Here is a 72089-nt window from a genome sequence, read left to right as displayed (position 1 = left end):
AGGCATTATTTTTCCATAACCGAAACCGGAAAAAAATTGTGCTGTCAAATTGAAAAAAAAAAAAGGAATTTGTTTTGATTTAGGGGAGTTTTACGCAGTTCGCCCTATGGTAAAACTGACATGTTATCTATGTTCCTCACATCAGTCTGATTACAAAGATATGTAACTTGTATAACTTTTATTTCATCTGATGGCTTTTAAAAAATTCAAACCATTTTTAACAAATATATGTTCCTTAAAATCGCTCTATTCCCAGGCTTATAGCGCTTTTATCCTTTGGTCTATGGGGCTGTGTGAGGTGTATTTTTTGTGCCATGACATGTACTTTCTATCGCATATGCGACTTTTTGATCACTTTTTATTACATTTTTTGTGGATTTGATGCAACCAAAAATGCGCAATTTTGCACTTTGGAATTTTTCGAACTTATGCCGTTTACCGTACGAGATCAGGAATGTGATAATTTAATAGTTCGGGCGATTATGCACGCGGCGATAGCAAACATGTTTATTTGTTTATTTATTTAGATTTATAAAATGGGAAAAGAGGGGTGGATTTGGACTTTTATTAGGGGAGGGGATTTTTTATTAATAAAACACTTTTTTACTTTTTTTTTAACATTAACTAGAAGTCCCCCTGGGGGACTTCTATATACACAGCACTGATCTCTCATAGAGATCAATGCTGTGTTTATACACAGCAAAGATCCATTAGATCGTTGATACATTGCTTTGGCCTGCTGCAGGCCAGAGCAATGTATAGCCGAGCCAGGATCAACGTCATTGCGACGCTGAGGCCCGTCCCGGCCAGAAGAACAGATCTTCATCCCACTAGACACCAGGGAAGTGTGGAGCAGAGCATCTAAATGTAGCTGTCAGGTTTGACAGCTGCATTTAGATGCTTAATTAGCCGGCGCGGGACCCACACCGGCTAATTGAGGCGCTCCCCGACTACAGATAGCAGCCGGGAGCGGCACCGTTCAGAGCGGGGTCCCGCCGGGACCCCTCTCTGAACTTCCCTTGCGTCGCCATGACGTTCCAGGTACATCATGGTGGGCGAAGGGGTTAAACATCCTAAATACCTAATAGCCAAACTGAGATATCATGTGATCAGACTGTATACAGAGTCTGGTTATATACAACATTGGCAGTGTTATATACAGAGCCTGGTTATATACAACATTGGAAGTGTTATATACAGAGCCTGGTTATTTATAACATTGGCAGTGTTATATACAGCCTTGTTATATGCAACATTGGCAGTGTAATATACAGCCTGGTTATATGCAACATTGGCAGTGTTATACAGAGCCAGGTTATATACAACATTGGCAGTGTTATACTGAGCCTGGTTATATACAACATTAACAGTGTTATACAATATACAGCCTGGTTATATACAACATTGGCCGTGTTATACAGAGCCTGGTTATCTACAACATTGGCAGTGTTATATACAGTCTGATTATATACAAGATTGACAGTGTTATATACAGCTTGTCTATATACAACATTGGCAGTATTATATACAGTCTGGTTATTTACAACATTGTCATTGTTATATAGTTGGTGAAGGTGCTGTATATCTGTTCCGTATAGTTGGTGGAGGTCCGGTATACCTGTAGTTTATAGTTTGAGGGTCTTGGATACCTGTAGTTTATAGTTCATGGGTCCTGTATACCTGTAGTGTAAAGTTTTGAGGTCTTGTATATCTGTAGTGTATAGTTGGTGGAGGTCCTATATACCTGTAGTGTATAGTTGGTGGAGGTCCTGTATACCTGTAGTGTATAGTTGGGGGGTCCTGTATATCTGTAGTGTATAGTTGGGGAGTCATGTATATCTGTAGTGTATAGTTTTGGGATTCTGTATACCTGTAGTGTATAGTTGATGGAGATGCTGTATACCTGTAGTGTATCATTCGGGGGTCCTGTATACCTGTAGTGTAGAGTTCGTGGGTCCTGTATACCTGTAGTGTATAGTTAGTGGAGGTGCTGTATGCCTGTAGTGTATAGTTCGGGGGTCCTGTATAACTGTAGTGTATAGTTAGTGGAGGTGCTGTATGCCTGTAGTGTATTGTTTGGGGGTGCTGTACACCTGTAGTGTAGAGTTGGTGGAGGGCCTGTATACCTGTAGTGTATAGTTAGTGGAGGTCTTGTATACCTGTAGTGTATAGTTCGGGGGTCCTGTATAACTGTAGTGTATAGTTTGAGGGTCCTGTATACCTGTAGTATATAGTTGGTGGAGATCCTTTATACCTGTAGTGTATAGTTTGGGGTCCTGTATACCTGTAGTATATAGTTGGTGGAGGTCCTTATACCTGTAGTGTATAGTTGGGGGGTCCTGTATATCTGTAGTGTATAGTTGGGGAGTCCTGTATATTTGTAGTGTATGGTTTGGGGGGTCCTGTATACCTGTAGTGTATAGTTTGGGGGTCCTTTATACCTGTAGTGTATAGTTTGGGGGTCCTGTATACCTGTATTGTATAGTTGGTGGAGGTGCTGTATACCTGTAGTGTATAGTCAGTGGAGATGCTGAATACCTGTAGTGTATCATTGGAGGGGTCCTGTATATACCTGTAGTGTAGAGTTTGGGGGTCCTGTATACCTGTAGTGTATAGTTGCTGGAGGTGCTGTATACCTGTAGTGTATTGTTTGGGGGTCCTGTATACCTGTAGTATATAGTTGGTGGAAGTCCTGTATACCTGTAGTGTATAGTTCGGGGGTCCTGTATAAATGTACTGTATTGTTTGAGGGTCCTGTATACCTGTAGTATATAGTTGGTGGAGGTCCTTTATACCTGTAGTGTATAGTTTGGTATCCTGTATACCTGTAGTATAGAGTTGGTGGAGGTCCTGTATACCTGTAGTGTATAGTTTTGGGGTCTTGTATACCTGTAGTATATAGTTGGTGGAGCTTCTGTGTACCTGTAGTGTATAGTTTTTGAGTTTTGTATACCTGTAGTGTCCGGTATATATGCACTCTATAGTTGGAGCAGGGGGTCTACCGGTTATTTCTGTGGATCTGTTCTCAAGCAGCTGCCCTAGCAACCAATCAGATTTCAGCTCTCTTAGAAAATGAAAGTAGTAATCCTATTGGTTGCTAAGGCTTCCAACTGCCATTACTGCTGGAGAGCTGCAGTGCTAATTATGTCACCTATGTGTGCAGTGTGGAGATTTTCCCATTCATCTCTATGGGGAGCTCTTCCCCCTCCCCTCCTGTACATCTGGCGAGAACTGGACCTTCACTCTAACCTTCCCGGGCACTCAATGTATCTGTGTGCCAAATTTGGGGTCAAACGGTTCAGGCGTTTGGAAGTCTACAGAGGACAGACAGGCAGGCAGACAAACAGACTTTCATTTTTATAATATAGATGACCCAACTGCCATGAAGCCCGCCTAGGTAACACTGTCTACCAATAAAATGAAGAGATTTTAGAGCAGAAAGAAGTCACAGACAAGTGTTATAAGGGTATAAATGTGCAGCATCTAAGCTTGTGGATGGTGTGGAGAACAGCACATAAAATAAGGGGGTGACAATATTACTTTAACCCCTTAACGACAAAGGGCGTATATTTACGCCCTGTTGTCGTTAACGGCATTCAGAACGGGGCCGCACGGCGACCCCGCTCTGAACCGCCGCGGTCACGGGTGCTGCATGTAGCCCGGGACCGCGGCTATTAGCGGGCATGGTCCGATCGCCGTGCCCGCTAATAAGGTAATCGGAGGCAGCTGTCAAAGTTGACAGCTGCCTCCGATTACCGGAGGCATCCGTTCCCTGGTGTCTAGTGGGGGAGATCACTCCTCCGGGACTTTGTCCCGGAGGAGCGATCTCCGTCACTGAAGCCAGTCGGGGACCGCTCCAAGATGGCGCCGTCCCCGGCTCGGCACTTGTTTGTTTTCGTCTGCAGCAGCCGAAAGCAAACGAGTGCCGATCTCATTGATCTTTGCTGTATAACTATACAGCAAAGATCTCAATAAAAGATCAAAGTGTATATACTAGAAGTCCCCCAGGGGGCTTCTAGTATATGTGTAAAAAAAAAAAAAGTGTTATCAATAAAAAGCCCCCTTCCCTAATAAAAGTCTGAATCACCCCCCTTTTCCCAGGTTCTAAATAAAAATAAATAAACAAACATGTTTGCTATCGCCGCGTGCGTAATCGCCCGAACTATTAATTAATCACATTCCTGATCTTGCACGGTAAACGGCGTAAGCGCAAAAAAATCCCAAAGTGCATAATTGCGCATTTTTGGTTGCATTAAATCCAGAAAAAATGTAATAAAAAGCGATCAAAAAGTCTTATATGCGCAATCAAGGTACCGATAGAAAGAACACTTCATGGCGCAAAAAATGACACCTCACACAGCCACACAGCCCCATAGACCAAAGGATAAAAGCGCTATAAGCCTGGGAATAGAGCAATTTTAAGGAACGTATATTTGTTAACAATGGTTTGAATTTTTTACCGGCCATCAGATACAAGAAAAGTTATACATGTTACATATCATTTTAATCAAAACGATTTGAGGAACATGCATAACAAGTCAGTTTTACCCCAGGGCGAATGGCGTAAAAACACAATCCCCCCAAATAAAAGAAATGCTTTTTTTTCCAATTTCACCACACTTTGAATTTTTTTCTGGTTTTGCAGTGTACTTTACGCAAAAATTCAGCCTGTCATTGCAAAATTAGTGACGCAAAAAATAAGGGCTCATGTGGGTTTCTAGGTGGAAAAATGCAAGTGCTATGGGCTTTGATGCACAAGGAGGAAAAAACGAAAACGCAAAAATCTAAATTGGCTCTGTCCTTAAGGGTTTAAAGAGGTACTCCTGGCTAGGGGTATTTTATGGTATGGCCGGGGAGGGGGTGGATATAGATGCTGCTGTCCACCTCCTTGGTCCAGAAAATACGCCGGTATTACCGCTGAATGGCTGATCTGCCTTGCAGATGTCACATCTCAAGCCGCAGCTCAGACCAGGAAGCGGCAGCCAGATGGGAGAATCGGGCAGCGCGATCCGGGACTCGGCGTTGGAACTGGGGAGGTAAGTGGACGAAGGTGTCTATATCCACCCCCTCCCCGGCTGTACCATAAAAATACCCCTAGCCCGGAGTACCCTTTTAACTCTCTGGGGGACATTTATCAAAATGTGCCCCTGGTGTACACAACAAAAAAGGGGCAGACTCACCCTTTTTATGGCGTACGCCAGATGTATCCCCAGCTCGCCTGATGGGCAAGCAGGGGAGATGCAGCAAGGAGTGGAGGAGACGTGGTCCTAATAAATGTCCCCCTGTGAATGGTCTTTATTATATATATATATATATATATATATATATATATATATATATATATATATAAAAAAACAATAAAATAAAACATTATAATGGCCTGCTCAATAGTGTGTATATCCCCTTTATGCTGCCCAAAAGAGCTCTGACCTTGGAAACTATGGACTCCACAAGAACTCTAATGGTGTCTTGTGATATCTGGCACAAAGATGTTACTAGCAGATCCTTCAAGGGGGGGGGGGGGGGTATGGGGCCTCCAGGATCGTTTTCCTAGAAATTTCTACAAATGATCAATTGCATTGCGATCTCAGAAACTCCAGTCAGCACCTTGAACAGTTTGTCATTGTCTCAAACCATTCCTTGACAATTCTTGCAGTGTGACGAAGAGCATTATCCTACTAACTAATGACACTGAGCCTGTGGTGTCTAAGGCTGTATTGCCACAGCACTGGTTGTCCTTCCATGGACCACTATGGACAAAGACGGACATCATTCCACCTAAAAAGATGTTGTGGGAACATAGCCTCAGGCTGTATTCCCACTATGTTTGTGAAGTAGGAACATAGCCAGATATAGGCTGTAGCTCAGTATGGGGTAAGTAATGTATTGTATATATACAGTTTATAATTAGATTTTTAAAGAGGACATTAATAAATCAAATGGCTTTTGTCGTATGGTCAGACTTTACATATTTTTTTTTTAAAAAGACAGCATTGAGTAAGCTATGTAAAAGCCAATTGTCTGTGTAAACAATGGGAGAGACGACCTTTTCCCTAGAATATTTTCCTCTGTGGGCCCCTGAAACTGCATAAGAAGGGAACATAGCCAAAAAACACACATTACAGCATGGTCTCAGACTAACCTCTCCATAACACCATCTCTCCTGAAATACTCCCACCAGGACAAAAGCTGTGTAACATGAAACCAGAGACTGGGGGGTCAGACAAAGCTGGAGTTATTGTGGGGGTTCTGAGAAACATATAGGAAGGTAAGACACAGCTATTTCCTGCTTCTACTGCTTCTATCCTATATAGATACAGCAGAATCCAGACCAGGTCCTTATGATGATGCCGCCTATGTTCTGTACGGATATGCCCCTCATACTCCAGAAACTGATAGCTCAGGACACCAGGAAAGCTGGGTGGCAAATAGTGGAAGGTGTAATGGCAGCTGTATTGGTTGGTATAAGCAATGGCTGATTAAAAAGACCCTTAACTGTGGGATGTATTAGATCTGTACAGATTTATTCCTCAGGATGTAAACAAGGTTCCCATTCATTGACAGCAAGCAATGATTTTCGAAATGGTAAATAGCTGTTTACTGAATAACATTCCAGAAAAGACATTTAGCCTGAAATGTTCTGTGCCTTTAAATACATTTGGTATCAGAGTCTATTGAGTCCACTTTATTGAAGCCAAGTAGACTCACACTGTGTCACAATGACTCATATTAGCTAAGCTCAGCCTCTGGATTATGATACTTCAATCTGAATTAACCCTCTGAGATCTGAATTTGATGAGAACAATAGGAAATACATGCTATGTATACAACAGTTCCTTAATAAAGGGCTGCTTATCGCTAACTGCACCCAATACCTTTTCTAGTACCAGATGGGGGGTGCTGACTATCTGTAGGTTGTGAGGGAATACCAGGGGCAACTCTTTCATAAGCCTATTTGGCAGAGACGCCAGTTAGGCTCATGGAAATTGTTCTGCCCTAACTCTTTAAACAACTTGGTGTAAAATGCTGCCAGGGGTGTCTCTGTCTTCCTTTCCTGTTTCGGCAGAGGCGCACTTGGTAACACCACTCCTGTGCCCTCTGCCAGAGTGAAGAAGGAGGAGATAATGGAGTCCTGTGCAGGTACCAGAACATGGCTACTAGGAGTACTTAAAGTGTCACTGTCGTCAATTTTTTTTTTTTTTTTTTTGCAGAAATCAATAGTCCAGGCGATTTTAAGAAACTTTGTAATTGGGTTTATTAGGCAAATATGCCTATATCTGCATTTAAAAAGACTTTTCCCAGGCCCCCCCTCCTCTCCTTTCTGTCATCCACTGCTCATTACCCGGAAATCTCAACTCTTTTACATCAGTCAGATCATGTCTGTTCTATGAAGAGGGGAGAGGGGAGGAGGATGGAGGGAGATTAGTCGGCAGCAGAGAGCAGAGAACAAAGGGAGCCGCTGAAAGCCCTATTCAGAGGTAAGAGAGGTCAGTGCTGATGTCAGAGGATATAGCCGGTGATGTTGCTGTAAATTAACTCTTTGTTGTCCTGTTTTGGTGCCTCATCTCCCTCCACCCCTCCCCTCTTCATAGAGAACAATGAAGACGGGGTGGGGTGGGGTCTTCAAACTGCTTTTTCATTATTAAAAAAGCATTTTTCGGCTAATAAACCCAGTTACAAAGTTTCTTAAAATCACATGTACTATTGATTTATGCAAAAGATTTTTTAACAACAGTGACACTTTAAGTACTGCTAATACTACCTACAGGGGAAACCTCACTACTGGGAATACAACCCACAGCGGGATCTGTCTGTCTGGAGGTACTACATGCGGGTGGAGGCATGTCGGTACTGAGGATACTGCCTACAGGGGGACCTGGCTACTGGTGATGCTACCTACAAGGGGGCATCTGGCTACTGGGGATGCTACCTACAGGAGGGCACCTGCCTACTAAGCATACTACTGACATAGGGGCATGGCTACTGGGGATGCTACTTACAGGAGGGCCTGTCTAATGGTGTTACCTATGGGGGGACCTAATTACTGAGGAAGATGAATAACTCCAATCAAGGAAGAAGCCCAATAAGAGTCATGGGATGTAACTGTACTATAATCGCTAATGGAGTCTATTTGGTCTCTAATGGTAATGATAGGAGTCATGGTGTGGCGGTATTAGACATTATGTAGGGTATTGTTAGTGGAGGTGGGGGTAATTCAGCCTCCGTGATTATTAAGACAGAGGAGCTGTGTATATGTGCAGTAACCTGGGGTTGTTAGATGTTGTTAGCAGTGGGCTAGGGGTTGGGATGTGCCGGCTTGGCACTTGTCATGGTGGCCAAGAGTGGTATGCCCACCCTGGGTATAATAACACTGGCTTTGTAAAGGTAGAACAAGGTGTGTGAGTGCAGGTCCAGGCGCAAAATGACCACAGCGTCCAGGACTTAAACAGGTTTACTTCAGTGCAATACCGTTTAAGCTTTGGATAATAGGGCAATAGATAAAAAAAATAGAACAGTCATTTCACTTGGTGGACAACACAGAGTAGGTAGCTTGAGTGCTTGAAGTATCTGTACTAAGTGTTACTGGTGTTGAATAAGAGACTTTCTTGGGGCCTTGTCTAATAGAGCAAAACTCCGCCGGGGCAGGGGGGTTACAATACATTATACTTCATTAAGGGGGTGGGGGGTTACAGTGAATTATACCTCACTGGGGAGGGGCACCTTATTACCTTACCTTATTGGGGAAGGGCCGTGCATTATATCATATTTGTCACATCCGCGGCTGCGACACATACCGCTCGCCGCGCCGCTGCTGCCCCATCTCCTGCTCTGTGCCGGGGCTCCGCCTTCCCGTCCCGTCAGCTTGACTGTCTCCTAGGGAGCGCACGCCGGCTCTGCTATAATTTAAAGGGTCAATGTGCCTTTAATTGGCTGCTGCTCTGAAGCTCTTCTATAAATTGCAGCCCTGTCCCACCACATTAGTGTGTGGCCCAGCGCTCCTGTATCCAGCCTGTGTATCCTGTCCGTATACTCCTGCCTGTGTATCATGCCCAGTGGTTCCAGCTATTCCTGGTTCCTGCCATCTGACTGCTGTCTCAGTTCCAACCGAGCCACCTGCCGAGTACCTGTCTATCTGCCTACTAGTTTCCAGCTGCACCTTGCCACTGCCACTAGCAAGTCAAGCCAGGGGTAGTGACCTGGGGGTTGCCTGCCGCAGCAAATCCATCCTGCCACAGAAAGCAGTTGGGATGGAAAGGGGCTAGCCATATCTTTTCTATTTCGGTTCACTTTTTATAGGCCAAATATTTGGACCATGCCGGGATTTGACGCAGGTGAGTCGCCCAGTAATAATGAACAAGGTTAGGGACAGCCAGTCCCCCCTGGGATCTGCTACTCATCATGACCGAGTTGGGTATACGGTGCCTTTTAGAGGCCTAGATAAAGTTGAATATGGCCCTCTGGATACTTCTAAGTTCGGAGAGAGGTATGCGGACCAGCAGGGTTTCGAAATGATATAGGAGCTTGGGCAGAATGGTCATCTTTACAGCAGCCACCCGCCCTAACAGCAAGATATAGTGGGAGCCCCATTTGGACATAAGGGTGCGCAAGTCACGAAAGAGCGGGGGGTAGTTAGTTACATAGAGCGATGGGTAGGAGGGGGTAAGACGTACACCTAAATATTTTATGGAGGCCGAAGTCCATTTAAATTTAAAATTGGCACTAAGTTGAGCAGCCAGGGGTCCGGGTATATTCAACGGCATGGCTTCCGACTTAGAGGTATTGACTTTGTAGCCGGATAGACGCCCATACTTATCCAGGAGGGCACGGAGGTTAGGTAAGGAAATGAGCGGGTCAGACAGGGTGAGGAGAATATCATCAGCAAACAACATGATTTTAAACTCTTTGCCTCTAACCGAGACTCCTTTAATGTCAGGACAATTTCGAATTGCAGCCGCCAGGGGCTCTATGCAGAGGACAAAGAGCAAGGGTGATAGGGGACACCCCTGGCGGGTACCATTCGAAAGGGGAAAGGTCTCAGACAGCATATGAGGAACCTTGAGTGCTGCCGTGGGGCCCGAATAAAGAGCTTCTATCGCCGTCAGGAATGGTCCAGCAAAGCCAAAACTCTGCAAAGTCTCAAACATGAACGGCCACCCGAGGCGATCAAAAGCCTTCTCGGCATCAAGGCTCAATACAAGAGCACTCTCCTCCTGCTGGTTGACTACATCAATAAGATCGATTGCCCTCCTTGTGTTGTCACCGCCCTGTATCCCAGGAACAAAACCCACCTGGTCCGCATTAATAAGAGAAGGCAGCCAATACCCCAGCCGGGAAGCTAACAATTTAGTGAATATTTTGAAATCCGAATTCAGAAGGGCTATAGGCCGGTAGTTTGCACAATCCATGGGGTCCTTTCCCGGTTTAGGAATAAGAGTGATAAAGGAGTGAGACATAGTGGTAGGGATAGGTGAGCCCTGGAGGAAGGAGTTGTATAGTGAAAGTAATTTAGGGGATAGCTCAGAGGAGAAAGTTTTGTAGTAAAGATAGGAGAAACCGTCTGGTCCAGGAGCCCGCACCGATGGGAGAGATTTGAGTATGTCTGCCAATTCTTCCTCAGTAATTGGCGCGTTTAGTTCCTCAAGTGCCTCAGTAGTCAGAGATGGTAAGTTACAATCTCTGAGGAATTCAGAGAGACATCTAGCGCAGGCCTCTGGATCCGACGGTAAGGAAGATGGAAGGGAGTAAAGTTTTGAGTAATATTGAAGGAAGATAGAGGAGATGTCCTTCGGATGATATCGCAGGGTCCCTGTAGAATCCCTAAGGACCTGCGGAGACTGAGCGGCTGCACGGTCGTTTAGCATCCGTGCCAGGAGAGTATGAGCTTTATTACCCTTCTCGTAAAAGCGTTGTTTCGAGTAGAGAAGAAGCTACTCAACTTTGTGCAGAGAAAGTTCCTTTAGGCGTTCTCTAGCCGCCGTAAGCCTCCGCAGGATACCCAGGGAGGGACGCCTGGCCAATAGCTGCTCTAGAGAGGCTATAGAGGATTTGGCCGTCTGGAGGGCGAGTGAGGAGTCCTTCTTCTGACGCGAACTAACTGCTATGCAATGACCCTGGACCACAGCTTTGTGGGCCTCCCATAAGAGTCCCTCCGAGGAAACAGATCCCCCGTTTTCTAGAAAGTAATTGGAAATACTCAGCTTAACTGAATCTCGGGTGACTGGATTCTTCAGAAGGGTGTCATTTAGGCGCCAGTGACATTGACATATCGGGGACAGGACGGCCTTAAATTGAACTATCACCGGGCCGTGGTCAAACCAAGAGATGGGGTCTAGAGTAGCACTCTGTAGGAGGCGCACCGTGGGAATATTACCAAAAAAGTAATTATGCGGGAATGTAGTTTGTGAGGGTGGGAGAAAAAGGTATACCCCCTCTCCGTGGGATGATCGAGCCGCCATAGGTCATACAACCTATGGGTGCGTATGAGCTTGCGGAACTCGGTTGAAAGTTTAGTTTGTTCTGACGGAGTAGGTCGGTCATCCACATAATGCCTGTCCATTTTCTCCGAAAAAGTTAAATTAAAATCTCCACCCAGGATCCGAGGAGCCGGGGGATATTTTGACAATTTATTGAGAACCCTACGGAGAAAGGGTATTTGAGAATTGTTAGGGGCATACACGTTGCAGAAGATAAACTGGCGACCCTGTAGATTCCCATCCACGATGACATATCGCCCACCTGGGTCAGTGAAAGAGGAGGTAATCTGAATAAGGCAAGCATGGGAGAACAAGATAGCTACTCCCGCTGTCTTGTTACCCCTGGTAGCAGAAATGACCGTGGGAAAGGAATGACGGGCAAATCTAAAGGTCGCGTCCTGATCAAAGTGGGTCTCCTGGAGGAAGGCAACATCTGCATGGAGGTTGCGGAGTTCCCTCAGGAGAAGGCGCCTTTTGACATCGGAGTTGAGGCCTTTTACATTGAGGGATATACACTTAACCATTAGGAAGGGAAAAGGTAGCAGCCATGCTGATGTAGGCACTCACCCAATCTGGACGACCCAAAAGGACTAACCTCCGAGGTATCACCAGCCAACGTATAATCCTAGGGAAAAAGGGAAAAAGAAGAAAGGGGGTGGGGGGGGACAGACAAACAAGAAACACCTGACAACATATAACAAATAAAAGATCCAAAGGAGATAAGGGCTCAAGGCCCAATGCGCAGGCCCGAATGGCCTGCACTAAGGCAAGAACAATGCCAACACAACTCAATAGTTGTCAACTGGCGGCCCTACGGGGGAGGAAGGAACCACCAAAGAGAACAGAACATACATAGGCAAGGAACACAACGGAACCACACAGCTATGTCAGAAAAATTAACAATACGATGAGACCCAGACTATGAGCAAATGGAACATCAAAGGTTGAAGTAGAAATCAGGGAAACGGAAGATACACCCCTAGCACTTATGAGAAGAGCCACTTCAGTCGATGGGACCAGGAGGAGAGCGTGAGCTCTCTGAGCGGGGGCGGTGCCTCTTCTGGCTAGAGGAGTGCCAGACTTGGGGCGGAGGAGGGGGTGGGGGAGCAACAGTCCAGTCAGTTATTTTCGGGGCCGGCAGATCCAGAGCACCACAGAACGCAGGGAGATCAGCAAGATTGCGGAGAACAGCAGAGCGTCCATCTCGTCTGGCGGTGAGACCGAAAGGAAAGTTCCATCTGTATGACACATCATGATCTCGTAGGATGCTCAGCAGCAGCCTAAGAATTTGACGCTTCTGTAAAGTGATCCAGGAGAGATCCGGAAAAAGTTGTATTTGGGCTCCATCAAAGTCCAGTTCTAGGAGCAAGCGGCTTTTGCCATAATGCTTTCCTTTAACGAGTAATCATGTAGGCAGCAGATGACATCTCTAGGGGCTCCAGAGGTGGGTTTGGGCTTCAGAGCACGGTGAGCCCTATCAAATTTGATTTTATGAGTAGATGGTTCTCCCAGGAGCATGTTGAAGAGGCCCTCTAGGGTAGAGATCAGGTCGTTGTCCTGCGTTGCTTCCGGGAGTCCCCGCACCCTTATGTTATTGCGTCTGCTTCTGTTATCGAGATCCTCGATGTGGCGCTGCATATCGTCTAAGGCAGAGGCTTGAGCAGAAACGGTGGACTGAAGGTTGGAGATATAGGCAAGAGTAGAGTCATGGTCCTCCACCAGGGTTTCTACCCGTAATGCAATATGTTGGATATCCTTTCGGACCGCAGCTATTTCCACTCTAAATGCGTCCTTCACTACAGATATAAGGGACTGCAGGTCCGTTTTTGTAGGAAGTAGCGAAAGCATATCACGCATTCCCTAAGGTGAGGAGGATGGGCCCAGACACGAGGCATCTGAGTCTGAATGTCTGCCCCCTGGATTGCGCTGGGTACCTGATCTGGTAGCTGCTTGAGAGATTTTAGAGAGGGAAGCAGACATACTGTCTCCACTAGGCTTGTTTTTATCTTTTTTAGACGGTTTCGGAGTAGCAGCCATCATATAGGTGTGAATGCGCTGCTGGCCCTTTAAGAGTCTGTTGGACCGAGCAGAAGTGGTGCCAGGGGAGCAGGAAGGGGAATGGGGGTCCAGGGCAGTGTGACTAGTGTGCTTGACGACTAGAAGCGGGGAAGTCGTACTGCTGCTGGTGGCAGGAGGCAGGGAGGGGGTTAATATGCCTGTGCTGCTGAAGAGGCGCGTGGGGCCGCAATATGGCGCCGCAGCACATGTTGCCCCAGACTGTGGGCCTCTAGCCGGATTCAGGGCTCTATAACAGGAGAGCAGGGCTCTCTATCATGGGTCAGGGGCCAGCCCTGGGAGCTGGGCTCTGGGCACAGGGTAGGCTGCGCAATCCGGTAGGACAGGGGGCCGCAAGGTATGATGACTGCAGCTGAGGGTGGACGGCTGTGACCTGTCTGAGGTGTGTGGGGGGGGCAGCAGAACTACGGGGGCCACACTCACTGAGAACCGGAGCGCTCCGCCTCCCCCTCGTCCACCGGGACACCGCTGTCTGGAGGCGGGGAAGACGTTGTCCTGTCCGGGCTTAAGAAGCTGCGTGCTGGAAGGCAAGATGGCGGCGCTGCACATGGAGTCCGTGGGCTGTATGCCGCTGGCGGGACTCGGCTCCAGGGATCAGAGTTCTCCGGCCCAGGTCAGGGCTCAAGCTGTCCAGCCGGGCGAGGTGAGTGCCAGGGCGGCCTGTTCCCAGGAGGCAGGAGCTGCAAGGTGTAATGGCGGCAGTGGTTCGCAGGCGGCAGCGCTCCGTGCGGGATGCCGGTACGCCGACCGGGATACGGAAGCCGGGGTCACTGTGTGCAGGGGTGGTCTGTGGGTCCCCCTCTCTGCTCTCCACCGACGCTGGGGTGCTGGGGTCGAAATTTGCTTGTCTGGGTCTGTTTTATAAGCTGTGTGGGTCAGGAGCTCCCTCACTCTGCGACCACTTCCATCGGCAGCTGAGGCATGTTGATTTACACCTCAATAGGAGGGCACAATGTTGTCTGGAGTTGGGAGGCTGGTGCAGGCTGGCGGCTGTCCAGGGCGGAGGTGTGGTGCAGGCAAGCAGCTGCCGGTGGTGGTGGGGGTGTGCGGGGTGGCGGCTGTACGAGGTTGGGGCGAGGGTACCTGTGCAGGTGGCGGCTGTACAGGGTCGGGGGGGCTCGTGCAGGCCTGTGGCTGTACGGGGGCAGGGTACTGGTGTGGGCCAGTGGCCCAGGGGTGTGTGTGTGCCTGTGTGTGCTGGTGTGCTCAGTCCCATAGAAGCAGACTATGCTTTGCCAGGGGCCCCGTAGCCGCTGCATGGTTTGCCTCTATGCTAGCTACGCCAGTACTATGATGACAAAGTGAGCACCCAGAGTCAGAATGTGTGAGAAAAGAGTTCTTAGTGTGAATGGCAGCATGTTTTCTCTTCTTATTTCCTCCTCTTCTGAGAACATTTTGCAGGGTTTTTTTTCATTCCATGTGACTCACATTTCTGAAAGCTTTTTCTGTGTTTTCTCTACAGTGAACAATTCCCCAGGAATTGTAAAGAAAAACCACAGAAATGCAGTTTGAGACCAAACTCACAAACTGGAAAAAATGAAGGTGGTTTTCCTTGTATACACAATAAGATATTGGGGATGCATCACAGTCACTTCTTTCTAAGCTAGATGTCATACAAAAAGTTTCACATGATAAACTAATTCTGCGGTCGGTACAGACAAGGTGTCCCGGCCAGTACAGAGTGTTGCAGCTCAATGCCCCTTCAATCAAATGACTGCCTTCTCGGTGAACACGCAGATGAACAGGACAGGTCAATTCTTTGGGCGGATGGCGGATTGAGCTTGATAAATGCATTGAGTCAATTGGACAGGCGAAACTTCAAGTGGAGTCCGCCGTGCGTCATTTTCCATAGTGTGAACATTCCCTCACAGAGGAGCAAAGTGAAGACAGATTTGCTGAGTCCATTAAAACCTAGGGAGGGCAGGGCTGAGGGTAATGAGTGAGCAGAAGGAGGAAACAAACAGCCCTGCAGTTTGGAGACTGTCTGGGCACATAAAATGCTGTATTCAGAGGTCAGAAAGCTCAGTGATGGTCTGGGAAGCTGGTAAGGTAAGACTGCAGGATGATGTGCTGTGCAGGGTTCACCTTTCTCCTTGCACTCTCATCCCACGGCCCTTCCCCCCTCCATAGACCATAATGGACACAGCAAAGCTGCTTCTCCTAAAGTGTGTGTGTGGGGGTGGAGAAGCTGTAAATTGTAGATATGCTTTATATAACAGCCCCAAAGAAAAGTATCAGCAGTTAAGAAGCATCTAACCTGCTGATATATCCCTATATCGCAGGGGGGGACTGAGGACGAAGGTAATTTTCTTAGTTTTTAGATATGTAAATAAGACAGTGTACTGGGGGCGGGACTACTACCCTCAATGCACTGATCCACCCCCAGCCGGCCCACCCTCCTAATGAATATTGGGACAGCGCTCTGCAGTCAGATCACTGTGGTGCTTATCACTGCAGAGAGACAATAAATATATTCATTAGGATGGGGGGTTGGCCGGGGAAGATCCGTGCATTACAGTGCAATTTCCTTCATCCTTAGCACCCAGTGCGCTATAGGGACATATTAGCAGGTTAGATGCTTCAAACCTGCCGATAGTTTAGTATGGTCTTTTTTAACCATTTATGGACGTTTTTGTCAGTATTTCCGGCCTTTAAAATAAAAAATGCAATTTTTCATGCAAAATTAGTTGGAAAAATGGCTGAAATTAAACAGCCGTATTTATATGAAAAAAGGCCATCTTTAACCCCTCGACCAGTGTTTCTCAACCTTTTCAAGCCAAGTTGCTCCAGCCGAGTACCCCCAAGAAGCGATCGATTAAAAATGTTTCCTTAATAAGGTCGAGATCACATTGCTGCCATACGCTCTGTATAAAGTCTGTCAGCAATTGATTCTCGGATCAGATCCCCCATAACACTGTGACTGACCTAGAACGGGTAGCCCGCAACTAGGGAATCCAAAGGCGGTCAGACTAGTGCCTATACGTGAGTACAAGTATTCTCTTATTCTCTTCTATACACCTCTACTGTTCCAGGCAGAGTACACTTCTACATTGGACAAGGCCCCTCAGACAACCCCTCACCTCTCCTCTCTCTACTGCAAAGAACCTTATCTCTACCTCAACTATGAGTACCTAAGTCACCTGCAAGATTGTTTGCTTTTTGTATTGCACTGGACTGTATTACTACCAAACTATTGTCATTGTATTGTACTACATTCTCCCAAGTAAACTATTCTATTTTTTTAAGCATTGGAACCTGGTCTATACCTTGTGCACCTGCACCCACCCACACCTGTACACCTGTGTTAACCTTTCTTCCTTGTAGCCAGATACTTCCCCCCTTGTAGCCATATACATTTCCCCATGCAGCCAGTATTTTTAGCTCTATTTTGTCACACCATTTTCTTTCATATGTAAAGCCCAGAATAAGCACAGAAGAAAAAAAAGTGTACACTACCAATATAATCAGTAATACACTGACTATACAGCTATATTGATAACAGGTGTACACAGATGCTGCAGAGTATAACACCCTGCAGTCTATAGAAGAGTATACAGCAGTGATATCAGATTCCAGGTGTACACAGATGCTGCAGAGTATTACATCTTGCAGACTATAGAAGAGTATACAGCAGTGATCAGTTACCAGGTGTTCACAAATCCTGCAGAATATTATACACTGGAGACTATAGAATAGAATACAGCAGTGATCAGCCTGCTCTCCTGACATTGTGCTGATCCCCTGTTATCCCTCCTGGAAATCTAGGAATACACTGATCAGTGCGTGTTAAGGCCTTATTATAAGGTAGATATCTCCCTGTGTAATAGAGACAGCGATCAGTCATAGAGGAGGAGGAGCTCATCGGCTGAGCATTGTTTTCAAACATTTAAAAGTCATCAGCTGCTGATCCCAACTGATCACAGCAAGGGCTGCACAAACAATTCTGCAGACCCCTAAAAAATTTCTTATCCCAGACCCCTAATTAAATGGAATCCACAGACCCTGAAATAAATTCATAATCCGGACCCCCCAAATAAATGCGTAAATGCGGGCCATGTGCCTGGCCCCCCCATAACCTAATCATACCCCCACTCTCCTCCCCTAAGAGATTACAGTGCAGTTAAATCCAGGGACTCATATGTGACATTTTCTCTACTCAGAGTTGGTCACTTTTCTCTTCTTCCCTATTTGGCCCAGACATCATGAAGACATCTCCCAGATACAACTCGTCTCTACAGAATCTGCCAGACAAAAATTTTAGGCTCCTCACTTCAGCACCATCCTCCCCCCTGTACAAAGTCTCCATCTGTATTGCCCAACGCAGTTATAGTGCACACTAGGTGCCCCATATAATAGGCCTCCTCTGTGCCTGTGTATACATAGCCCCCTTTTATAACCTCATATAGTAAATATACCTCTTTTGTGCCCCCATATGGTGTTTACATGCCCCCATATACTTTTTATATGCCCCTCTGTGCCGACAATACTTTTTATTTGCCCCTTGTACCCCATTCGCTTTTTATATGCCCCCTGTTCCCCATACACTTTTTATATGCCCCCCCGTTCCCCATATACTTTTTATATGCCCCCTTAGTGTCCCATATACCTTTTCTATGCCCCCTCTGTGTCCCATATACGTTTTCTATGCTCTTGTGTGTCCCATATACGGTTTCTATGCCTCCTCTGTGCCCCATATGTTTTCTAAGCCCCCTCTGTGCCCCATATAGATTTTCTATGCCCCCTCTGTTCCCCATATATGTTTTCTATGCCCCTCTGTGCCCCATATATGTTTTCTATGATCCCTCTGTGCCCCATATATACGGTTTATGTGCCCCATATACGGTTTCTATGCCCCTCAATGCCCCCTATACAGCCAGGGCCGTATTAACAGCTGCTGCTGCCATAGGCGCTAAACCTGAAGATGCCCCATCTTTGGGAGCGTGGTTTCAGCCACATGCATTTATCTACCTGGAGAAGCATTGTATGAATTGCGTTTTTCATGTTTTTTAACTGCTTAAATCATAAAACAAATTTCCACATTGAATCATTGATTAGAGCGGTCTGCATATTGTTTAAAGGAATTCTCACCACAGGATTGGTAGATTGGTAGGTATTAGCTCCAGGCGTCATATTTAATACCACCACACCAGACCTGACCAATACCGCCATACTGTGACTGTATAACACCCCCATACTAGACCTTACCGTCATACTGTGACCTAGACCTGACCAATACCCACACCCATCCCCACTGAAAAAGACAACGGGAGGTGGGAGACTACAAAAAAAAAAAAGTTGTTTCTTTTTCCTGCTCCCTGGTGCTGCCCCCCTGCAAGGTCCCTAGTGGTAAATACGGCCCTGGCTGCAGAAGTGTTGAATTCTTTACACACCTCCCACGTACCCCCTCAATCTGCGCCACTTTCCCCTTGTGGTAAGTGGTTGAGAAAGCCTGCCCTACACGACCTATGCTGTACCTGTACATTATTATTTGCTATGTGGGGACTGACTGCTATCAGTTATACCTACCTCTGTGCGGTCCAGTCACCAATCTTCTCATAGAGGCTGCTTCATAGAGCGACGATAATACTGCATAGCATAGCATAGCATTGTACAGTATATGCAATAAAATGACTGCATCTAATAGTCGCTCCGGTACTTAAAAAGTGTAAAATATAAAAATAAAAATGTTTTTAAAAACATGCCAAAGCCCCTTCCCCAATAAAAGTTAAAATCACCTCCATTGTTAAAAATAATTAAATAAATAAATAATAAAGATATGATATACCGTAGCAAGTGTGACTTTCCAATCTATTAAAATATAACAATAATGTTCTTGCACAATGAGCATCATAAATGAATAGAGGAAAAGAAATGCCAGGATTGATGATTTCTGTTACATTATATCAGGACAGGGAGATAGAGACAAGACGAGACAGTGGAACCTAACGCTGAACCCACCCTGTTCCTGTCCCTACCTACTTGTCTCAGTCGTCCCTAGGCCGCCACAGACAACCACAACAACGAGCCATACACTTAATAAGTGTAACACCGAACAAGACAGACAGACAAACACAACAAAGGAGATTCGACAAGCCAGCTCAGAACCAAACGGACAACCCAGTACAAAATCAGGGATCAAATGGATGGTCAACTAGCGTGACGTCAGGTAACGAGGCAAGAAAACAGAGGAATTAGGAATAGTGATTGCAGGAGTAGACAGGGGGAGCTGGGATCAGAGTATGAACCTTAATTGCCAGCAGGGAATAACTGGCTCTGCTTTCATTTATGAGGATCAAGAGCCTGGTCCGGATCCTCTACTTTCATTTATGAGGATCAAGAGCCCGGTCCGGATCCTCTACTTTCATTTATGAGGATCAAGAGCCCGGTCCGGATGCTCTTTCATTTATGAAGATCAAGAGCCCAGCTCTGATCTTCGAGGTTCTGGACAGGTAGAGGCAACTGTCAATCAAAAACACTGCTCAGCTGCAGCGATCAAGGCTAGCAGTAAGCAGTGTAACTCCTGCATTGCCAGGAGGCTGAAAGAAAATCGGGTGTGTCAGACAAAAAGTAAAAACAGGCCCCGTTAGAGTCCCTTATACTTACCCCATCTCGCCAAGTCCCATTTCTGGAGCCGAACCCAGGACGGAAATATCGCCGCCTGAAGCCCGGTGCGTCTGAAGCTCCTGAGATGAGTCCGATGCCCATAGAGAATGAATGGAGCCGTAATTCTCTATGGGCGTTGGACTCATCTCAGCAGTGCGCGCCGGGCTTCAGACGGGGATATCTCCGTCCCGGGACCGGCTCCAAGAGCGTTTTTTTGCGGTTTTTTAAAATTATTTATTTATTTAAAAAAAAAAACGCATAGGGTCCCCCCTATTTTTATAACCAGCCGGGTTAAAAACCAAACGACAGCAGCCTGGTAACACCAGGGTGGGAAGAGCCATTGGTTTAGGCCCTCCCCAGCCTAAATCTTACCAGCCTGCTGCCGCCCGGTCCAGGAGCGCCAATTTTGACGCTCCGGGACCACTGGCACCCGGCTCTTCCCAGTACCCCTGGTGGCATTGGGTACTGGGGTAATAATAGGGGGTTAGTGTTAGCCATTTTATACCGGCTAACACTAGGCCCCAACTTAAGGCCCTATTCCACCAACAGATCTGACGACAGATTATCTTCCAAAGATTTGAAGCCAAACCCAGGAGTGGATTTGAAAAGAGGAGAAATTCAGTCTTTCCTTTATGACCTATTCTCTGTTTATAGTCTGTTCCTGGGTTTGGCTTCAAATCTTTGGCAGATAATCTGTCGTCAGATCTGTTGGTGGAATAGGGCCTTTAGTAATGGATTCCGTCTATTAGACGGCTTCCACTACTAAGTCTATAAAGTAAAGAAATAAAGACAAGACACAAGTTAAAAATTTTTTTTATTCAAATAAAAACACCCCCACACCCCTCATTGACCATTTTATTAAAAAAATTAAAACAACAACCGCTGGTCATCGACGTAGTCCATGGAATCCGACGTAATCCCCAGGATACCGATATCTGAAAAACAAAAAGGGAGAAACACACAAAAAAAACACAAACAGGAGCACAACACCCATCATTGTGAGCGGTGTTGTGCACCTTACAGTATGCAGCATCTTTACAGATCGCTGCTTACAGTCTGGCCCCCAAGGGGTTAAGGGAGGATGTATTGCATCCCCCTTAACCCCTTGGGGGCCAGACTGATGCCAGACTGCACCCATCCCAGCAAGGAAGGGGTTAAGTGACCCCCCTTCCTTGCTGGGAGGGGTGCAGTGCTGGGGAGGGGGTGGGGAGAGCTCTATACTCACCCCGATGTGTCCTCTTCGCTGGTCCGCAGCACAATGAAGTGACTGTACTGCGGACCGGCTAATTATATGTGCGCTCAGCCGAACAGCCAATCAGCTGAGCGCACATATAATTCTAAATGTTTCTTCTAATAATGCTATTGTCATAACATAATTAGAAGAAACATTTGATCTTTTAATTAAAGTTAAGTGATGATTAGTACAGAAAGCTCTATTGCCGGGAATATGAATTAACGGCTTATGGAGCTTCCTGTACTAATTAATATTTAATTAATAAAACACATTTTTGTTGAAATAAATACAGTTTCTTTGTTCAATAATTTATTTCTAACGAATCCATCATTGTGCAATTAAATATACTGTCAAAAAATAAATATATATATAAATATACATTTATTTATATATATATTTATTTTAACAGTATATTTAATTGCAAAATGATGGAATCGTTTACATTTAATTATTGAACAATGAAAGGGACTTTATTACAAAGAAAATGTGTTTTATTAATTCAATATATTAACCATGAGAGACATCGGCTATAGTGCAGAGGATCGCAAACCCCGGTAATAGCGATTCATGTAAACTGTTTCCCTGCTTTCCCAGATGCATCCAGAGGTGTTTGCATCACTTTCTTAAGATTTTATTTGTTATTTTTAGTTGAACCAGATTTCCAAGTAAATGACCGTATGTTTTGAGCCGCATGTCTATTTTTTCCCACGGCCGCAGTTTCACCCGCACATTTACAGCCGCATAAAAAATACAGCCGCACAGTTACATCGTGTGAACCTAGCCTAAAGGAAATTCTAGAGATGGCACTGCTGTCTGAGTACAAAAGAAAGTGCCCATTGGTAATAAACCAAGTACAGACTAGTAATGTCTGGACACTACTACTTCAGATAAAATCCTGACTTGATACAGTGTATAATGAAAACAATAATAAAAACATTCCTTTACTTATTTTTTTCCCTTTGTATACAAAGTAGGGATCAGAACAGATTAAATAGAAGACGAATCTTTGTGGGCTTTAAACCTAAACAAGAACTTGTGAAGTTGTAACACCAACAAATCTTTAAAAGGGGTATTCCACTCAACCATAACTTTTCATATGTTGCTGCCCGTGGTGAGACGAACTATTCTTTCCCAGTTATTAGCTGGGTTCACACTACGTATATTTCAGTCAGTATTGTGGTCCTCATATTGCAACCAAAACCAGGAGTGGATTGAAAACACAGAAAGGCTCTGTTCACACAATGTTGAAATTGAGTGGATGGCGGCCATTTAATCGCAAATATTTGCTGTTATTTTAAAACAACGGCTGTGGTATTGAAATAATGGCAGTTATTTACTGTTATATGGCGGCCATCCACTCAATTTCAACATTGTGTGAACAGATCAATTGTGTTTTTAATCCACTCCTGGTTTTGGTTGCAATATGAGGACCACAATACTGACTGAAATATACGTAGTGTGAATCCAGCCATAAATGGGATATGTTATAAATGGCATATGGTAGATAGACAGGGTTCTGTTACAGACTTGGCTGTAAAAAGGCTATGTTGCCACGTTTTTTCTCATCCTTTTTTTTTAATAGTGCATGAAAAACCACTATATTGTAATCTGTATTCTTTATTCTTCCAGCTAATTTTCTGCAATTAATGCAGCCCAAACCGCTTTGCATACAGACTTGCATACAAACTTCGTTTTCAAAGCCCTTGACGGTGACAGGTGTGCTAAGTATTTTTGGTTTCAATCAGATTTGTCTTTTTTAAGAAATTTGCATTTAAAGGCATTTAATGGTAGGTCCTTTGATTTTGCCTAGCTGACGTTAATACATGTTCAAGCAATTCAAGCAATTGTCTTTACCATTATATGCCACTTAGCGGCACCAAGGTAGCTCTTAAAGGGGCGGCATCAAAGTGGCTGTTAAAGGGATGCCACCAAAGTCACTTTTAAAGGGACAGCACAAAATTTTCTTTTTTAAGGGATGACACCAAATTCACTCTTCAAGGGACAGTACATAAGTCGCATTTAAAGAAAGGGTATCAAGGGTTAAAATTTCTCTTAAATGGAAGTCTTTTAGTCTCTTTTAAAGCATTATGGGGGAGATTTATCAAACTGGTGCAAAGTAGAATTGTCTTAGTTGCCCCTAGCAACCAATCAGATTCCCCTTTTCATTTTTCAAAGAGTCTGTGAGAAAAAAAAAGTGGTATCTGATCGGTTGCTAAGGGAAACTAAGACAATTCTACTTTGCACCAGTTTGATAAATCTCCACGTCCGTCATTTCACTGTTTTGTCACTTGTCAGTGCTATGACAGCTCTTGGTACATTATTCTAGCTTGGGTGGTCTTTAATTGAAAAGTCCATTGAATTTAATAGTAAAAACGGTGAAAGGACGTTAAAAAAAACTGTGTGTGAACAACTAAAAAATAATGTCCATTGTTTGTGCAAGAGGTGTGCGAAAATAACTGTCATGATTAGAGATGAGTGAATTGCTGATCTAAACAAAGTTAAAGAGAACCAATCACCTAAAATTTACTATCCCTATTATCAAAGATTCTCTCTCCCTAAGTCTATCTATGAAGATACCGACTGCCTTTGCAGTCTGTATCTTATTCTTTACCTAATTCCTCTTCCTCTGTGCAGTAATGCTGGGCGCCGCCATCTTGATGATGTCACGCTGGAACGCACCGCTGGAACGCACGTGACGTCATCAAGATGGCGGCGGCCGGCATTAATGCACCGGAACAAAGGAGCAGGTAAAGTATAAGATACAGACTGCAAAGGCAGTCTGTATCTTTATTAAGTCTATTTATGAAGATACAGACTACATTTGCAGTCTGTATCTTATACTTTACCTGCTCCTTTGTTCCGGTGCAGTAATGCCGGCCGCCGCCATCTTGATGACGTCACGTGCGTTCCAGCGGTGCGTTCCAGCGTGACGTAATCAAGATGGCGGCGCCCGACATTACTGCACCGGAACAAAGGAGCAGGTAAAGTATAAGATACAGACTGCAAATGCAGTCTGTATCTTCATAAATAGACTTCAGAAAGATACAGACTGCCTTTACAGTCTGTATCTTATACTTTACCTGATCCTCTGGTCCGCTACAGCAAGGCCGGCGCCGCCATCTTGATTTTGCTACTTGCGTTCCACCGCTGGAACGCAAAGTGACGTATTCAAGATGGCGGCGCGCGGCCTTCCTGCACCGAACAAGAGGATCAGGTAAAGTATAAGATACAGACTGCAAAGGCAGTCTGTATCTTAATAAATAGACAAAATGAAGATACAGACTGCCTTTGCAGTCTGTATCTTATACTTTACCTGATCCTCTGGTCCGCTACAGCAAGACCGGCGCCGCCATCTTGATTTAGTCTTTTGCGTTCCAGCGGTGGAACGCAAGTGACGTCATCAAGATGGCGGCGCCCGTCCTTGCCGCTTTGCATGACGGGAGCTTCCTGTCTCGCGCCGGCTCTTTTGAAAAGAGCCGGCGCGAGATAGGAAAGTAAAAAGTAAATATTTTAAAAACACAGCCAAAAAAGTAATCAATTATATTTACAAATATTAATAAAATAAGTAAATACATCTAATTAGGGGAAAAAATTTTTGATGATTGGTTCTCTTTAAGCGCTTAGTTTGATCTGTGGTTCGCTCATCAAGCCGCCAGCCTTTCAGTGCTGCTGCACTACTTGCCACTCCTTCCAGGATGCCGGGACAAGCTGGATCCAATCCTGGTAAACTTCTTCTAGTTTCCCACACTGGATCCAGCTTTCCCCCCGCACCCAGGGATGAGCAGCAGGAAGCGGAGCAGCGCTGAAAGGCCAGCAGCTTGATGACCGGATCGCAGATCAAACCAAGTGCTTCGCTTTATTCAGATGAGCCATTCGCTCATCTCTAGTCATGATCATTATTTTGACGTCTGCACAGTAAACATCCGTCATTTAGTAAACTGTGTGCAAATCTGAAAATCTGATTTAGTTTTACACAGCACTGCAGGGAGGGAAGTTGTCCACAGAAGAGTATTGATGTACAGTAAGTGGCTGCCACCTAGTGGTCAAAATGGAATTTGCTGATGGTGCACACAGTAGCAGATTTTTTATTAAATCTGATGTTCCCAAATACAGAAGTACCTTGGTTTAAGAGCGTTTTGGTTTAAGAGCTCACAGTTTTTCAAAACTGTGACTTGGTTTAAGAGGATTGCTTTGGTTTGTACTGGGTGGGAGGGGAAGTGGAGGAACCGCATGGTCTACATAGCGTGGTCTACAGCACTGTACTCCGACCATGGAAGTCTCCTTCCAAATTATGGCAGATCCACTTCAGGCTGGGGCTTGCATGAGGAGACAGTACTGTGGAGGTCATTTCTTCATAGCTGTAACCCCTATCTGCCCACATCTGCCCTGCTCATTCCGTCATGCTCCTTGCAGTCTCTTGTGTTTCCCATCCTCTCCATTACTGTAACAGTAACTTATAATATCACATATTCTGCTGTTTCTGAATGTTTGTTTCATCTGTTTTACAATAATAAATCATTCACAATAATAAATCATTATTTTTGGGGTGTGGAACCAATTGCTGCATATCAGTGATTTCTTATGGGAAAAATTTTCTTTTGGTTTAAGAGTGGATTTGGATTACAAGCATGGTCCCGGAACGAATTATACTCATAATCCAAGGCACCACTGTATATTGCTTTGAGGCTCTATTCACACAATGGATTAGGGAGGTGTAATAGTCTGACCAGTTAGGTTCCACAAACGACAGCAAGTTTAGGTCATGGTCATTGGAGTTTGTCCTTGCAGCTAGTCTCTGTGGGAGTCCTACTGTAATGTCTCTTGGGTATGGCAATGAAATGCCTGTGGTGTTCTGTGTAAAAGTGATGCAGCCAGACATTTGTGATAAGCATCAAGAAAATAGCTTAATATGGCAAAGGAACAATAAACAGCTGTAGGGTGGGTTCACACATAACAGAGTTTGCAGCAAAATCCGCTGCAATTCCTGTACTGTGTTTTAATAGGATTACATATTCGCTGCAAAATTTTCATTCCAACGCCAGTATGTAATCGCTGCCCCCGTAACCAGCTGCGGCTGCAGCTCCTGCTTGTTCTGTGGCTCTTGGCATCCTGACATCCCACTCAGCCAATCAGTGGCTGCAGCGGGGCAGCACACCGTTTGGCTGAGTTAGGATGGTGGGAGCCACAGAAGCTGTCCGAAACATGGTTGGGTAAAGTATTCCCTGGGTCACTGCGGGTTAAGGGTGATGCCGTTTACATACTCGCAGCGGAATGAAAATGAGTGTGCAGACTGTAACCGATCGGGAAAATAAGTGGGGAGAAGTCGAACTCTGTGTGACTTGAGAAGACTGTAGCGTAATGGAAGTCTATGGTGCACGTCTCTTCACATAGACACAGAGCGGGGAAAGGATCCTCTGAGTGTTCATAATCTGCTAAGTGTTCAGACCCTAACCGATAAAAAAAACTTTTGACATGACATTGTCAGCAACTTACCTGACCGCATTCCAGCGTCTGTCCCGGCTGGAGCGCAGCGCCGCCCTCCTCGACAGGGCCGGGTGACGCCACGGAGACCCGACGGCGTCCCTAGTAACCAAGGGAGCCGCGGGTCTCGCGTCAGTAAGCGTCGCCCGGCCGATCAGCTGAGTGCTGTTGTACGGATCTCTCTGCCACTCAGCCTGCAGTGCACCAGCTGCAATTTGGCTGGATTCAGGAGGCTGGACCAATCAGTATTTGGTCCGGGCTCCTGATCCAGTATAAAGTGAAGTCAGTGCCAGTTGCAAATCGCTGGCTATTAGGTTAACCCCTGGTCCCAGCTTCCCCATGTCTACTCCTGCGAACCCCGTCCTAATTCCTTCCTGCCCGACCTACTGTTATTCTGACCTCCGCCTGACTTGTGACTATTCTTTGTATTGCCGATTCTGTACTGTGTTGCTCGTGTGGTTTGACCCGGCTTGTTTTCTCCTCTTTATTGTGTCGTGTTTGTCCGTCTTCAATGTTTCACGTACGTAGTGTAGGGATCATCTTCGTGGTTGTCCGCGACCGCCTAGGGTCGATTGAGGCAAGCAGGCAGGGTCAGTGAGTGGATTCAGATTAGGGCCCACTGTCTCTTGTCCTATCCGTATTGCTAGTCCTGACAGACATGACATGTTTTCATGACAGGTACACTTTAAATACACAGTCTCTGGTTCTCAGTAGTAGGTAGTGCTTGTAAGGAGGGGAGCCCTTAGAAAAGGGATGGGGAACCTTCATCCCTCCAGCTGTTGCAAAACTACACTTCCCATCATGCCTGGACAGCGGAAGTTTTGCAACAGCTGGAGGGCCAAAGGTACCCCATCCCTGCTATGAAGGATTTCTTAATGGTCTATCCCCGCCTATATCGGCACTGTATGCCACGCCCCTAAGTTATGTCATCATCACTTAGGTCCCATCCCGTCAGTGCGTCATCGAAATGGGCCAACCCAGAGGCATAGGCCCCCCTCTGTGATGGCTGGATCATTAGGTTTCATTAGTGGTTATTACAAATTCATCTGGAATTTAAAAACAGGAAGAATATTGTGTCCATGTCTCAATATCTCTATTTCTTTCATGATAATTTTGGGGAAAATGTTAAATTAGTGACATAGGTCCTAAATCAACAATTGAGAGAATGTTCAGCCACAGTTGGATTGCTTTCTTTTTTATTTTGCGTTCTTAGGCTATGTTCACACCTATGGCCGTAGTTCTCGCCGCAGAACTACAGCCGTAGATTTGCGGGGTGGAACATAGCATTATGTGCTATGGGATCCCGGCCGAAGCGTACACACATCGTATACGCTCCGGCCGGTTCCCATACGATTCAATGAAGCCCATTCAATGAATTCCACCCACAGAAGGACCTGTCAGTTCACACAGTAAAGCGAGCGGCTCCGGACGCTTGCTTCACTCTGTGCTATGGGAAGCTCTGATGGGGGCGAGCGCTGATGCGCCCGCATCAGAGCTCCACGGAGGAAAGATCGTACGGCCGGTACCTAAGTACCAGCCGTGATGATCCGGAGTCACGGAACGGCCGGTCTAATACGTAGTGTGAACATAGCCTTAAGAAGACAACCTCACAAGTTACAAGATCTCCAACACTGGGGATCTTATTTTTCAGGGTTGATGTGACAGGAAAGTTAATTTGAAAGGACTGTAATGGTGGTTTCTCCATTGTTTCTCCCCCATATCAATGACTACTTGTCCCTGTGTTGGCTTGTGCTTGCAATTTTTGTTGTTTTGGTGTAGACTCCTTACAAAGCACTTTATCCACTTGACTTCTTTTGTACCCTAGAACAAAAGTCTTTGGCACATAATACTGCGAGCATAGCAGGCAGCATCTCTTTTTCTTGAACCACCACCGTGTTTCCCCAAAAATAAGGCATCCTCCTAAAATAAGACACCCCAACTAGTCTACCAAGGAGCACTCTCCCTCCCGATGCCGCTCACCTCTCTACCTCCTGGTGCTGCTCACCTCTCAACCCCCCCCCCCCCGTGGTGCTAACCAATCTCCTTCCCCGTACTTGTCTGGTGCCGCTCCTGAGAAAAAAAGACATCCCCCAAAAATAAGACAGAGTGCCACTTTGGGAAAGAAAATTAATATAAGGCACTGTCTTATTTTTGGGGAAACATGGTAGTAATTCTTCTTCTTTTGGGGAATAAGCTTTTATGGTCTTAAAGTTTGCTTGTTTCTTTTTAGGCACCAGGATTTTGATTTGTACCAGAATGTTCTGTCTACCTGGACAAACTATCTGTTTTTTACTTTTTTATTTATTTGACTAACTTTGAGTCTGATTTGTCTTTTTTTTTTTTTTTTTTAATGGGCATTTGTGAGTTCAGCAAAATGTTGAAGTTGCTGGAAAAAGAAGAAACGGTCAGATATGTTGCTTAAAAATGTACATGTTTACCACATATTCACTGAAATCTGAATAACCAATGATTGGGGTTGTTCTTGAGGTGTTTGCCAATGGACAAAAAACAATTGTTAATCTGCAAGGCAGGTGATGTTGTGTGGACAATTTGGTTGTTGTCATGGCCGCGGCGGCGTCCCGTGCTCCGGGACGCCGCCGCAACCGCCATCCAGCTCAGGCAGCCGCCGGGGTCCTGGTGCAGGGACCCGGCGCTGCTGTCTGTTCGGCCCCGGGGGGCGCCTCACCTCGTCCCGCTCCTCCTTCCGTCTGTGCCGGCCGGCGCGCGCGTCCCCGCCTCCTAGGGCGCGCGCGCGCCGGCTGTCTCAGATTTAAAGGGCCAGTCCGCCCCTAATTGGTAGTTGCACCCAATCACTCCCTATAAATCCCAGCATGCCCTGTCCCCTGTGTTGGAGCCTCTACATGCTTCCCATAGCGTTTGGCCCAGCTCCCTGTTGTTCCTGATACCTGTCCGCTACCTGGTCCCTAGTCCTTGTTCCTGATTCCTGTCCGCTACCCAGTCCCTACTCCTAGTCCCTGGTTCCTGCTTCCCGTCTCTCTGCTGTTCCTGTGTTCAGCCTGTCACCTGCGGTACGCTTACACGCCACTGTCAGTACCTGCTCCTGTCACGCCTCACCTGCCGTCACCAGCAACCAAGCCAGGGGTAGCGACCTGGGGGTCGCCTGCCGCAGCAAGTCCATCCCGCCTTGCGGCGGGCTCTGGTGAAAACCAGCGGCCCCTTAGACTCCGCTCCCTGGTGAGGTTTGTGCCATCGCTGGTGCCGGTCCAGTGGATCCACTACTCCGGGCGTTACAGTAGGCTCCAACCATGGATCCCGGCGAGGTGCCTGATCTCCGTGACGTCGCCAGAGTGGTCGCTCAACAGGCTCAACAGATCCAGCAGCAGTCGCAGCAAATCCAGCAATTGACTGCCGCCCTACAGCAGCATACTACAGGCCAGCGCCCACCACCACCTGCAACCACTTCGGGACTCCGATTGGCCCTCCCGAATAAATATGGAGGTGATCCCAAGTTGTGTAGGGGATTCCTGACTCAATGCACAATGCATATTGAACTGTTAAGTAGTCAGTTTCCCACCGAGCGCTCTAAAGTGGCCTTTATCATCAGCCTATTGGAGGGTAGAGCTCTGGCCTGGGCCACGCCACTGTGGGACCGTGATGATCCTGTTGCTGCCAATCTCCGGGCCTTCCTGGCCGAGTTTCGCTCCGTCTTTGAGGAACCTGCCCGTGCCACCTCAGCCGAGACTGCTCTTCTCAACCTCTCACAAGGGAGCTCCTCTGTCGGTGACTACGCCATCCAGTTCCGCACCCTGGCAGCTGAATTGGACTGGAATGAGGCCGCCCTAATAGCCACCTTCAAGAAGGGTCTATCCAGCCGAGTGAAAGACGTACTCTCCGCCCGCGATCTTCCTCCTTCTCTAAACGATCTTATCCTACTGGCTACCAGAGTCGACAACCGGTTTTCCGAGAGAGAGGAGGAGGTCCGGCAGGAACGACGACTGAGCCTGCCCCGTCGCCTTCCTCGGCTGGCACCGGTGTTCCAGAGTCCCGTTGCTCCCATACTCCAGTCGCCTCCAGAGGTCCCTATGCAGGTGGAACGAGCTCGCCTGACGACTGATGAGAGAGCCCGCCGCATGGAGCTGAATCTCTGTCTCTATTGCGGTGGTGCAGATCACTACCGGCAGAGATGTCCCCAACGTCCTCAGCGTCCGGGAAACGCTCGCACCTAGGTCCGGTGGGAGAGGCCTCCCTAGGTGTGAATGCCACCTCTCCAAGGTTGACTATACCCGTCTCCATCCAGACACCTACTGGGCAAGTTTTCCAGACTTCTGCCCTCATCGACTCTGGCTCTGCTGGCAGTTTCATCTCTGCTTCTTTGGTCCAAAGATGGCGGCTACCCGTGATCCAGCTAGCCCAACCCCGGTCTATCTCTTCGGTTACGGGGGAGATTCTTACCGAAACTGTGCACTGCCAGACGGCACCCCTAACCCTCCGGGTGGGCGCCTTACATCAGGAGAGGATCTCCTTCTATGTGTTGAGCCTTTCCTCCTCTAACATCCTGCTGGGCCTTCCTTGGCTGCAATTTCATGCCCCTAAGCTGGACTGGAGAACTGGGGAGGTTCTCAGCTGGGGCCAGGACTGTCATAACCGGTGTCTGAGATCTCCTCAACCCAAGTGCTCTACGAGGCCTCCTGCTAATGACAAGCCTCTAGCCGGTCTACCAGAGGACTACCAAGATTTCGGTGATGTTTTCTCGGCCAAGGAGGCGGACTCTCTACCACCCCATCGGGTCTATGATTGCCCTATAGACCTTCTTCCTGGGGCATCTCCTCCACGTGGTCGGGTATACCCTCTCTCTGTGCCCGAGACTGAAGCCATGTCCTCCTACATCCGGGAGCACTTACAAAAGGGCTTTATTCGTAAATCCACGTCTCCCGCTGGCGCAGGATTCTTCTTTGTCCAGAAGAAGGACGGTTCCCTTCGCCCATGCATAGACTACCGGGGCTTGAATAAGGTGACTGTTAAGAACCGCTATCCTCTTCCACTTATTCCTGAACTATTCGACCGTCTTCGTGGAGCTAAGATCTTCTCCAAGCTGGATCTCAGGGGAGCGTATAACTTGATCCGTATTCGTAAAGGAGACGAATGGAAGACCGCTTTCAACACCAGAGATGGGCACTACGAATACCTAGTCATGCCATTCGGCCTATGTAATGCTCCAGCGGTCTTCCAGGAATTCGTGAACGACATCTTCCGAGACCTCCTCTATGTCTGCGTCATTGTCTATTTGGACGACATTTTGGTCTTCTCCCCGGATCAGCAGACTCATGTGGCACAAGTGCGTCAGGTCCTCTGAAGACTACGGGCCAACCATTTATATGCCAAGCTTGAAAAGTGTGTTTTCCATCAGCGCAGTCTTCCATTTCTTGGCTATATCGTCTCCGACCAGGGTCTACAAATGGACCCGGCCAAGCTCTCAGCTGTCCTCCAATGGCCACGCCCTGTGGGACTTAGAGCAATCCAGCGTTTCCTTGGATTCGCCAACTATTATCGGCAATTCATCCCTCACTTTTCTACCCTGGTCGCACCCATCGTGGCTCTCACTAAAAAGAAGGCGGACCCCAGACGTTGGCCTCCAGAGGCCGAACAAGCCTTCAATAGCCTCAAGTCTGCCTTTGCCTCTGCTCCTGCCCTAGTCCGCCCGGATGTCTCCAGGCAGTTTTCTCTCGAGGTCGATGCTTCTTCTGTGGGCGCAGGAGCCGTTCTCTCGCAAAGGGACACAGCAGGCAAGACCAGAACCTGCGGGTTCTTTTCTAGGACTTTCTCCCCTGCCGAGAGGAACTATACTATTGGGGACCGTGAACTCCTGGCCATTAAGTTGGCACTGGAGGAGTGGCGTCATCTACTAGAGGGGGCTAAACACCCCGTTAACATCTACACGGACCACAAGAACCTCCTCTACCTCCAGTCGGCTCAACGCCTCAATCCCCGGCAGGCCAGGTGGTCTCTCTTCTTCTCTCGGTTCAACTTTACCATCCATTTTCGTCCAGCCGAGAGGAACCTAAAGGCCGATGCATTATCCCGAGCATCCGATGTCATGGGGCAAGAGGAATCTCCTCGTCACATAATACCTCCCGACCGCCTAGTACCAGTTGCTACTTCTGCTCTGCAGAGACTGCCCCCCGGGAAGACTTATGTGCGCCCCGCGCTCCGTAGACGCATCTTGAAGTGGGGGCATTCCTCTTTGGTGGCCGGGCATCCAGGAACTCAAAAGACTGGGCAATTGATCTCCCGTCACTACTGGTGGCCCAATCTCCTCCAGGATGTCAAGGATTTTGTGGCTTCCTGTGCAGTCTGTGCCAGGAATAAGTCTCCCCGTCAAAGACCTGCCGGCCTACTTTTGCCCTTGCCAGTCCCGGACCATCCCTGGCACCACATTGGGATGGATTTCATCACCGACCTACCACCATCTGCGGGCAATACTGTTATTTGGGTGGTGACGGACCGCTTCTCTAAAATGGCTCACTTCGTGGCTCTTCCTGGCCTACCCTCTGCTCCTCGTCTGGCTCAGTTGTTCTTCCGACACATCTTCCGCCTGCATGGACTTCCTCTTCACATTGTGTCCGACCGAGGCTCTCAATTTGTCTCTAAGTTTTGGCGTGCCCTCTGCTCGCAGCTCCAAGTAAAGCTGGACTTCTCATCAGCCTACCATCCCCAGTCTAACGGGCAAGTGGAGAGAGTCAATCAGATCCTGGGTAACTACCTACGGCATTTTGTGTCCAGCCGCCAAGACAACTGGTCCGACCTCCTTCCATGGGCGGAATTCTCCTATAACCATCTGGACTCGAGTTCCACAGGCAAGTCTCCTTTCTATGTGGTCTACGGGCATCATCCTCGTCCTCCTCTGCCTCTCTCTCCATCCTCTGGGGTCCCAGCCGTGGAGGAGCTGTTATCTGACCTGCAGTCGATCTGGGAACAAACTCGACAGTCCTTACTCAAAGCCTCAGAACGCATGAAGGACCAGGCTGATAAGAAGAGGAGACCTGCCACAAATTTTCGTCCAGGTGACAAAGTCTGGCTCTCGGCCAAATATGTTCGACTCAAGATTCCCAGCTACAAGTTGGGTCCCCGATTCCTTGGTCCTTTTTCGGTGCTGAAACGCATAAACCCTGTCACCTACAAACTCCGCCTGCCCCCTACTATGCGGATTCCGAACGCCTTCCATGTCTCCCTCTTGAAGCCTGTGGTCCTCAACCGGTTCTCCGATCAGTCTCCGTTCTCTGTTCCACAAGCCGTCTCAGACGACGTCTACGTTGTTAAAGATATTCTGGCCATGAAAACTGTCAGAGGGAGACGTTTCTTCCTGGTGGACTGGAGAGGATTTGGTCCGGAGGAGAGGTCCTGGGAACCCGAGGCTAACATCCTGGATAAAGATCTCATCAAGGGGTTCCTGCAGGCAAGAAAGAGGGGGAGGCCAAAGGGGGGGGGGTACTGTCATGGCCGCGGCGGCGTCCCGTGCTCCGGGACGCCGCCGCAACCGCCATCCAGCTCAGGCAGCTGCCGGGGTCCTGGTGCAGGGACCCGGCGCTGCTGTCTTTTCGGCCCCGGGGGGCGCCTCACCTCGTCCCGCTCCTCCTTCCGTCTGTGCCGGCCGGCGCGCGCGTCCCCGCCTCCTAGGGCGCGCGCGCGCCGGCTGACTCAGATTTAAAGGGCCAGTCCGCCCCTAATTGGTAGTTGCACCCAATCACTCCCTATAAATCCCAGCATGCCCTGTCCCCTGTGTTGGAGCCTCTACATGCTTCCCATAGCGTTTGGCCCAGCTCCCTGTTGTTCCTGATACCTGTCCGCTACCTGGTCCCTAGTCCTTGTTCCTGATTCCTGTCCGCTACCCAGTCCCTACTCCTAGTCCCTGGTTCCTGCTTCCCGTCTCTCTGCTGTTCCTGTGTTCAGCCTGTCACCTGCGGTACGCTTACACGCCACTGTCAGTACCTGCTCCTGTCACGCCTCGCCTGCCGTCACCAGCAACCAAGCCAGGGGTAGCGACCTGGGGGTCGCCTGCCGCAGCAAGTCCATCCCGCCTTGCGGCGGGCTCTGGTGAAAACCAGCGGCCCCTTAGACTCCGCTCCCTGGTGAGGTTTGTGCCATCGCTGTTGCCGGTCCAGTGGATCCACTACTCCGGGCGTTACAGTTGTTTTCTTGGTTACCATGTTTGTTTCAGTTTCAGCCGTAGATGGTATTATTAAAAATTTTGGGAATGGCGTCCTTACGGACATCTGATCGTATTGATGCGCATCATTGCAGGTCCTCAGCAGATGGTATTGCTGGACCCAGCTGCTGTGGTCACTATTTGACTGGACGTTGGTAATTTCTCTACTTTTTCTCGTTGTGGGGCCATCCATAAGCATCATTCCTGCTGTTTCTAGTCCCCCTCCCATTTTCTCAGTGAGCGACACCAATGTTGAAGAAGTGGACTCCCTCTGCTGTTAGAGTTCATTCTGTGTGTGTGAACTCGGCTGGAAGAATCAGCCGAGGCCCGATTTCTCTCTGATCTGTTCACACTTCTTGCTCTGCTGCCAGGGAGCCGACACCCGGCTTCATGCTTCTCCTGACTCCTCTCTGGTGCTCGTGGGGTTAAGCCTTCAGGTGTTGCATTCTCCTGAGGCTTGCTCCTGTCTGAGTACAGGGGAGGGCTCCCTGGCTGCTATTGGTATCTCATGCTGCTGTCAGACTCCTTGCTCCTATCAGAGGCTGGGGCGGGAGCTCTGGGAGCATTTAAGCTGGTGAATTATTGTTCTTATTGTTCTGCTAGATATTTTGACACTTGGACTTCGCTTTTGCCTCATCCTCTGTACTGCGTTACCTCTTGTGTTTGACCTAGGACCGTACTCTGTTTACCCCTTGTTTGCTGATTCGGATTTTGACGTGACCTCCTGTTGCTGACTCGGACTGCCTGACCTGTTTGTATATACCTGTCTGTGTGTACTGTCTACCTCCTCGTATCCCTAGGTAAGTTAGGGACTGTCGCCCAGTTGCTGCCCTAGGGGTTAGCCTAGGGGGGCAAGCAGGTAGGGACAGGGGTTGCAGGTCTAGACAAGGGACTTCCATCTTCCCGGACTCCAGGATTCCCTGACAGATTCACTGGCCCACAAAAAGGCTGACTCTTATATAAGACCAGTAACGTTTTTTCCTCCAATGGATAAGATATCTACAATGGCGGGTCAGATTGATGCCCTTACCTCCCTGGTACAGGATCTGTCTGCTCGCTTACAGCATCAGGAGCAGAGTGTGGCACCCACCCAAGTTCCAGTCCTTCCCGTCACTGTCTCTGAACCACATGCTACCTTGCCCGATTTTTTTTTCCGGGTGATAGGAGACAGTTTTTTGCTTTTCTGGAAGGTTGCAAGTTATACTTTGACCTTCGTCCTCGCTCTTCTGGCTTAGAGGCTCAGAAGGTAGGAATAGTCATTTCCAGACTTAGAGGGGATCCCCAAAACTGGGCGTTCTCTCTACCCTCAGACTTCCCCACCCGACAGACTTTGAACGCTTTTTTTCTGCCCTAGGTCTGTTATATGATGAACCAGACCGTACAGCTTATGCCGTTTCTCAGTTGATGTCACTCCGACAAGGCCGTCTATTGGCAGAAGATTACTGCGCACAGTTTCGCCAGCACTGTACTGAGTCTGAGTGGAACGACCTAGCCCTAAAGGATTTTTTTTTGGCTGGCCTCTCTAACTCATTGAAAGATCTGCTCATAGCCCATCCTGAGCCAAGATCCCTGGAAGAGGCCATGTCGTTGGCGATCCGTGCAGATCGACATCTGAGGGCTAGGCGTTACAACAGATCTAGTCCATCGTCATCAGCCAACACTGGGTTTCAGCCTCCAGCTGAACCCATGGAGCTAGATACTATGACTCCTCAGGAGCGGAGGGATTTTTGTTTTAAAAATAATCGATGCCTGTATTGTGGGAATTCTGGTCACGGGGTAGCTACCTGTCCCCGGCTCCCCGCTAATAAAAAAGAAGTCACAGCAAGAAAACTCCCACTTCTAGACAGTTTATGGGAGGACTGTCTAAGAGATCAAGTACTCCCTGAAGTAACTAAAATGTTAGTCCCCTGTACTCTAGAGTATCTCTCGCTCTCTTGTACAGGGCTAGCATTTATTGATTCTGGGGCTGCGGCCAATTTCATAAATTTTGATTTTGCTACTAAGATTGTGAATTCTTTTGTACCAGTTTCCCCTTCTATTCAGGTCACAGGGGTTGACTCCACCCCTCTGCATGCAGGTCAAGTGGAATTCTCTACTCCCAAGCTGAACCTCACGGTAGGAGTTTTGCATTCTGAAACCTGTTCATTTTTGGTAATGAAGAACTTGTCAGTGGATATAATACTAGGCCTGCCATGGTTAAGGGAGCACAATCCCGTTATCGATTGGGAGACTTTAGATCTGATAAAATGGGGTCCTCAGTGTGCCGGTCACATAAAACCTCTCAGTTTGAATACCTCGGTTTGTGTTAACGGTCAATTCCCTGAAGACATTGCTGATGTCTGAGTTGTCTGAGATTTTACCTCATCGTAAATGGGATTGTAAAATTGAATTGTTACCTAACGCTAAGTTACCCAAAGGTCGAATCTATAACCTCACAGTACCAGAGAGAGAGTCTTTAAAAGAATACATACACGAGAGTCTAGCAAAGAGGCACATTAGGGGCAGGGGCAGGGGCAGGTTTCTTTTTCGTAGAAAAGAAAGAAGGTGGACTTAGGCCTTGCATAGACTACCGCGAGCTAAATAAGATCACAGTAAAGAACCAGTATGCACTTCCTCTCATCCCAGACCTTCTAAACCAGGTTGCAGGGGCCCAATGGTTCTCAAAACTGGATCTTCGGGGGGCATATAATCGTATTCGTATCCGGGAGGGGGATGAGTGGAAGACTGTTTTTAACACACCTCTGCGGTTTTTCAGAGCTTTATGAATTTTATCTTTCAGGATTTGATTGGTTCATTTGTGGTTATATATCTAGATGATATTCTTGTCTTCTCACCTGTCTGGGAATCACACTGTTCTCATTTACGTACAGTCTTACACCGTCTCAGAGCTAATAAACTGTTTGCAAAATTTGAAAAGTGTTTGTTCGCTGTACAAAAAATTTCTTTTCTTGGTTATATCATAACACCTCAGGATATGCAAATGGCTCCAGCTAAGGTGAAAGCGATTACTGAGTGGGCCCAACCTACCACCTTAAATGCCTTACAACGGTTCCTTGGTTTTTCAAATTACTACAATAAATTTATAAAAGATTTCTCGGTAATTGCAAAACCCTTAACGGATTTAACCAGGAAGGGTGCAGATGTGAGCGCCTGGACCACATCGGCCCTAACTGCATTTGCTACTCTGAAGGCCTCATTTTCCTCAGCTCCTGTCCTCATTCAGCCTGATCTGACTCGTCCATTTATTGTAGAAGTCGATGCTTCTGAGTTTGGAGTGGGGGCAGTATTGTCACAAGGTCCATCCACACTCACCAATCTCAGACCTTGCGCCTTCTTTTCCAGAAAATTCTCTGATACTGAACGTAATTATGACATTGGTAACCGTGAGTTAGTTGCCATCAAATGGGCATTTGAGGAATGGAGGCATTATTTGGAAGGTACAGTTCACCAGATAACTGTTATTACTGACCATAAAAATCTCGTTTATTATCTTCCTGCCTGCTCCTGTTTAGGGGTTCAGTTATCTCCTTGACATTTATTTTATGTTCTGCATTATAACAATGTTCTGCTGCCTTTACATATGCATCATCCAGTTTGTACAATTCTATGTCTTTCTTCTTTGGAAAATAATAAAAATCACAATTGTTAAAAAAAAAAAATCTCGTTTATTTAGACTCCGCTAAAAGGTTAAATTCTCGACAAGCTCGTTGGGCATTGTTTTTTTCTCGTTTTAATTTTGTGGTTACTTACAGGCCTGGTACTAAGAATGTCAAAGCAGATGCGTTATCTAGAAGCTTTGGCACCCCTGAACCAGTGAATACTGAACCTGAGAACATTCTCTCCCCAGGAGTTGTTCTAGCAGCCGTCTCCTCCGACCTTTCTCCACTTATTGAAGCAGTCCAAGAGTCTGCTCCTGAAGCCCTTCCGGAAGGCAAACTATTTGCCTTCTGTAAAAATTTGAATGTTAATTTATCATTTTCTTCAGCATTTCACCCAGAGTCTAATGGGCAATCAAGAATCAAGAAGTAATTCAATATCTCCGTCCTTTTGTTTCTGATAACCAATCTCAATGGTCCACTTACTTGCCTCTTGCAGAATTTGCCATAAATAATCATGTTAATTCCTCCTCTCAAACCTCACCTTTCTTCTGCAACTATGGTTTTCATCCTCGCTTTTCTTTTTCTTCTCCATCTGCATCTGACACACCTCAGGCTAACGTTTCCACTGATGAACTGTGCACAGTTTGGGCCCGGGTTCTGAGGAACCTTCAGGGTACCCAGGAAAGACTAATACATAACACCAACAAGAGACGCACCATCTCTGCACCATTTGTTGTTGGGGATCAGGTTTTACTTTTTTACAAGAATTTGAAATTAAAAGTTCCTTGTTTAAAACTTGCTCCTCGGTATGTTGGTCCGTTTACTGTTTTACAGGTTATCAATCCAGTTGCATATAAGTTATCCCTTCCCAGTTCGTGGAAAGTTCATAATGTGTTTCATAAAGGGTTGCTCAAGAAATATGTTCCGGTATTGCCCACCCATGACCCACCCTCTCCTGTGTTGGTGCAGGGGGAACTTGAATATGAAATTCAGAAAATTGTTGACTCTAGGCGAGTCAGACGCTCGCTGCAGTATCTGGTACATTGGCGTGGGTTTGGCCCTGAGGAGAGAACGTGGGTCCCTGCCAGGGATGTTCACGCTCCTTGTTTAGTCCGTTTATTCCACAGAGCCTTTCCTCACAAACCGGCTCCTAGCCTTAGGGGTCCGGTGTACCCCCATAGGAGGGGGGGTACTGTTAGAGTTCAGTCTGTGTGTGTGAACTCGGCTGGAAGAATCAGCCGACGCCCGATTTCTCTCTGACCTGTTCACACTTCTTGCTCTGCTGCCAGGGAGCCGACACCCGGCTTCATGCTTCTCCTGACACCTCCTTCTCCTTGATGTGACCTCCTGTTGCTGACTCGAACTGCCTGACCTGTTTGTATATACCTGTCTGTGTGTACTGTCTACCTCTGTCGCCCAGTTGCTGCCCTAGGGGTTAGCCTAGGGGGGCAAGCAGGTAGGGACAGGGGTTGCGGGTCTAGACAAGGGACTTCCATCTTCCCGGGCCCCAGGACTCCCTGACATCTGCATTCACTGCTATTCGCCATGGACGGCATGGAACTCACAATCTCTGTAGAGGACTTGGGATTTGCTGAGAAAAAAAAACAATAATGTATACAGCAGAACACATAGTGAAAACAATAAACTATTCATTTACAGAGTCCCCTGTTGGGCAAGATGAACTGCAACTCATCAGAGTATGGTAGATGGGAGGGAACAGTCCCACTCCATTCTACTAACTTACGAAAGCATCCCTGAGTAGACTTTCAGCTCTTCTTCTTGTGTCTGTCTTCAAAACAAACCATAACATTAAAAAAGTATTATTCTGTAGTCAATACTCTATAGTAAGAATGTGAAAACATAATTTTATGTTTAGAATTTATTAAAAAGTCATTTAACCATGATATAAGCATTTAGACTCATGTACACAATTTAGCTCTGGGCATGATATGGAAATACATAACTGTGCCAATATAAGGCCTCATAGCTGAATATATTATATATATGTGCAAAGAGCAAACACCAAGCCACGATGGAAAAATGCCTGCACAGCTCAGGATTGTGTGGAGGCATAGATCTGGGGAAGGGTACAAAAAAATTCAGCAGCACTGAAAGTTCCCAGGAGCACAATGGTCTCCATAATTCTCAAATGGAACCTCAAATAGAAGAAGTTTTAAACTTAAACAGTCTTATTAGAGTTGCCCCTTCCCCCCAAAGTAAGCTGCTATGATAAAACCAGGATTCAACTTGGCCTTAATTCTCAATAACATCCCTACAGTGAAACATGGTACACTGTGCTTGTAAATCATTTTAAAAAATTACCCCTTACCCTAAAATAAAACTCTTGAAGGGGTATTCCCATCTCAGCTTGTTATCCCCTATCCCATACCCTGGCCCCAGGACAACTTTTCAGGGGTTTACAAATGGTGTGTGAGTACATATCTAGCAAACTTTTTAGAAACGTTGCACAGTTTTGTGAAAATTTAATTCAGACCACGCAGCTTTATAAGTGGGGTAAGCGAGCCCCAATCTGCTAGAGCGGCGCTTGCTTACAGTGCAATGCAGGGTCCCACCTCAGCCACTGACTGCCTTAGTGGACCTGACATGTCACAACCCATGTCCCCACTCAGACCAGGAATTGGCCGTGGGACCAGGAACCGAAGCGGGGGACAGAGGACCCCTGCGCTGGAGGCGGGGAGGTAGGTGCATGTTATTAAGTTCAGCCACCTCCTCCCCAGCTCTTTTGAAAATAATGTATGACCACGGACTTCTCCTTTAAGTCTGATTTGTCTTGTTTTTTACACAGATTTGTAAGTTCAGCAAAATGTTAGGGCTACTGGATAGAGAAAAGATGGCACAGATACGTTGCTTGTGTTACAGGGAGCAATGTGCGGCAGACGGCCATGATTTTTTAACCCATCAATCAGCCGAAAAGCAAACAATTGCTAGCTCCTAGGCTGAGTCTTTATTACACAGAGTGATATCTGCCCGATTCAGCAGATAATCACTCCGTGTAATAGGGCCCTTACAGTCAGCAGGGAAATTCAAGCTCTTGTTGGTCTGAAAGGCACTAAACCTAGTTAAGCATATACTTAGAAATAGTTCACTAAACATTGTGTGATTGATACATTTGTTGCACATAAATACAATAGTTACAGGCATAACAGGGGCTGCACAAAAGAGGAAAATGATAAATCACCCCCCCCCCCCCCAATGCACGACAGCAATGCCCGCTCTGTAACTTTAAAGGGGAACTCAAGTGAATTTATTTTTCTTTCAAATCAACTGTTGTCACCAAGTTATATAGAATCGGCCCTTTTTTCCAGGGGTGCATGATGATAAATTTCCCCCGAAAGGTTTTCTATGGGGATTTGCTACTTTTTTGGACAGTTCCTGACATGGACAGAGGGGGCAGCAGAGAGCGCTGTGTCAGACTAGAAAAAATACACTTCTTCCTGCAGGACAAACAGCAGCTGATAAGTACTGGACTACTTGAGATGTTTAATGGGGTTATCCAGTGCTACAAAAACATAGCCACTTTCTTCCAGAGACAGCACCGCTCTTGTCTCCAGTTCAGGTGTAGGTTTTGTAACTCAGTTCTATTTAAGTGAATGGAGCTTAATTGCAAACCGCACCTGAACTGAAGACACGAGTGGTACTGTCTCTGGAAGAAAGTGGCCATGTTTTTGTAGCACTAGATAACCCCTTTAAGGCTATGTTCACACATCATAAGAGACCGACCATTCCGTGACCCAGCCGGGTCACGGAACAGCTGGTCTCTGAAAAGATCATCCTGGCCAGTACTGCAGTACTGGCCGGATGATCTTTCGGGCCTCAGAGTTCTGATGTGGGTGCATCCGTGTGCGCCCGCATCAGAACACTACACTGCACACTATGGAGTGTACGGCTGGATCCCCTCACTCCATAGTTTGCATTGACATGGGTTTTTGCGGCCGTTATTCATTGAATAGTGGCCGCAGAAAACTGACATGTCAGCAGGGCTGTGGAGTTGGTAAGCCGCAGCTCCGACTCCAACCCCGACTCCTGTATTTTATCAGGACCGACTTCAACTCCCGACTCCTGCTCCTTTATAAATGGCCGGTCATATACCAGGGGAGTTATTTATCACACTGGCTCAGCAGCTTCTCCCTAATGTCCTACATGATTCTGGGGCAACTTCTGAGGGAATAAAGAAACATATAAAGCAGCTTCTCCTGAGTGTGCAGTGTCTCCAGCCTCCATGTCCTGAACAACTCAGAACTAGACTGACAATCCTGCTGACAATCTTCTATGTTTCTAACTAAATATTCACCATATACACAGAAACACTGCTAACAATGCCAGATCACTGTAATATAGAGAGGGGTCAAACATAGTTATATAGAGGTCACACAGTGATATAGAAGGTCACTGTGTGGGCACGCAATAGCACGCACACACACACACACACAGCCTGCTGCAGCTATAGCACACATACATACAGCCTGCTGCAGCCATAGCAAACACACACAGCTTGCTGCAGCCATAGCGCACACCTCACACACACGCACAGCCTGCTGCAGCCATAGCACACACACTGCCTGCTGCAGTCATAGTGTGCACACACACACACACAGCTTGCTGCAGCCATAACACACACACACACAGCCTGCTGCAGCCATAGCAGACATACACACAGCTTGTTGCAGCCATAGCACACACGCACACAGCCTGCTGTAGTCATAGCACACACACACACACACACAGAGCCTGCTACAGCCATAGCACACACACACACAGCCTGCTGTAGTCCTTGCACACACACACAACCTGCTGTAGTCATAGCACACACACAGCCTACTGCAGCCATAGCACACACACAGCCTACTGCAGCCATGGCACACACACAGCTGCAGCCATTGAACACTGAAGAAAAACACACAATCTTCTCCCAGAGAGAAAACCCCACACTGAGGACAGAGGTTACTGCTACACTACTTATGTCTTCTCCTCCTCCTCTATATTACACAGGATATTTTCATATTACACTGCTGTTCATATACAATCATCCAGAATCCAGGAAGAGAACAGCACAGATCTCCCCCCACACAATGGACTCTTCCAGCTCAGAAACAAACTGCCAAATAGTGACCGACAACTTTTCCATGACCACCCTTATCTAATAGGGTCAGTGTCCTATTACTGATATATTCCCCGACCACCTTTATGTAATAGGGCCAGTGTCCTATTACTGATATATTCCCAACCACCCTTATGTAATAGGACCAGTGTCCTATTATTAATATATTCCCCAACCACCCTTATGTAATAGGGCCAGTGTCCTATTACTGATATATTCCCCGACCACCCTTATGTAATAGGGCCAGTGTCCTATTACTGGTATATTCCCCGACCACCCTTATGTAATAGGGCCAGTGTCCTATTACTTATATATTCCCCTACCACCCTTATGTAATAGGGCCAGTGTCCTATTACTGATATATTCCCCGACCACCCTTATGTAATAGGGACAGTGTCCTATTAGACTGTTGCTCATAATATATATTCAAGAGCAAAACTTCATATCAAAATTCAATTCTACATTTTTTAAAGCTGGAGCCAGAGTCGGTACATTTTTTTCCAACTCCAACTCCGACTCCAGCCAAAGCTAGCTCCAACTCACTCCAGCCAAAACTAGCTCTGACTCCAACTCCACAGCCCTGCATGTCAGTTGTTTGTGGCGCCGCCAGGGATCCCGGCCATAGCGTATACTATGTGTATACGTTCCGGACGGGATCCCATTGACGGTAAGGCAACGTATATTTCCGTAATAATCACAGCCGTTGTTTCATGAAAATATACCTTGTGTGAACATAGCCTAAATAAGTAAATTACAAATCTATATAGCTCCCCTTTAACCCCTAGACGACCCATGACGTAACCCTACGTCCTGGGTGTTTCTCCGGCTATGAAGCGCGCTTCGGAGCGGAGCACGCTTCATAGCAGGGGGGGGCCGGCTGCGATGAGCAGCCGGGACCTCACCGGTAATGACACGCTGCAGCGATCGCGCTGCCGCGTGTCATTAACCCCTTAAACGCCGCGATCGCGGCGCGACCGCGGCGTTTAAGTGCAAGTGACAGGGGGAGTCCCCTGTCACTTACCGATCGGGACCCCCGCAGTGTGACTGCGGGGGTCCCGATCGTTTAAACGGATCGTCGGAGGTCTCTCACCTGCCTCCATGCGGTCCGATCGGCGATCTGCTACACTGAGCCTATGGCATAGCAATGGTCAGTGTAAAAATCAAAGTACTGTATGTAGAAGTCCTCCAAAGGGACTTCAAATGTGTAAAAAAAAAAAAGTTCAAAACACTATTACACTACTCCAAAACCCCTCCCCCAATAAAAGTTGAAATCACCCCCCTTTCCCATAATATAAATAAAACATATAAAAATAAATAAATAGATAAACATATAATATACCGTAGCGTGCGTAATTGTCCGATCTATTAAAATATAACAAGCGTCATTGCGAACGGTAAACGAAAGTAAGCGTACACGAAAAGAGGGGAAAAAGTGCGCAGATTACCGATTTTATGTTACATTATATATTAAAAAAAATCAATAAAAAGTGATCAAAACGTCCGATCTTCACAAATATGGTATTAATTAAAACTAGAGATCATGGCGGAAAAAATTACACCCCATACAGCCCTGTAGGTGAAAAAATAAAACTGTTATAAGTGTCACAATAGGCCCATTTTATTAATATTTAATTGCCAAAAAAAAGGATTTCATAAAAAAAAAATATATATAACATTAGAGAATCTGTGTAACCTGCATATGGTTGTGTTCGGGCTGACCTATAGAATAATAGTGTCATGTCGCTGTTACCATATAGTGCATTACGTAGACACAGGAACCCCCCAAACGTTACCATATTGCATTCTTTTTTACGATTTCACCTATTTATATCTTCATAAATAATATATTTGGAATTCCATCATACATGTTATGGTAAAATGAAAGACGCCATTACAAAGTACAACTATTCCTGTAAAAAACAAGCACTTACATGGCCTGTAGATAGAAAACTGAGAGTGCTAGAGCTCTTAGAAGGGGAGGAGGGAAAAACGGAAACACTAAGATCAAAATTTGCGTGGTCCACTGGGTCATTTTGGGTCTGGTCCTCAAAGGGTTAAGTGGCCTCCACTTTGTGGATGAGCCTCCTGAAGGCTTCCACACCTCAATAATACCACTCATAGCTGATTGTAGCAGACCTAGCATCTGTATACCACAAGAGTTTACTGTATAAAGACATTTATACACTTATTACAATTACAGCAATGCACCAACCCCTGATAACCAGCACTACCACACAGCCCATGCTATAATAATCAGCCCATAAAATTGCTGATATTCCCTTACTTCGCCTTGCCTCATCACCTGCTCACACGTATTCTGTCTCTAAGGGAAACCATATTGGAGAAGACAGTGACATAGGTGAGTAACTAACCACCCAATCATGGCCGCCGCCATCTCACGTGACACACTAACGGCACGGAGCGAGTGGACTTGGTTATAAGATGCTCCTCATTGGCTGTTGGGGGGGACACGTGTGGCGCATCAGGTGGGCGTGTCCTTTGCCTCTGCATAGACCCTGATCCCCTATAAGAGGCGTAACCGGCCCGTGTTCTCCTGTCATCTCTCCTGTCCGGGTCCAGCGTCTCTTCCAGCACAGACTCCTCTGCTCTCCCTCCGCTCAGGGCAGCGCTCAGCCATGGCACTCACCAGTGACCCCGTCTACCAGAAGCTCGCCAAGTACTATGAAGCCCAACATGCCAACCTCAACCTGAGGAAGCTCTTTGGAGCAGACAAGGATAGGTTTAACAAGTTCAGGTAAAGATTAAAGTGTTCTTCTGTGCTCGTGATCCTGTCAGTGACGTCACGAGTATGCCTGCAGTGACGTCATTAGTCGGTCAGAGATGTCTCTTCTACCATAGGCTTATTATTAACCCTTGCTGTGCTGGTGTGTAATTGCCTAGTCTAGCACGTGTATGTGGGCTCCCACAGTGACTGCCTGCAGTATACCCTCCCTGTATAATAGCCATGGAATAAATCCCTGGCCTAAAGGGTTAATGTACAGTGCCTGTATAGGGCTAATGTGCCCCCCCATTAACCCTTTCCTCATCACTTGGATGGATTCACTGGCATACTGTAATGGCAGCCTCTAGTTATCCTGATGCTGGGTGCATTCTCCATATCCGGCCCCCCCATCCTACACATGCTATTCATAGTACAGTGGCCCTCCTATATATCAGAGGAGGGGGCTAAGGTGACTGCAGCCTCTAGAGGTGTAAGCTGGCGGGGTGCAGGCAGGAGGCTGCTGTAAGGGTTAATGAAGGTCTCTGCAGGGGTGGGGGGTGTGGGACCCCTCAGCAATGACTCAGCTTGTATGGCAGTGACCTGAGCCTGTGTGTGCCTTTCATTTACCCTTGGTGATTCTGTACGTGCATCAAGACAAATCTCCCATCTCTGCTGCTGGAGCTCTGACTTGTCTCTCTTCCTGTCCAGCTCATTGTAGGCGTGTGTAGCCGCCTTATATACAGCTCATTGTAGGCGTGTGTAGCCGCCTTATATACAGCTCATTGTAGGCGTGTGTAGCCGCCTTATATACAGCTCATTGTAGGCGTGTGTAGCCGCCTTATATACAGCTCATTGTAGGCCTGTGTAGCCGCCTTATATACAGCTCATTGTAGGCCTGTGTAGCCGCCTTATATACAGCTCATTGTAGGAGTGTGTAGCCGCCTTATATACAGCTCATTGTAGGCCTGTGTAGCTGCCTTATATACAGCTCATTGTAGGCCTGTGTAGCCGCCGTATATACAGCTCATTGTAGGAGTGTGTAGCCGCCTTATATACAGCTCATTGTAGGCCTGTGTAGCCGCCTTATATACAGCTCATTGTAGGAGTGTGTAGCCGCCGTATATACAGCTCATTGTAGGCCTGTGTAGCCGCCGTATATACAGCTCATTGTAGGCCTGTGTAGCTGCCTTATATACAGCTCATTGTAGGCGTGTGTAGCCGCCTTATATACAGCTCATTGTAGGCGTGTGTAGCCGCCTTATATACAGCTCATTGTAGGCGTGTGTAGCCGCCTTATATACAGCTCATTGTAGGCGTGTGTAGCCGCCTTATATACAGCTCATTGTAGGCGTGTGTAGCCGCCTTATATACAGCTCATTGTAGGCGTGTGTAGCCGCCTTATATACAGCTCATTGTAGGCGTGTGTAGCCGCCTTATATACAGCTCATTGTAGGCGTGTGTAGCCGCCTTATATACAGCTCATTGTAGGCGTGTGTAGCCGCCTTATATACAGCTCATTGTAGGAGTGTGTAGCCCCCTTATATACAGCTCATTGTAGGCCTGTGTAGCCGCCTTATATACAGCTCATTGTAGGCCTGTGTAGCCGCCGTATATACAGCTCATTGTAGGCCTGTGTAGCCGCCGTATATACAGCTCATTGTAGGCCTGTGTAGCCGCCGTATATACAGCTCATTGTAGGAGTGTGTAGCCGCCTTATATACAGCTCATTGTAGGCCTGTGTAGCCGCCTTATATACAGCTCATTGTAGGAGTGTGTAGCCGCCTTATATACAGCTCATTGTAGGCGTGTGTAGCCGCCTTATATACAGCTCATTGTAGGCCTGTGTAGCCGCCTTATATACAGCTCATTGTAGGAGTGTGTAGGTCTGTGTCACCTTCTTATATACAGCTCATTGTAGGTCTGTGTAGCCGCCTTATATACAGCTCATTGTAGGAGTGTGAAGCCGCCTTATATACAGGTATGCCTGTCACCTTCTTGCCTATGGCTTATAGGCAGGGCATACTGGGTGTTGTAGTTGGCTGGAGTGCCACCCTTTTAGACATGTTTAAGGAAATTCCTTTAAGATGCTAAGCTCATTGGCTTTCTAGGTGATGGAAACAAGTTGGTATCTACAATAGGGGAACTAGATTGTGAGCTCCTGGGGGCAAGCACTTCTGCAAGAGGCCTTTTCTGACTATGGCAATATATAAAAGGGAAATGTGGATGTATTGTTATAAGGTCTTAGAAATCTGATCTTGCAACCAAGCTTGCTAAATGTTGGGAAGGATGTATTGTGCAGGTTGTTGTGTCACTGCCTGTTTCCCCATGTGTGGTGGATGTGCTGACATACTGGTTATGTAACATGCTGTTATATTAGTGTGGCATTGTATCCAGAGGCTGTAGGAATAGCTATTAGTGTGCTGCCACCTCCTGCTTGGCGATGTCCTGTGCCCCCAGTATGACTGGTACTGCACACTTGATTTCTTGCATTCTATCAATATACAGGGATGCTTGGATATATTTAGCATAACCTTCACAGTTGTGGCATCCGTTGCCCTGGCTGCTGTGGTCAGAGATCATTTGGCAGAAGGGACAGCTGTGGGGAGAACTCTAATCTCCCAGAAGGAGTGTGGCCTACTATAACCTTGCAATCTCCTGCTTGTTCTGAGCACTGGATGTGTTAAGGCTGGCCTGTTGACATGTCTGAGTGGACTCTCCACTGCTGTTGGCTTGGCATGTGGTGTCTGGCATGGCTGCGTGGGTAGCACTACTGTTCCTTTAGTTATTTATGGAGCATCAATGTTTTGTACAGTTTCACTATTCGCAGCGGTCCATCTCTGCAGTGGATCTAAGAATCTGATTTCCCGATCTCTCACAACAATGCCAACCCTTGAGCTCCTGTGCAGCCCACTATGTACAGGGTGCCAAATAATGCCCAGTTACAATAAAGGGGTAGTTCAGCTCTTGCACATCAGTTGGTGCCAGAGTTTTGTAAATTACTTCTATTTAAAAAAAATCTCCAGCCTTTCAGTACTTATCCAGCTGCTGTATGTTCTGCAGGAAGTGGTGTATTCTTTCCAGTCTGAGGCTATGTTCACACAACATAACTTTTTGTATTGGTCAAAACTTTTAAATTAATAAAAAGTTACGTTGTACTGCAGTCAGAGGGAATTCTGGCCGGGATCTCTAGCGGCCACACAAAAAACTGACATGTCAATTTTGTGCGGCCGCTATTCATTGAATAGCATCTGCACAACACTGACAGCTCACGCAATGGAGAGTGCACCTGCATCCCAATTCAGCACTGCAGTACCGCCCAGGATGATCTTCACTGACACCCAGGGCCAGGACAAAGGGTAGGTGATGGCCTAGGGCACCACCTCCTGCTGAATTACAGGGGGCACAATGTATCCTCAAGTAAACCCCCCCCCCCCCCCCCCCGACCTCACATGCAGCAGCATCCCTTCCCTGCTCTGCCCCACAGCTGCTGAAGGCTCCAGCCCTGCAGCGGCAGGACCTGCTCTCCTCCTTCTGCCTGGAGCTGAAGAAAAGCTGCTTAATAATGTCACATGACCTCTGGAGCTAATCAGGAGAGGGAAGAAGTGCAGGGACAAGTGTAGTTTCAGATGCCCCAACACCCGCCCCCTCCTGACAGACAGATGAGTCTGATCCTTGGCTCAGGCTCTCATCCTCCACTGCTACTGCTGTGTGGGTAAGTATCTGTGTGTTTGTGCTCAGGTTTGGCTGAGGTAGGACAACAACTCCCAGCATGCTCCTGTGTGGCTGTGGTAATACTACAGCTTCCAGCATGCTCCTGTGTGGCTGTTGTACAACAACTCTCAGCATGATCCTGTGTGGCTGTGGTAGAACTACAACTCCATCATCCTAAGCCACCCCCAATTCTCCTCTCCTGGACCACAGTCAGATGAGCAGTATGATCCTCCACGTCACCTCCTCCTCATGAGCAGAGACAGTGTCATCTTCCAGCTGCAAAAGTTCCCTGCGGACCAGTTATAACAGCAGCATATAGTCCGGCCCTCCACCGCTCTGAGGGACAGTGAACTGGTCCCTGTGTAAAAAGGGCACTAAAACTCCTTGTCCCAGCCTAGATGACACCGGACATTCTATTTTACAATGTGTGAACTCTGCCTGACAGTGCTCTGGCCGTGATGGGAACTATCAAGAGCAGTAGCAAGTCAACATAGAAAACCTCTCCTGCTTTCCAGACTGGGAAGAATACAGCAGTTACTGCAGGAAAATTAGCAGCTGGTGGGTACTTGATTTAAATTTTTTTTTTTTTAAATTGGCCTAAATTACAAATATTTAGCACTTTCTGGCACAAATTGACTTGAATTTCGTACCCCTTTAAAAGAAACCTGGAAATCGAGTAACAAATTGCTGACATTGTTACATAGGCCTTGGGGAAAGTATAAAGGGCTATAGATCATATAATAGGCACAGCTCTGTTTCATGCGGAGTGGATATTTTATACACATGTACAGCTCCTCTTTGTCATCCTATGTTTGCCCGGGCTGTGGGATGTGGTTAAAAATCTTAGCTGCCAGCGAGGACAAGGCTGGTGAATTAATAAATTATGAATTGCCATTTGACTAAATGCTGCAAAGATCCCAAAGGATCTTAAGCAGGGAGCTCAGACGCAAAAACCTTTAAAGGTGCATTCCCATCTTATAACTTATCACTTTCAGTCCCTCCTTTCATCTAAGAAGCAAGGTCCCAGGGCTGGTTTATTGCCATAGCTTCTGCAGATAGAAATATTTTTTACACTCTGGGGTCCTATGACATGCCAATCAAATTGACTGCACATCCTAGCAATATGCTGCCACTTATAACATAGGAACAAAGATGGCCATACATCTTTAAGTGTAGGCCAAACATTTGTTCAGCTGAAGGTTCTCTCCTGACCTCCCTATACACATGAAGCTCTGGCAATGGCTTATCTCTCTGGAACCATAGGATTGAGCAGTTGAAATCAAACTTCATCTGTTGGGAGCAAGGTGTGGGGGCGGGGGGGGGGGCACTCAACACTTGGGTTGGGCTGAATTTTGTCTAAATCAGAGACTCTCAGACATTTTGTTATCGAGCCTCACCGGCATCAGATACTGCCATGTAGTGCACATATCTTGGAGCAGCACCATAGCGCAGAAGTAAAAAATACTGCTCCAGCTGTATATTCCCTGCTTCCCCCCCCCCCCCACCCTATTCTGCTACCTATTTCGAAAACCTGGGAGATCATGGTCATGTGATCATGGCATTATCCAGGTCCTTTATGGAGCCTACACTGCTGATTCAGGGCTGTTATCTATTTAGGCTTTGCTTGGGTGTCCCTGCTGTGTGCTGATGTTGGGCACAGGCAGGGACTGCACACCTCCCAGATTGAGAAGTGCTGGTCTAAAGTGTATGGCACTTGAATCTTTAAAGGGGTATTGTTGTAAAAAAATCAAGTTGAGTTGTGATCGCAAGCAGTCTTGCAAAATACTCTTCAGTAGCAGAGAATCACATTGTATGGTCAGCTCTGCTGTCACATAGCACCAAAACCTCTGTAGCCACAGTGACATTATACTGATTGATCGAGGTCCAGCAAGTCACCGGCACTACAGGTCCCAGCATGTATATAGCTAAATGTAGATATACTTTCCTCTTCATAAGGTGTAGGTGGTGCTCTACTTGTAATAGTCCATTCATATCAGTGCATGTAGAAATAATCTTCAGTGGCACTCACCATAAAAATTTCACCTTTATTGAAGTATAACCACGCTGTACAGGAAAATAAGAGGACGCTCCCTCCCGGCCTACGACCGTTTCACGCCTATCCGGCGCTTTCTCAAGGGATGCCTTCAGAAAGCTCCGGATAGGCGTGAAACGGACGTAGGCCGGGAGGGAGTGTCCTCTTATTTTCCTGTACAGCGTGCTTATACTTCAATAAAGGTGAAATTTTTATGGTGAGTGCCACTGAAGATTATTTCTACATGCACTGATTATACTGATTGAATTGTGCAGAAAAAGAATGTTGTCTTCTGGTAAGTATGCATATATAGTGGATAATATAATTAGCAAAAGTTAATGATAAGGCTGCATTCACATGTTAATGGACTTATGTTCCTGGGGCCCACAGTTTGGGACTAGTGATCAAAGGCTAATCCATGCCATTGACATCATAGGATTGGGATGCACTAGGGACCTGGCTATCTGGGGGCAGAGTATGGGACCATCTAAACTGGCAGGTAATATGCACAACCTAATCACTAGTGTACACAGAATTTGTAGTACCTAAAATGATGAACGTTAAAGTTGTGTGACCCATCCATTAAATGATTTGACTTTAGCATTCTTCATCTGTGATCCAAAGAAAGCTTCATGGTGCTCAAAGAATTTTTATCTATTCCCCTTCCCCACAGCAAGACCCTCACCACTGGAGAAGGAGACATTTTGGTGGATTACTCAAAGAATTTGATCACTGAAGATGTGTTCAAGTTACTCATTGAACTGGTAATGTATTAGAACCCAGCTCCTCTAACCTGAGTTACTACCCAATATGAATAATAGTGCCATCAGCTTCCTCTTCATGGCTGAAATGCTATGCGGGGGTTACAGTTCTGATGCTTACACTGTATCCTGCAAGGAACTGACCACTGTGTTCTCTATCATTGGTGCCCTGTACCCTAGTTATCTCCTATCTGATCTGTAATGCAATCCTTGTGGCTAGAAGGAAAATGGAAAGTGAATTTCTTATTACATGGGGCAACAGAGGAAGAGTGACGTTACAAAAGAGCCACAAATTCCTCTTGCACTGAAAAGCATCTAGTATAGTTCTTAATATTCCCTCACACTTGTTGTTTTTTAGTGGAAAAATCCCTTCAAGATGCCACTACTGCAGTCATCACCTGTGTATATTACAGGCTGTAGCACCACTGGCACAATGTTCACTCTGCCATTAACAGTTGGGCCATTGGACTGGCATCAAACTGTTCCCCTCTGTCACTGTGGGGAGAGGGCTCTTTTTGCATGTTATCAGGGCAGTTTCTAGGTCATTTTGGCAACAGGGCGAATTTTGATAAAAGCGCCCCCCCACCTCACTCGATTCCGCTCTGGGGAAGGAAGGGGGGCTTTTATCAAGATTCAGGTTACTAGGAAGAAGCAGTAGCAGTGTGTGTATTGCAGCATAGAGCAGTGCAACGCTCCTACCAGATAATGTTCTACTCAATACAAATTCATCGTACAGTGTCTCACAGGTGACGTCTTTTTTGATCTGAGGCGTCACTTTCACTTCTCTCCATCCGGCCCAGACCACCATGACTGTTTCTTGCAGCTACAATTCATCTCTTCTGAACCTGCCAGAAAAACATCTCAGGATCCGCACTTCCAGAAACTTCCTTCCCCTTTCCCACCTATAAGGTCCCAAACTGTATGCTGGGAGAGCTGGATGACCTCCATTACACTGACATACAGGATGCTGGGAAAGCTGGGTGACCTCCATTACACTGACATACAGGATGCTGGGAAAGCTGGATGACCTCCATTATACACTGATATAGTGACATACAGGATTAGGGGAGAGCTGGGTGATCTCCATTATACACTGACATACAGGATGCTAGGAGAGCTGGGTGACCTCCATTATACTGACATACAGGATTAGGGGAGAGCTGGGTGATCTCCATTATACACTGACATACAGGATGCTAGGAGAGCTGGGTGACCTCCATTATACTGACATACAGGATTAGGGGAGAGCTGGGTGACCTCCATTATACACTGACATACAGGATTAGGGGAGAGCTGGGTGACCTGTCAGCTCTGGTGCTGGGGGTGGGGCTTATCATCGGGGCGGGGCTTATCACGGGGGGGGGGGCTTATCGGGACATCTCGGCTCCCTCTGTGCAGGATCCCCCACCACCTACTCACCTCTCCCCATGCAGCCTCCAGCTCCTCTTCAGGTCCCTCCGTCCTCTCCTGGCTTCCGGTGCAGGCAGCCATCCTGTCATACAGAGGCCGCCTGCACAGGAAGCCTCTGTCTCTGCCCCGGCTGCTGTTTCCTTTAGCTGTGCGTGCTGTACGCACAGCTAAAGGTCTCTCTGGCCAGGGGATCTGGAACTTAAGATTCCAGATCCCCGGGCCAGTCCTGATAATGCAGGGGGCTTCGGGCCGGGTACTGTCGGGTGCCGCCTGGCGCCCCCTAGCTGTGGGCGCCCCATGCGGTGGCCCGGCTCGCCCGCCCCTAGAAACGGCCCTGCATGTTATGACCTGGTTCTAACTCTCTTTACATCTTTTAGGCCCAGTCGAGAGGTGTTGAGAGTGCCAGAAAGCGAATGTTCTCTGCTGAGAAGATCAACTTCACTGAGGTACCAGCTTGTGACCCTTTTACTGTAATATCCTACCCACCACATGTCTGCCAACCACTCCTGTAGACTGTTCTACTACTTTTATTAAACTACCAGTCTGCTCCCCACCACCTACAGTGGGCGAGGCCCTTTCTACAGTGACTGAGGAAAAAATAATTCTGAGGAGTTATAGATACATTTTTCAGAGCTCACAATGACACAGGTTTTTTTTTTTTTCCTAATAGAATCCCTTCAATCCAGCAGTTGAATATTTGCTCTAACATGTATGACTATGCAATTATTATTTTTTTGTTCCCCTTGTACATGTAGAAGCGCAGTTAGTAGAATTAATAGGGTGTGGTTTGTTTGGCAGCAGAAATGCAAGTTCACCTGAGGTGGCATTCTCCCTATAATGTTCGGACTCTCCCTTAGGTGTGTTCTGTTTAACTTCTTTCACCCAATGTCAAGCCACAACATTTTTGGCAAAAATGTATTTTTAACTGTAGTAACTTGCATGAAGTGGCGTTGGCTTTTTTTTATTGGCGCAGTTCTCTTTTCAATGCTAAATGACTCGATTGTCTCCAGCATAAAATGAGGCAGATAAGAAATGCAATGTACATAGTGACTGAGCTTGATCCACTTACAGATTTGGGGGGGAACTCTATCAGATATCAGACATCATGGGGTATCTGTAAGATTGAAGGTTCTTCTCCCGCAACCAGTTCTTACAGATTTCTCATTGATTCTAGAACCGTGCTGTGCTGCACATTGCTTTGCGCAATTGTTCCAACACTCCTATAATGGTTGATGGCAAGGATGTGATGCCAGAAGTCAATGCTGTCTTGGAGAAGATGAAGGTCTTTTGCCAGGTACACTACAGATCTTGGCATCTCTGTATCTGTTGCTGATTGCTTCTATAATTTGGTGACGTAACGCATGCTTTTTGCTTTTCAGAAAGTGCGCAGCGGAGACTGGAAGGGTTACTCTGGGAAGGCCATCACTGATGTTGTGAATATTGGAATTGGTGGCTCTGATCTTGTAAGGACTAACTAATATTTATTTATTTTTTCTTTAATAAATGTGATCACTTGACTTTACAAACTCTTATCCCAGGGTCCATTGATGGTCACTGAGGCTCTGAAGCCATATTCCAAAGGTGGTCCTCGGGTCTGGTTTGTATCCAACATTGATGGGACCCACATGGCCAAAACCCTGGCAGAGCTCAACCCAGAAACCACACTCTTCATCATTGCATCCAAGGTAATGATTTATCTGCACTCTGTGTAGTGGGATAAGTGTAACATGTATTTTACCCCAACCGTGAAGTCAATGACAAAAATGTGGACTAATGTCTGCTAAGGCTAGATGCAACTTCAAGGACCCTACTTTTATACTGTAATATAATACACTCTCTTCGTGTGCTGCTCTGCATAGAAAATCTGTCTGCTGTGCACTGGTGGCTGCAACCAGACTAGACTTCTCATAACATGATACAAGGTGGTTGCTATGAGTATTGGCTGGCTTACATGGGCACTAACTTCAGGAAAAGTGTCCTCACTTCAAGCTCTGGCATGAGACTCCCAATGTAAATCTGTGGGACTGTCACATGCAAGGAGAGAAGCACTTGGGCATTAATGTCTATCCCCACTATTCCTAGCAATTGTTCTTGGTCTGAACATACCCCCTAACCAAGTAAACATTGGCTGTGTGATAGATCATGGCAAGTTAAGTGACAGGTACCCTCAAATATTGTAGCATAGAATGTGATGGATCACTTAAAACTATATACTCTACTCTTAGTTTGTGGGTCTAGTTTACCCTTGCTTTTTACTTTTTATATTTGTTCTAATGAACACCTGTCAGCTTTTCAGGCTTCCATATAAGGAATCCCCATGGCTTTGCTTTGGCCTCCTGTATAGCTGTGGCTCTAATCTAGGTTTGCCTGAGTAGATTGCTGTTAATATAACCTCTGTAACTTGTGGGGTCACACTCTCTGCTGGTATTTGGCTGAGAAGAGGTGTGACAAGGGGAATGTGAAAACTGGTGGGCAGCATATTGTGCATTGCTAGCCACTTAATGACATATTAGCCGATACATAGTGTTGTACAGACCAACATATACTGTAAGAGTGGTGTGTCTCAGAGCTCCTTGGTCTAAATGTAAAATCTGTACCAAGATTATCCCTTACTAGAATTTGCACTGTCAGTGTCTGTACATGCGTGTTAGGCCTTCAAGGCTGCTGCAGGGTAGGAGGTTACTGTGGGAACTGTGGCTTTCAGCAGGAAGCCCTGCTTTTCAAAGTGAGCGGTGATGAAGCAGAGTGGAAATCATCACTGACAGGTCTCCATGATTTGCAGAAAAAAAGCTGATCTGTTTATGAGTGGGTGCTATGTAAGTGTGTCATTGCCTAGTCAGGGGGTGACAGATTTTTATTTTATATTTTTATAGACTTTTACCACCCAGGAAACCATCACCAATGCTGAAACTGCCAAGGAGTGGTTCCTGAATGCTGCCAAAGATGTAAGTATGTGAGAGAATATATAATGATGATGGGACAGTGTAGGTGCAAACTGTGCATAAAGCTAGGTACAGATTCAGTAGGCTTATAGTATTCCACAGCATTTCAGTTTTCAAGACCCCGTCCACATGTCCTGGAAAAATTGCACATGTAATGGTGCATTTACACATGCAGATTTATTTGACAGATTTTTTTTTTTTTAAGCCAAAGCCAGGAACAGACCTTAGACTGGGAACGGATCATTAAGGAAAGACTGAGATTACTTTTTTTTTTTTTTTCCTCAAATGCATTCTTGGCTTTGGCTTTCAAAATCTGTCAGATAAAGCTGCCTGTGTAAACGCACCATTAGTAAGAGTTTGCTAAGCGTTTAAAACCCTATTGCATTCTCCTACTGTTGCAGAAAGGTTTGGTTTTATCACATTACAAAGAACATGTGCAATAACTATCTGGTCCCAGCCTTAAAAAGCTGTTTGCCTAGAGAAAATTTCCTAATGGCTAGACACTGTCCTGCAGTAGTGATGTCACTGTCCCAGAGTCTTGTACACTCAAGTGTAACACTGTAGGGCAGGGGTTGGCTGAAGTGATCACATGAGCAATGTACAGGAATCCTGGGATCTGTGGTAGAACTGGGCGTCTGGGAATATACTGTGTGAGTAAGGTTTGTGCATAAATAAACTTCAGCTCTTGGGCAACTCTTAGGACATCCCCTTGATCAGCATGCCCAAAGGCTAACATGTAGCTGCACCACTGAGGCTTAACCGTAATGATTGATTTCCCACCGCTAAAACATATGGCGGGGGGGGGGGGAGACTCTGGCTGTAATGAGCCAATATTGCACTCCTGTTAAAGGGGTATTCCCATCTTGACTAATTTGGCTATACAACAAACTGGTTACGTTATCTATTATGCAAAAAAAATGTTCAATAGGGTTAAAACAATGTCTTTCAGGAGATATGGAGCTCAATAAAGGGTTAACCTGAAAACTATGAGAAGCATAAAATAAGATGTGTGTTTACAATGAACAGGAATCAAATTTCCTAGGGCATCCAACAATATCCTTAATGCAATAGCTGTAAGTACTGAGACGCAACCATGGTGTCTAAGACACTAATCCACAACAACCACCCCAGTGCTGACTGGTAAGAAAGAGGAACCAGAAAGTCAAAGTATGAAAGTAGTAGAGAGAAGAAAAGAGGCAAAGAAGCAGGAAAGCAATCCAGCGGGGGGCACAATATCGGGAGTCGGAGAGGCTACTGGAGGACAGGCCTCATACTGTAGAACCACCCCAAGAAATGCTCTCTCCCACATGCTGGCTGGAACGCTGGCTTGTCAAACAAAGGACTCTTGATCCCAACCCTGTGGGAAACGGTGAGAGAGTCTGTCCCACAGTTGCAAAAAGCATCTGGTTAAATAGGTATCTGGCCGAGGGCAATGGATCAGGAAGATCCAAGGTAAAGATTTTAAGGCAGTAGGCAACAGTTTGCCTTCTTAACCCATTGCTTATTGGCAGCATTATGGAAGCAATCTACTAATCTCAGCTAGATAGAAGCTTTGTGATATAAAGTTAAGTCCGGCAACTCAGCGCCACAATCAAGCCTGTGCCGAGTCTTGTAGTTAATACGTGACACGCCCTTCAATTTCTTTAAAAGGGCAACAGGAACAGTAAAAAAATGTATAGGAACCTCTGTAAAACATCCATCTTGATGAACTTGATCCTCCCAAACCAAGACAGTATGAAGAGAGGTCTGATTTAGTGTGCGCCAATAGAGGAAGGAGGTTCAAAGTAACCAGGGTAGACTGGTCCAATGGTACCCAAACTTCCAGATATTTAATGGCTGGTTTCTGCCAGCAGAAATGGAAGGAGCTTTGTAATTGCATAAGCAGGGAGATGTTGAGAACCTTCTTGTTTTAATATAGTTAGCTTTGAAATTGCTCACAGTCCTGAACAAATCAAACTCCCTCAGGATGGTCTGGAATGAGATCAGCGGGTTTGTCACATACAATAGCAGATTGTCTGCGTATAGTGACTGGGGCAGTGTAATTCCACAAACGTCAGGTGAGGCCCGCAGGGCCACTGCCAGATGCTCAATGACGAGGATAGAGCATCGGTGACCGTGGGCTTCCCTGGCTGGTCCCATTTGCAATGGTTAATGGCGTGGAAAACACTCTGTTAACTTTTACTCTGGCCATGGGGTTATGGTAGAGTGTTGCAATTTTATGGTGGATCTCCACTCCCAACCCAATCTGTCCTAGAGCAGCATGAAAGAAGGTCCAGTGTCCCCAGTGAAAGCTTTTTCTGCATCAACTGAGACAATGCAGGCGGGTACACTGAACCTCTGGGCATGGGACATTAACAGAAAGGTCTTCAAGTTGTCTCTCTACTGTAGGACAAAACCAACCTGGTCGGTGTGTGTATCATTCCCGGTAATAGGGGACCTAGTCTGTTAACAATCATCTTAGAATATAGCTATGTCCATGTTTATCAGTGAGATTGGCCAATAATTAGCGCACAAGGACTGGTCCTTCCTCGGTTTGGGGATGACAACCACTGTAGCCATAAGGGATTGGGATGGAAAGGGGCATGTTGGTGTAATAGCATTGAAGGCTTGGGTCATAAAAGGAGCAAGTTGTGGGGAAAGCCGATTCTAAAATTGTGCTGTAAACCCATCAGGTATGCTTAATGACTAGTGCTAATTCCCTGTCCGTGAATGGGTCCTCCGGCTCTGAAATAGCCTCTGTGGCCTGAATGTATTGGTCTACTTTTAGCCTTGAAGGCTATAGGATGTTTTTATTGCAAATTTTATTTAGTAAACTTGCCTCCATCTCCTGATGATCTGCTCTTAGCTTGCTGTCTAGATTACCACAAATGTTTTGCTACATAATGTACTGTTATCAGTGTCTTGTTAGTTCAAAGGCTACAGTATGGTTTTATATAGGTCCTAGCACTTTGACAGGTCAGATCTTGATCATGTATTTAAGTTCATGTTATCAATTTTAAATTTTTTTGTATAATGAAACTGTAATTCAATTTCTCTTCTATTTCAGCCATCTTCAGTGGCCAAGCACTTTGTTGCCCTCTCCACCAATGCTGTAAGTGCCTGATGACCTATAGATGAATGTGCTCCAGCTTTGGACTCCCAAGCAGTTGTGACATTACAGCTCCCAGCATTGGGTTCTGCTAGTTTCACAAGAGCTGGAGAGCGCTGCATTAGTTAACCCTGCACTTACCAACTCTGTTCTCTTTACAGCCAAAAGTAAAAGAATTTGGAATTGACACAGCAAATATGTTTGAGTTCTGGGATGTAAGTATCTGGGCAAATTTGTTAACTCTTTAGTTTGCTGTTAAAATAACAATACCCTTGCTCTAAAGTGATGTAGATGTGCAGTGATCAGTCTGTGTCCCTGTATGACACCCCCTGCACTGTACATAACCTAGGCTGCAGACAGCTGGCTGGTAACATGACTAGTCCCTGCTGGGTTATTCTGGGGCCTAACCTTTCCTGTGAATGACCTTTAATTATACAGTAGAGCAGCAACCTTGTAAACTGCAAGAAAGGTCAATGTCAAGACTTGTGTGCTTATTTCTGACCTCTGTTTCAGTGCTGGTTGTGTGCTTATTTCTGACCTCTGTTTCAGTGCTGGTTATGTATTTCAGTTTAGTGCAAAATTTCAGAGGGCAGCATGTATTGATCTATAGCTATTTCTCTTCCCTGTAGTGGGTTGGTGGTCGCTATTCTCTCTGGTCTGCTATTGGTCTCTCCATTGCCCTCCATGTTGGTAAGAAACTATTAAGACCCTTAAATTCCTGTCCTCCTGTTTTGCTATCTGGGATCGCTGTCCGTCTGGGTTGTATTTTATTTTCTAAATGTAGTTTTTTTTTGTTTTTTTTTTCCTTCCAGGTTTTGACAACTTTCAGAAACTTCATGCTGGTGCTCATATGATGGTAAGTCTATTTTTCAGCTTGTGTCCCACTTTCCTTGAAATAATTTACCAAATTCAGCTGTTCCCATGCAAAATGGGTGGCTGGGTGAAGGGTTGTTCACTGGATTGGTGGTGGTCTGACCTTTTGAGAACCCCACTGATCATCTTGTCTGCATATACTAGCAATGATGTAACTTGATTAGAAATAAGCGTGACTTGAGAATGCTGGGGTCGAGTTCAGCATTTGAATACTGGTGGCTGACTCGGTTGGATGCAGCCCTATGGAGTCCAGGAAAACATGCATATAGACATAATTTGTATTTATGTTTTCCTGAACTCCCTGGGGCAGCATCCAACTTTAGACACAGTGTTGAAATGTGAAATAATTGGACTCGAGCATGCTCGAGCCACTCTTATCTCTACTTGGTTTATGTTAACATAATCCATCATAAACGTATACAGGATCATACTCTTTGACATTAGGCATGTTGCCTAGGTAGTAAAAAAAAAAAGTTAGATCTCCTTTACTGTGAATTGGGCCTGGTGACAACTGTGCTGCATATAATAAAGCTTTAATTTGTTTTGCAGGACAATCACTTCTACAACTCTCCTCTAGAAAATAACATCCCTGTCATTCTGGCCATGATAGGAGTTTGGTACATCAACTTCTATGGCTGTGAGACTCAGGCCCTGCTGCCCTATGACCAGTATATGCACCGTTTTGCAGCCTATTTCCAGCAGGTCTGTAGTATAATTCTGCCTCTTGCAGAGAGCTCCTAGTCATAGTAGGTAACACTGAAATAACTTTTATTGCAGGGAGACATGGAGTCCAATGGTAAATACATTACAAAGACTGGAAAACGTGTCAACTACAACACTGGGCCTGTAGTGTGGGGGGAGCCTGGAACCAATGGACAGCATGCATTCTACCAGCTCATACACCAGGGTAGGTCCTTAGCACCCTATTGTATTGAAGAGAACTAAGTGAAGGGGTGTGGCTGAATTTTGTACTAATGCAGATGGGGAGGCTCCTGCTGTGGCTAGCCATTGAACAACCGGGCAACAATGAGGTGGGGGGGGCGGCAATGACTGAGCTGCTGGGTCATTGAGATTTATTTCTATAATTCTGTTTTAACTGTAATATGGATTAAGAATGTAGGAGTTGAATAAAGTGCTGGAATGCTTTTTATTAGTTTTTGGGATATTAGCAGCTTGTCATTTTGGTGCACTAGTGGTGGGGCTATCGCCTGCAGTTCATGGAGCCGCTCCTCCCCTTCTAACTAGTATTCATTGGGAGGGAGAACTGGTGCACTGAGGGTGATACCCTCGCCCCCAGTATACTAAACTCCTTACTAGCATATTGAATATACTGGTAATTTCCTGAAAATGGTGCCAAGGATGAAGATAAACTAGCTTCATCCTCAGCATTCCTTGTGCATCAGGGACATATCAGCAGGTTAGATGCTTCTAGTCTGCTGATGGTTTCCCCTTATCGGTGTTGCACTGCTAAGCATGTCAAATTCTTTCAGTAAGACCGTTCTAACTATATAACCAATGCAAATGGTCTCCACCATAGGCACTCGCATGATCCCTTGTGACTTTCTGATACCTGCACAGACCCAAAATCCACTCCGTAATGGGCTTCATCACAAGGTAAGACGTGACTATACAGAGTGCGGGGAATATACAGACCACTGATTTTAGGCACTGACATTGAAGTGTCATGACCAATGTTTACAACTGCTCTGTTCATTCTGCAAGTGACCGAAGAAAATGTAGACCTCAATTAGAGAAGATTTATTCCATCTTTAGAAATTACTCTTGAATGGAACACAACTGTATACTGGGTAGAGGTGAGGGCTGCTGCAAAGAGCTTCTGCTGTGGTGAACACTTACAATGGATCTGGGGGTCAGGGGGTCATTCAATCATTTGGGTTGGTGCCCTGCACATGTATCTTGCAGGGGAAATGTGATACTATGGTTTGTTTCATGACCTATGGCAGTCGACAGCCTTTCATTTAGAAGAGGAATGTTCCTATTCTATAAAGTTGGTCATAACTTGAAGCTGTTGGTCCTAGGGCAGAAGCTTTCTCACTCATTGTCTAACTAGTAAGTACTTTGTGTAGCTCAAGTAAAAGTACCACTTCACTTCTAAACTTTGGTAAGTGGTCTGAAGAGGCATGGGCTGCAGCATCTCTATCATGCTTCAGTTTTGCTCTTGTCTGTTACCTTTTTGTAACCAAACCATTCTGCCTTCCCTGTAGTGTTTCCCAGTGTTGATTCTAAATATTGGGTGGTAGAGTTGGCATTTAAAGGGGTTATCCGGCCCAAAAAATTATTCACAGAATAACACATTACAAAGTTATACAACTTTGTAATGTATGTTATGTCTGTGAATGGCCCTGTTCCCCGTGTCCCACCACCCCCACCCGTGTACCCGGAAGTGTGGTGCGCTATACATTCCTGTCACGTGCCAACCACGGTCTCCGATCCTCAGCAGTGACGTCTTCTTCGGGCGGCCGGCGGATCTTCCCGATTGCCGGCCGCCCTCTGCAGCGTCATCCGAAGCTCAGCCGCAATTGGCTGAGCATAACTGTGCTCAGCCAATCGCGGCTGAGAAGCCGATGACGTGGCCGCGTCATTAGCCGCTCAGCCGCGATTGGCTGAGCACAGTTATGCTGAGCCAATCCCGGCTGAGCTTCGGATGACGCTGCAGAGGGCGGCCGGCACTCGGGAAGATCCGCCGGCCGCCCGAAGAAGACGTCACTGCTGAGGATCGGAGACCGTGGTCGGCACGTGACAGGGGAGTATAGCGCACTACACTTCCGGGTCCACGTGCGGGGGTGGGAGAACACGGAGAAGGGGGCCATTCACAGACATAACATACATTACAAAGTTGTATAACTTTGTAATGTGTTCTGTGAATAATTTTTTAGCGCCGGATATCCCCTTTAAGCAGCCAAAATTATACTATACATTGTATGTGACTATTAGTAAGATCACTGACTTTAATTTACAGTAGTTGTCCTCCATTGTACCCACATGGTACTGCTGTTCTAGTGAAGCATAAGTGTTCTTGAGAGTAACTGAAGGCTTTGAGGTATTGCACATCTCAATTAAGTGTTCTATATAATGTCCACACTTTGTCTGCACATGTTTATATGAATAAAGGAACATTTCTTCAGCTGAATGGCGAGTGCAGTTACTCTTCCTTCAATCGTTGCTGAAATGTATAATACTTCCACAGACCGTGAAGAAAACCTGCTCTATGTGAGTGGCAGAAGTTCTCTTGATATGTGGGTGTGTTAACCTTTTAGGTTGCTACAGATCCCTAATGCTTACAGGAAAGCCTTTTTTCTTTCCTATTTGCCCTATGACAGTACCCTTAGGAGGGTGCGGACATCGGCTTATAGAAAAACAATTACTTGTAATTTTAAGATTCTCCAGTTGCATGGTGAAGATTCATTGAAGGACAACTTCTTGATCATTTTATTCAAATGGCTGGCAAAATTACACGTATCCCCAGGTTGCAGATCAGCACATTCCTATAGAAGGATTTTCTAGGATTACATACATAAATAACAAAAATAATTACAAAAATAAGACTGCTTTCTTCTAGAAACTCTCCATTCGTGTGGGGTGGGTGTATTGCAGCTTAGTCATCTCTTAAAACATTCCCAGTGTCTTCGCTAGGGGAAAAAAAAAAATCTTTTTAATCTTCCGCAGCCTAGTCAATGAGGCATGGCATGTGCGGGGTTTAGACACCGAATGAATAGGAGAAATCCTACCCAGGGGGATTGCTAATGATTACGAGGAGGGAAGGGAAAGAAAGGTGTCGCAGGTCTTGTGCACAGACACCCCATGGGCCATGCCTCATTGACTCTGGTACTCCCATGACCCTTCTCTGAACCGATGCGTTCCTGTCTGCTTTTAACAGCTGTGGACCAATTGCCGTGCCCGCTAATTAAAACAATTAAATGCAACATTTATCGGTCTAATGCTGCTGTCTAAAATGGACTTCCAGTTTGTGAATGTTCCTAATATGGTTAGAAGAGACTTAAGTTTTTATTTTTGTGCTAGATCCTCATGGCCAACTATCTTGCCCAGACGGAGGCACTTATGAAGGGTAAGTCTACAGAAGAGGCAAAGGCTGAGCTGCAAGCTTCTGGACTGTCTGGAGAGGCACTGGAGAAACTGCTTCCACACAAGGTAAATCTAACTTGGTTGGTGCTGCTCAAAACTGATGCATAACCATTTTTCCATGCACTTGTGAAAGTCAGAGGTCAGAACTTGCTAATGTTTTAAGGACCTATAGAGAACAGAGTGGTGGTTCAGTGCTTTCTGCTGCTCCATTATGGTGTCTCAAAGTCACAAAGCGGACACTACTAGGAAACACTTGCCATGTGACTGCAGCTATCCTTGTTTATTAATTGCTATACCAGAGTAACTACGGTGTATACTTGCTTTACACTGCTTCCATCTTCTGTATAGTCACTCATAAGGTTAACATTATAAAAGCTGGTGCCTGGTAATCAACAATTCCGTATTGTGTATGAATGCATAATCATGTCCTGATTGGCACATGTAACCCTAATATTTCTACAAGCTAAAGCTTGCACAAGACTCATCAGCTGTAGGTCACCTGTTTGACGTCTATTTAATTTTTTATTTTAATAGGTATTTGAAGGAAACCGACCAACAAATTCTCTTTTGTTCACCAAACTTAACCCCTTCATCTTGGGCTCTTTAATTGGTGAGTCTGTCTTGTTGCCTATTGTAACGTGTGGGGTTGTGTGACCTGCCAGGCATCAGCACTGGGCACAGATATTTGTTATGTTGGTGCTTATGACTGACCTTCATCTGTTCTTTACCTGAGATTTATACTTTGCCTTATACTTTGCCTTACTGTCTTCTAGCCATGTATGAACACAAAATCTTTGTTCAAGGGGTTGTGTGGGATATCAACAGTTACGACCAGTGGGGGTGAGTATCTCTCAATCAGACAAGGCCTATATTAAGTGGGTGTATGCTATTAAAAACACTCTACCAGATACAGCCATGGGTTTGCATTATATCTCCACCCCATTCAAGTGAGTTTTTTTTTTTTCCCCCTCTGGCATTGTAGCAGTGATTTTTTTTCTGGTAAAAAAAGGTGTGTGTGTGTGTACACCTTTTCAAAGGAGGGGGGAATCCAAAGTTAAAAACTTCAGTCTACAATTTTTTTTTTTAAATACAATATAAAAAGTTACCCTATAGACCAGGGATGGGGAACCTTTGGCCCTCCAGCTGTTGCAAAACTACAATTCCCATCATGCCTGAGCAGCTAAAGCTTCGGCTGCCCAGGCATGGTGCGAATTGCAGTTTTCCAACAGCTGGAGGGCCAAAGGTTCCCCATCCTTGGTCTATATAGGGTAACTTTTTATATTCATTTATTACTTAAGGCAAACAGTCTAGCATGTAATGGTTGCTCTAAATATTATTGTCCATGATTGCCAGTCGTGCATTCAATTCTCATTCTATTTCTCTGCAGTGTTGAACTGGGGAAACAACTGGCCAAGAAGATTGAGCCTGAACTGGAGTCTAATGCTCCTGTTGCTTCCCATGACTCTTCTACAAATGGTCTCATTAATTTCTTCAAGAACCACCGAAGCTAAACATGGATTGTGCACATTGTCCAGCAACTGCGTGTCTGTCCCTCTGTTCTGTTCTCTGCTTTCAGCAAAAGGCACTTTCCTGACTGTAGTCTGTCCTTGTATTTTGTGTCCTTGGTGTGTCTTATGGGAAGTAGTCAGTGTGGGATAGTATATGGATATGTCCTGTGTGCACCACATCAATGTAACTGCACTGTTCAAACAACATGGCAGGGGGCACTCAGCAATAGAGCAGTCACTGGAGCCCAGGCTAGTGGACCTATGTCTCGCTGATACTTGGGTCTATTTTCTGTTCTGCACTGGTTTGTGCAAAAAACTGTTTGCAAAATAAAACAATCACAAGCCAAATGTGGTGTCATTGTGTTTCTTCAGCGTCAACTTTCTTGACTGAACACTGTCCGATTCCATGAACAATGAGGTGTATGTAAAACATATAAGTTTCTGTGTGGATTTTTTTTTTTTTTTTTTTGTACATCAAAAAACAACTTTTTGTCTGGACATACTGACCAAAGTACTTTGTAAACCCAGGTTTATCATGAGTATTACAATGGTATCAGTTGCTGAAAGCTGTCGCCCAGCTTCCTATGGCTGTGAGCTTAGACCAGGCAGATGCTTAAAAGTTGACATCGGAGGCTGTGTGTGTGTGTGTGTGTGTGTCTGTCATTTACATAAAGTTTTTTTTTTTTTTTTTTTAGTGTTTACTTCTGTTTGTCTCTATTTATGGCCAGGGGCATAACTAGGATTCATTGGGCCCCATAGCGAAAAACTGTATGGGGGGGCCCCCCTTGCCCAATATACTCACCTGGCCCACACAGCTGTAAGAACAAAGGAATGCTGCATCAGGTAAAATGTGTATGAGGGTTCGTATGGCTGTAGGGTGCACAGCTGCCTCCGGCAACGTGTTGATCTGCAACAGATAACATGATGACACAACTCCTATTATGTGATTGTCCACAGGCTGCAAAACTACAACTCCCACCATGAACTGTTAGCAGGACATAGTGTGTGTGTGTGGGGGGGCGGGGTTGAAATTCTCTGGGGGTATGTGGGGGGGCGGGGTTGAAATTCTCTGGGGGTAATCTCACCTGTCTTGGGGGGGGGGGGGGGGGAGTTGCTGGGGGAGTCTTTACACAGAATTGACAGATTTTTGAAGCCATAGCCAGGAACAGACTATAAACAGGTTGTAAAGGGAAAGACTGAGATTTCTCCTTCTCAAATCCATTCCTGGCTTTCGCTTAGATAGTCTACACATAGTTTACACATGCTGTAGGAAAGAAGTCACATGGGTAGAGGGTGTGTGAGGTCTTTTGCCTAAGATTCTGTAGAGAAAGGTCGCAAGCTAGAATGCATTCTACAATAGTCAACTTGGGCCCTGGCTCCTGCCAGGTCCCCAGTCTAAGTTGTGGTCTAGACGTAGAGCACATGTATCTAGACCCAGTTTCTTTTCAAGCAACCTCACTAAATGCTATGCAGTGTTAAGTCACTACTAGAGAGGACAAGTCAGGGATCACCCCAACCCATACCATGGACCAGAGGAAAACCGTGCAGGACAGTATCCACACAAAGTAAAGGAACTGATCCAAATATAGTGCATAGGCTTCTAACAACTTTTCTCTATCTCGCAAGTGCGGGTGTCATCAGAGAGCGCTGATCACTCTGCTCATCCCAGGTAACAAGTTCTGGGGCGTGTGTCACCCTCTAGGATGGGTAAACTGACACTGGTGGCCAATAGGTGGTGCAAAGACCAAGGAGTCAAAACACAGGCACAAATATTCTCTCTACTCAAGTATTCTACTTCTGAAGTTCCAGCAGAGCACTGTACTACATTAAGTTGGGACTCTCTCGACATCCTACTCTGTACTCTTCTGAACTTTCTACCTCTCAGCACGCAACCCAGCCAGCTAGGCTGTATCTTCTACTCTACTCTCAGTGCAGATCTAGCCTATCAAGTATAACGTACCATATCAAGGCAGAACTATTTTACCTGCTTACTGTATCAAGTATCGTCACAGTAAACAAAATTATATTTATTCTAACGGGACTCTATGGTTCTTCACTAAGCATCAACACCCCCTTGTGTGGGTGGCAGTGCCAATAGTCCAGGTGGGTCACTACTCCACTCTGGACCACTGTGATAATTGCCCAAGGGACCCCGAAACAACCTGGCAGGTTACTGTTCATAGGGGGGGAAAAAAAAAGTATAGTCCGCCTATTAAAATAAAAAGCAGATGTGCCCAACCGGCACTGGCGTCACACCATAACCTCAACAGGCAAGGCAATATCTCGGCCAACCACCACAGGAGTGGAGATACGTTTACCCATCTGGCAAGTGACCAGCGGTACCTCCACTCCGGGGGTCACCACAAGTCCACTATATGGCTTCACCGTTTCATGGAACGTGGGAATAAGCTTTTACTGTTTCAGCTTATAGCATACTTGCCATGGTGCTGAGGCTGAAATGTGCAGATGCCAGATGTTTGGGTTGACCAGGACATCCCAAACTCTGATGAGTTCCATGTACAAACCCTATTAAGTTGTAATGGGCTTATGCACAGAACTCTCTGGGGCGTTTCAACCTTGGCACTGTGACAGGTATGCTTTATAAAACACTTGTTACTGCTTGTATCAGTTAAAAAAAAAAAAAAAATGCACTTACTGCAGAGTTTATTTCCTCACTATTGAACTGAGTATTACCATTATGTACATGAATGGACTGACGGGGCACAGTGTAGATGAAGGGGAAAACAGGTAAAGCTCATTTTGCTATGGATGCCATACATTAGGGGACAGTGGCAGTGAGGGGGTAAAAGTGAAATTAGTTTCTTCAGTATGCTATTCTTACCCGTTTTATCCCAGATGTCCAGTGCTCCCATCCTGGTCCTCCATGACACCTTGGTTTGCTTCCCTGTAGAGATTACTTGGCCAGTCACTGGCTTCAAGGGGACGTGCGTAATTTACGGCTCAGGCCAGTGATTGACTACAGGGGGTATATGGGCACATCATCTCTACAGGGAAAAGGTGGCAGGGAGAAGCAGTAGCACTGGACATGGAGATAAAATGGTCGAGGATGCCATATTTTATGACAACATAATATATGTATTTGATAATTTAGACGATCTCTTTATAGGGGTACTCCAGCTAAATCTTTTTCTTTCAAATCAGCTCATTTCAGAAAGTTATATACATTATTACTTCTATTTAAAAATCTTAAGCCTTCCAGTACTTATCAGCTGCTGTATGCCCTAGAAAAAGGGTATATTCCTTTCAGTCCAGTATTCTCTGCTGCCATCTCTGTCTCAGACAGGAACTGTCCAGAGAAGGAGAGGTTTTCTGTGGGGATTTGCTGCTGCTGTGTACAGTTCCTGTCTCAGACAGAGGTGGCAGTAGACAGCACTGTGTAACACTGGAAAGAATCCACCACTACCAATACTTATCAGCTGCTGTATGTCCTGCAGGAAGACTGCAATTTACAACTCAATATAACTTTCTGAAGCCATTTGCTTTAAAAGCAAAAAATTGCTAGAGTACCCCTTTAAGGGTATTGTCAAACATGCAGCACTGTGGCAATGGTAGCAGACAATAATCTAAAGACATCTGGGCAGCAAATTCTGCATAGTTTAGGTGTGATTTGAAGTCATCTTCATAGCAGCCTGAGTCAAATAGAGAAGAAAGCAAAAATGAACAATTTTGCACTAGGACCCTCAAGACTTTAGCTATGCCCCTATGAGTAGGTTCAAAAGGAATGGGAAATATATGGTATGGACTTCAGCTTGACCCACCTCTGGCTTTGGTTCAAAAGCTGCTCTGGTAGTTTTTTTTTTTTTTAACTGATATGTGAGACTACAGCAATAGAAGCACTATGTTGATGTCTGGCCATTTGTTGCGGTGTTCATTTTGGGGGAGTATGTGGAGCAATGTATGTATTTCTGGCCAAGTTCTATGTCCTCATCATGATTTTTGGGTTTATTTAGTCAGGCTGTGAGTGTGCCCACAATCCTGGAGGAGACACACATGCTCTGTTCCCTCCTCTCCCTCTATTCCTGGAAGTTTGCGTTAGTTTATTACTGGAAGTCTATTCTCTCATGGAATTCCAGCTCCCTCTAATGGTATTTTTTAGTAACTACATCTGCTTTTATATTTATATGGATACATATAGCCTCAGGCATGTAGATAAGGTCACCCCTCCCCTTCTCTGGTCCTATAGATATGCTGTCTCCAATAAAAACACTTGTGTATATTTCTGTCCATTTGTCCTAAGTGTGAGCCCCTGTAGAATTACATAGCTTTGTGAGCCTGGAGCTGTAATGCGAATTTTGCCCTGGTTGTACCTATAATTATTATAAGAACTTTTTATATAATAAAGTGCTGTTATTAATTATCAGGCTCTTGTTTCAAAAGTTTAGCTCTCTGACCTGTATGACACCTCTGCCCCATGACTGCTTCTGCAGACCTTCATATACTGCTAATCATTAATTTTTGCAGGTCAAGAATACACATTCAATCTTTAAGGGAAACTCCAGATAAGGAAAACTTTTTTCTATTTAAAGTTATATAGATGTGTCTATATAATGTATTACCATATCTGTTAAATATATTATATATATTATATATTAAATATATTATTAACCCTTTAAGGACCGGGGCAATTTTTATTTTTGTTTTTTCCTCCTTGTGCATAAAAGGCCATAGCACTTGCATTTTTTCACCTAGAAACCCACATAAGCCCTTATTTTTTTCCCTCATTAATTGTACTTTGCAATGACAGGCTGGATTTTTGCATAAATTTTGCATAAAATTCAATGTGTGGTGAAATTGAAAAAAAAACAACACATTTTGTGTTTTTAGTGGATGTGTGTTTTTACACCGTTCGCCCTGGGGTAAAACTGACTTGTTATATATGTTCCACAAGTCGATTAAAACGATATGTAACATGTATAACTTTTCTTGTATCTGATGGCCTGTAAAAAATTAAAACCATTGTTTACAAATATACGTTCCTTATAATCGCTCCATTCCCAGGCTTATAACGCTTTTATCCTTTGGTCTATGGAGCTGTTTCAGGTGTCATTTTTTGCGCCATGACATGTTCTTTCTATTGGTACCTTGATTGCGCATATACGACTTTTTGATCGCTTTTTATTAACATTTTTCTGGATTTGATGCGACCAAAAATGCGCAATTTTGCACT

At 45.9% G+C, this 72089-nt stretch overlaps 1 protein-coding gene across 1 annotated transcript; it reads left to right on the top strand.

Annotated features, from left to right (window-relative positions):
- Positions 1–46244: 46244 nt before the first annotated feature.
- On the top strand, positions 46245–67249 carry GPI (glucose-6-phosphate isomerase). The gene is made up of 18 exons (XM_069966167.1): positions 46245–46505; positions 52889–52979; positions 54764–54832; positions 55561–55680; positions 55766–55849; positions 55925–56071; positions 57260–57331; positions 60375–60419; positions 60578–60631; positions 61046–61106; positions 61229–61272; positions 61839–61991; positions 62067–62196; positions 62827–62903; positions 65331–65459; positions 65928–66003; positions 66167–66233; positions 66781–67249. Exons 1-18 carry the CDS (start codon positions 46387–46389, stop codon positions 66902–66904), a joined length of 1662 nt encoding a protein of 553 aa, XP_069822268.1. The 5' UTR covers positions 46245–46386; the 3' UTR covers positions 66905–67249.
- The last annotated feature ends 4840 nt before the right edge of the window (positions 67250–72089 follow it).

The sequence above is a fragment of the Dendropsophus ebraccatus genome, chromosome 4 (genome assembly GCF_027789765.1).
Source record: "Dendropsophus ebraccatus isolate aDenEbr1 chromosome 4, aDenEbr1.pat, whole genome shotgun sequence".
Classification (NCBI taxonomy): Eukaryota; Metazoa; Chordata; class Amphibia; order Anura; family Hylidae; genus Dendropsophus; species Dendropsophus ebraccatus.
Note: the sequence above shows the minus strand (reverse complement) of the source record. Positions and strands in the feature narration are given on the sequence as shown.

Bases quoted from the DNA above. Each gene is read 5' to 3' on its own strand.
- GPI (XM_069966167.1), top strand. From the start codon at position 46,387: ATGGCACTCACCAGTGACCCCGTCTACCAGAAGCTCGCCAAGTACTAT. The intron at 46,506-52,888 runs GTAAAGATTAAA...CCTTCCCCACAG, and splicing joins GATAGGTTTAACAAGTTCAG to CAAGACCCTCACCACTGGAG. The intron at 54,833-55,560 runs GTACCAGCTTGT...CATTGATTCTAG, and splicing joins AGAAGATCAACTTCACTGAG to AACCGTGCTGTGCTGCACAT.